General features: G+C 35.9%; 3 long non-coding RNA genes across 5 annotated transcripts; 2 read left to right on the top strand and 1 right to left on the bottom strand.

Annotated features, from left to right (window-relative positions):
- Positions 1–59,324: 59,324 nt before the first annotated feature.
- On the top strand, positions 59,325–61,401 carry LOC129749337 (uncharacterized). Of its 2 annotated transcripts, none has more exons than XR_008738023.1 (3): positions 59,325–59,802; positions 59,864–61,180; positions 61,256–61,401. It is a non-coding gene; the product is annotated as an uncharacterized LOC129749337 (long non-coding RNA). The 2 variants fall into 2 exon arrangements; XR_008738022.1 differs by having other exon boundaries at positions 59,325–60,179; positions 60,242–61,180.
- Positions 61,402–61,435: 34 nt separating this feature from the next.
- Positions 61,436–62,813, top strand: LOC129749336 (uncharacterized). The gene is made up of 3 exons (XR_008738021.1): positions 61,436–61,726; positions 61,793–61,943; positions 62,526–62,813. It is a non-coding gene; the product is annotated as an uncharacterized LOC129749336 (long non-coding RNA).
- A 7,011-nt stretch (positions 62,814–69,824) lies between these two features.
- Positions 69,825–71,792, bottom strand: LOC129749335 (uncharacterized). 2 transcript variants are annotated; one of them, XR_008738020.1, is made up of 5 exons: positions 71,100–71,792; positions 70,956–71,041; positions 70,227–70,353; positions 70,075–70,157; positions 69,825–70,013 (listed from the first exon to the last, which is right to left on the bottom strand). It is a non-coding gene; the product is annotated as an uncharacterized LOC129749335 (long non-coding RNA). The 2 variants fall into 2 exon arrangements; XR_008738019.1 differs by lacking the exon at positions 69,825–70,013 and having other exon boundaries at positions 70,033–70,157.
- Between the last annotated feature and the right edge of the window lie 297 nt (positions 71,793–72,089).

Here is a 72,089-nt window from a genome sequence, read left to right as displayed (position 1 = left end):
ATGAAAATCGGCAAAGACCCAAGCGACGAAAAGAGACCAGCGATTGGAAACTTGTAACATGGAACTGCGGATTTCTAAATTTCATGGGCAATACCCTCGTGCTCCTAAATGAATTGAAGAGTTGCAGGAGGTATGCTGGAAGGGCTCCATGGTACGAACGTTCCAAGATGGTCATACCATCTATCAGATGTGGCAACCCACACGAGCTTATAACAGCCTTTATAGTGATGGGGAAGTTGAAGAAGCGCGTGATCGGGTGGTGGCCGATCGACCTACGAATGTGCAGGTTGTTCAACATCAGCATCATCAACATGCACAGCCCTCACCTAGGGAGTACCGGTGACGACAAAGACGAATTCTACGCGCAGCTGGAACGTGAATACGACCGCTGCCCAAAACATGATATAAAGATCGTCATCGAGGATTTTAACGCCTAGGTCGGCCAGGAGGAGGAATTCAGCAGCAGTCCACGCGCAATCGCTCGAAGCAACGGACAGTTAGGATATCATCAAGACAGCCATCAAAAGCGTTGCGGAGCGTCATAGGGCATGTGGAACGAATTCGACGAAACGACTGGTTCGACGAGAAGTGTTGGAGGGTGATGTACAAAGACAACGCCACGCGGGCGGCAGTAGTGCAAAGAAGCACTCGTCCAAACGTGAAAAATCACCGACAGCGAAAGAGGCAGCAAATTCGCAAAGTTCTATCAGAAACTCAACGCATCCCGCAATGACTTCGTGCCGCAAGCCGAAATGTGTCAGGATAAGGATGAAGGCATCCCGACGGACAATCTTAAGATGATCAGAAGGTTGATGCAAGGTTGATCGGCGTAGCCAACGATGAAGTGAAGCCACTCCCAACAACTAGTGAAGTTAAGGAAGCCATTCATCAATTGACTGGATAGCAACAATTCGCCTGAGAAGGATGGCATCGTATCTGAACTCATCGAAATGGGCCCGGACAAGTTGGCTGATTGGCTAAATCGGTTGATGATGAGAACTACCTAGCGATCACTGTCCTAAATGCCACCTACAAAGTGATGTCCTGAATTCTACTCCACCGCCTAACGCACATTCTGATACCTGAAACAAATTCGTAGCAAGTCATCCGGCCGGCTTCATGGAGCGACGGTCTACAGCGGTACAGATCTTCACATTACGGCAAATCTTCCATATCTGCCGTGAACACCAAGTCCCTACGCACGATCTATTTATCGACTTCAAAGTTGTATTCGGCACAATCGACCGTTACGAGCTATGAAAAACCCGACTGATGAATCAGGCGGCGATGGATGGAACGCAGGGCCGTGTACGGATTTCGAGTGAATTGTCGAGTTCATACAAAGCACGCAGGGGGCTTCGACTAGGCGATGGTCTATCCTGCATGATGTTCAATGTGGAGCTAGAAGGTTTTATTCGACGATTGGTGGGCGGAATGCGGGGCACGATTTTCAACGGGTCCAGTCAATTCACCTGCTTTACCGATGACTTAGATATTGCTTGAGGAGGACCTGCGTAAACTCGGAGTATTTGAGCGATGGGTGGTAAGAATCATCTTTGGCGGCGTGCAGGAGAACGGAGTGTGGAGGCGAAGGATGAACCACGAGCTCGTGCAACTCTACGGTGAACCCAGTATCCAGAAGGTGGTGAAGACTGGCCGAATACGCTGGGCAGGACATGCTGCGAGAATGCCGGTCGACTGTTCTGCAAAACAGGTGTTCGCTACGAATCCGGTAGGAACAAGACGAGCAGGGCGCAACGAGCAAGGTGGTTAGACCAAGTGGATTGTGATCTGACAAATGAGAGATGTTCGAAAAAATGGAGAACGGTTACCAAGGGCCCAGTGGATTTTAGGAATTATGTTGATCAAGTTATGTCGTGAAACGGAATACTACGCTAATAATATAAATAAAATAACATATTCGCGATTATTTTTTTTCAAAAATGTTGAATTGTGTATATATTTTCTCATTTAATGTAGGCTTAAGTGCATGCTTTGTTTACTTGAATGACAGATAATAAAAGGGTTGGCCTAATCCTGAGTTACATATGTTACTGCTTACCTGCAAAGTGAAAGATTTGTTTAACCAATTATTATTTCTCGTTTCAAATACGCTGTAGCTAAACACAAACATTGAATGTTAAAACGGGAACATGAATGCCCAAAAAAAATGGATATGTTTGAAATAATGTTTTGAAGACACTTTTCTCGACCCATTTCTTATATGTTGTTTTTTAATTCCTCATGACCTCTCAGCAAAAGCTTATTCCAGGCAAAGAGTGAAGTTTTTTTTTAAACCCGTCTCTAGCAGTAGCAGCGAAACTAATTCAGTTGCACTGGAACATTATTATCAGCACTGTTTTCGCTCAGTGTTACACCATTCGGTCTTAAATCAATGAATTTGGAAGTGTAGTCACGTACAGAATGTGTTATCAGCCCGTTCGTAAATTCATTTATCAAGCGACGTGCGAAAGACCATCCAGAGCTCTTTCTCTCTCTCTCTAGCTTTTTTTTCTCGGCCCTTCACACAAACACACTCCCACGCTTTTCACGGCACATATTCTCGATTCTAGAGGGTTATTTTTTTTCGTCATCGCTATCTGCCGCTCGGGTCCTTCGCTATTTCCTGGAAGGAGCTTTCTTTCTCGCCGTTCCTGTCGATGATTAATGAGGACATTCCGAGAGCGTTTTTCTTTTTTCCCTCCAAGGCCAATAAAGGTTAGGACGTTTTGTTGAAATGCCTCAATTTGAAGCGCCATTGAATTGATATTTTGTAATCAACGAAATTGTGAAGAGCTTCACAAAGATACTTTTAATATGTTTTTCAAGATGCCATGCTAAAAAGTTACTGAACCCAGCTAACATGAAATCGTAATAGAAATGATAATCCAAATCGACTATCAAGACATTTTCAATAACCATCGTAAGCAAATTAGTATTGAGTGATTTCTATCATTTATTAAAGACAAGCTTTGCCCAAAAATAGTTGAGTCGGATAGCAGTTCAGTCAATTCGTAAATATGTCTCCAAAAAGTTGGGAATATGCTAATTCGAAATTTACGATTTGAGTGAACTGATTTACGATAAATGAGCGGTCCATCGATTGAAACTGTATCCGATCTCTCCCTTTCTTCCTGTGACCGGTTCGTGAAGAGAAAATCTCACCTATAGAGCGATAGCGTGAATCATATCTACTGTTAAGTTGGCATCGTGGTGAAAACCGTACTGCGAACTCGGAGGCTTGAGTTCAAATCTCGGTCGGAGAATTTTTTTTCTTTTTACTCAAATTACTTAAAATCGTTTATTTTGCATTTTGTGGGGCTTGTCATTGTAGATATATCGCATCCACTTGTGTAGCTATATGCTATTTTGGTAAGTTTTATACAATCTTTTCATCTGGTATAATTGTTTGAATAATTTTGAAAGAATGAATGAAGAAGGTATTACCTAAATGAAAATAAAATGAACTCGAATGTAAGGTAGACCTTTAATGAAAGTTTGTGTTTCACATTCAAAGCTTTAGTTTAACAAATTTTTGTCAGTGAAGGACTTTTAATTCCAAACAGTAACACAAAATTGGATATATTTAAGTCAAAATAAACGTGCATATTTTTGTAGATTTTTCAAGGTAGGTTTTCAATTTAAAATTTTCTATTAAAATAATTTATTTCAACATTTCAAGACTCTATTATAATCAATAAATTTCAAGGTAGAACAATATATCCGAATATTGGTACGATTTGCTATCGGCAATCTGACAGTGCAGCGAGATTCTTTGCATGAAAAAGAGCATTCGGTCTACGACATTTTATTTTTTCTCTCTCTACTTCAAGTGCTTTGGGGTCTTTGACGAAATTGAAGCCATTAAATTGTTTAATATTGTTTTGTTTTTGATTTTTATCTGGAAATGCATAAATAGACAATAGTTAACAAAAACCAAAAAAGTTGGTTACATTCTCCAAACAAAAACTGCGAAAATTCACAAGTTTATTTTGACTTAAAAATTTATTATAAATCTGAGAAGGAAGTAAGACTGAGAGTAATTAAGCACTCGGTATTGTTTTTTTTTAATCTTGAAAATTGATTTGTAACCAAGTAGAGTCATAGTTTTGTTTTCGATATAAAAATGCACTCTAAAATAGACCGGTTCAATTTATTGCTAGATAACTGCAATAAGAAAGTAAATGCCTTAATAAAACCTTTTATAAATTATATATAAATGCAATAAGAGCTACTTTTGACTGGACACTTCCTTTATATTAAACGGTTTTCACTTATTGACTTTTTTGGTTAGGGAAACAACTTATTTTTGTTTACGTCACGTTTTGGGTTACTTTTCTTCACCCATTATCAGATGTCCGACAGAGTAACCCGAAACGTTGCGTTAATTTAAAAATCACTCACCGAAAAAATTCAATAAGTAAAAACTGTATAAAAAGTACCGGTGATAAACTTTTATTCATTCCTTTATTTTTGCACTACTGAGGCAGTCGAAATAACTATCAGTTTAACAATAAGTTATTGCACTTCCTGAACGGTTAACGTCGGAGGACGAATCGGCTATATTCAGTAAATTAAGAAATTTCTTGACGATCAGGCTTACCCACCAGAACTGATTCTAGACATCTTAAAGAGGGTTACTTTCAAGCATTACTTTTGCACCCTATTGTCCAAAATTTAGCACTTCTAGCTTGAAGAAAATATCAATTAACTTTAGCTAGTACATCTGTTCTCTATGTTAATAGTTCTTCGAAATTTGTTATTTTTTGCCAAAAAAGTTTATTTAAGAAAATTTCATTATATTATTTTAAATAATTTTTAATTTTTGACGATTTAATACATTTCAGTTCAGAATGGAAAGTTTGTAATTTTTACGAATAATCATTATTAGTGAAATTTTGTAAAATTGAATTGTGTATTTTGTTTCTAATCTTAAAAAATAAAAATTGTTCTAGACCACCCTTTGGAAAGGCGCAAATCTTCAGAGATGTCATTTTTTCCTTTTAGAAGGTCCAAAAAAAATCAAGAACGAATCAAATTATACTAATGACACATTCCACCGTGACATGAAATCGCTTTTCCGGACTTTTCTGCTCTGTTATCATTCTAGAAGTCAACCAATTTACTTGAAAATGAAAAAAAAATAATCAAACGATCGCAAATTGAATTTCCTTCAAAATGAATATAATTTGGTCGTTGTAATATTTAAGTTGTTTTTGTTGTGTTTGATTACTTTTGTGACGTGAATTCACGCTAGAATTAACCATTTTGGACTTTAGTACATACAACTTTGATTTCCTGTTCTCTCTGTGGAAATAGAATATCGGTGTCTTCGAATGAGTTGTTAAGAAAACAATTACCCACTATTTGATGTGCATAGCTTTTCGATTGAACAACAACGAACGAAGTTATGCTTATTTGAAGTTGTGACAGGGTAGTTGACTGAATTCACGTCACGAATATAAAGTTATACCTGTGGTTATACTGAACCCTTCTTTGGAGCCTTAAAATGTTATGTAGAGTAAGGTGGAGTAAAAGTACGAGTCGGGTAAAAGTACGTTTTGGGATTACTCTACACTTTCAAAAACGACATTCTGTTGTTCCGACTTTTACAATCATAAATTTTCTATATCTGCACCTAAATTTTTCCTTATTTTGATTGGCACTTGATTAGCAACATATTGAGGGATCATTTGTTAAAATTACTAATGTCTTCATTTAAAGATTTTTTTTTATTTTTTTTTTCAATATTTTTGTATTTTTATTTGAAAATAATGAACTTATTAAAAAAAATCACCTAAATTATGCTCGATTTGTAAAAATCTGACTATCTGGAGGGTAAAACAGCTTTCAGAGCATATTTTTTATATAAAATTTCACAAAAATTCAAATTTTGTAACGTGAATTCACTCATTCGCGCTGTTGTAACTCAGCTAGATTCCAACCGATTTCTTTAAATTTTAGAGTTTTAGAATCGTCTTATCATTTTCAAAGAAAATATAATTTTTTTGTTTAAAAAAATGTCATAGTTTTCTCGTAAAATTAAAAAGTTCCCTTTTTTTGTGACGTGAATTCATTCATTTGCGACTGTTTTTGTTCGCTTGTCAAACCAACTACATTGGATATAAACAAATTCGTTTTTTCTACAAAATGAAGCCTTGTTTTTTAGCTTCAAAACATTCTAAAAAAATCCATAAAAAATTCATCCATATGTTTTAATGAGTGATTTTGTAAAAGTTGTCAAAATAACCACTTTTTTCAACAAAAAAATTGATTTTCAAAATCATCTAAAGCATGTGTAAAAAAACTTTTTACTCTTTTTTCTGTTGGTTTTGTGTGATTTGAATTATCAAAATAATTGACAATGTTGAGATTTTTTGATACGCGGACGGATAAAAATCACTTTTGAGCGGTACAAGCGCGTGGAATGTGTCTAATGACATTTTTAAGCTTCTAACATGGTACTTTTGGTAGTCCTTATGGTATATCCTTATGCTGGATAAGCTTCTCTGAAATCTCCATATCTTACTTTGTCTGTACTGTCTGTACTCGTTACATCTTAGGTCTCTTTACAAAAAAACATACAAAAGTTTGTTTCGAAAAGTTATTTTTCCACTAAAGTATGCTGAAACAAATGGTGGCCAAATCCTACACAATCCGGAGCCTCATTGAGCAGCCCCTCAGAGTTGACTGAATGAATCAAATTTGGCAGTGTGTCTTTTGATAGAGCAAGAAATGTGGGGGAGAATAAAGATAGTTGATCTCATTTATTTTTTATTTGAAAAAAAAAATTAGCAAATCGTCATCTATTGCATTTTCTGACAGTGTGTAGTTTCAAATTTATATGCACCAAAAGAACGATAGATGAACCCATAGATGAACTGAAAGCATTTTCGTGGGATGAAATTTGGTTATTTTTTTTTAAGTTAATGCAGACATGATCCTTAACTCAGGATGACCTAAGTATTGGCAAAAATCCAGAAAAAAAATTTAAGGATAAAGATCCATTACCTATTTTTGGCTATATTAGTTCTCATTTCTCAGTTTTTAAGTGTCAGACAAAAAGATTCATCAAAATTTGTCTACCACTCTATAGGTATTGCATACTTAAAGGCGCAATTTTATGGTATTGATTAAAAGCACATTTTTGAGGCCTCCTATCAGTCAATTAACGAATAAATGTAAGTTGTTGGATAAATAATGATAAAATCGTGGTCAACAATGATCCATGCTCATTCAGAAACAATATACCTTTTTGGACTCAAGGGAACACTTTTGGACTTTTTGGAAAACTTTTTCTCAATAAAATTTAATGTTGACTTTGAAAATATAGCATTATGAAATTCAAACTATATTTGAAAGATAGACACATAGGAATTAATTTTTTATGTTGGTCTAAAAGTATATTCTAAAAAAAAACTTCAAGTCACATTTTGTAAAAAAAATTTTTTTAAATTTTTCAGATAACAGCTTTGTTGATTTGGTCTGTTTGATACATTTTTACGATGTCCTTACTAAAAAGATAAAGGCCGACAAATTAAAATATTTCCCTTTTTAAATGCATAATCGATGAAAGTGAGTCGAAAGACCAAGTAAAAAATCGGAAGGCAGATCATCACACACAAGCAGTCTTCAGCGGTGAAATCTTTATTTTAAAGCTTCGAACAAGTAAAAAGTTGAACGATAAATCTCACTGGATTCTTATCAAATTTATAATTTTGTTAGTCCTTTGTTGAACAAAGTAATTTCGTTCTGGAATATTGATGAATATTTTGGTCTATTTTTTTTAAATCCTGGGAGAGTGATTGTAGATTTTTCATCGACATGACTCTGTATCAATGTCACTGACATAAATTCTGAGTTTCAGGCAAAAATAGAATTGGTAATTCTTTGATCTGCCCCATGAAGTCTTTGACGGTTACCTGTAATGCCATTTTTTTAATATCAACGAAAAGTCATGCCGAGCAGCGATAAATTGAAATCCACATTACCAATGCCATAAGTTTTCCCATAGATTAGTTTTTAAATTCCTTTCGGATTGATTTGTATATTAAATCATCGCATTTGGTTGCATTTTGCCCCAGACGGCTATCTGGAATATAAAAATATTTATTTAAAAAATTTAGGAGATTGTCCGAAAAATGTTAATACATCAACAGTGTTGAAATAGGATAATGAAACCAATATAAAGTTTGTAGGTGATATCATTAAGCCAATCCGTCATACTAGTTAAAGGTTTTTAAGACAGCGAAAAATGTAAAAATTTGTACATCTATTGCTCGATTTTTTAAATTTTTTATGAGAATCAAAAACTTTAAAAAACTCTTTCACGATGTTAACAACTATGTCATCATCAATTTGTTATCATTCAGTGATAACTTTATAACTGTATATTGAAATAAAAATTGAATGAGTGTTGTGGTATACAAATGTTGCATCTAACCCTGCTTTTGCATGATGCCCCGTTTGACGGTATTTAAAGGGTGATACGGTCAAAATTTTGTCAATATCAACTTGACGTATTTCTTTCAATTTTGCATTCAGAAAACCTGAACACCCCTCGTTTTGAAGGTGTGTGTGTGTAGAATGTTGCTCCTATTTTGGTTTTGGAATTCACTCTTCAGTTGTCAAAATGCCGTCCCAGGAAGAAAAGCAGCGGCAAAATCGCTAAAAGGTGCCAAATCAACCGTTACAAATGTAATTAAAGTGTTTGGGGCACGTTTGTCGACAGCCAGGAAGTCTGGATAGGGGGGAAATCGAAAACCGGAAGCCGTAGAGACGAGAAAGAAAGTTGCCGGTAGTTTCAAGCGAAACCCTAACCTTTCTCTCTGAGATGCCGCAAATAAGCTGGGTGTATCGTCTACAATCGTGCATCGAGTCAAAAAACGAGCCGGACTATCGACTTACAAGAAGGTAGTGACTCCAAATCGCGATGATAAACAAAATACGACGGCCAAAGCGCGATCCCGGAGACTGTACACGACGATGCTGACGAAGTTTGACTGCGTGGTAATGGACGACGAAACCTACGTCAAAGCCGACTACAAGCAGCTTCCGAGACAGGAGTATTATTCGGTAAAAGGAACGCGAAAGGTAGCAGATATTTTCAAGCACATGAAACTGTCAAAGTTCGTGAAAAAATATCTGGTTTGGCAAGCCATCTGTACCTGTGGCTTGAAAAGCAGCATTTTCATATCTTCCGGGAATGTAAACCAAGAAATTTACGTGAAAGAGTGTTTGAATAAACGTCTGCTGCCTTTCCTGAAGAAACACGGTTGTTCCGTACTGTTTTGGCCGGATTTGGCATCTTGTCATTACGGTAAAAAGGCCATGGAGTGGTACGCCGCCAACAACGTGCAGGTGGTTCCCAAGGACAAGAACCCTCCCAACACGCCAGAGCCCCGCCCAATCGAGAAATACTGGGATATTGTCAAGCGGAACCTAAAGAAGACCAAAAAAACTGCTAAGGACGAGCAGCAGTTCAAGGCAAACTGGCTTTCCGTGGCGAAGAAGGTGGACAATGTGGCTGTACAAAATCTGATGGCAGGGGTTAAGCGTAAGGCGGAAAAGCGGAAGCCTAACTGAATATTTTTCCTGAATTTCATACTAATTAAACTTGAAAAAGAAATTTAATTTGATTTTTTAAATAAACGATTTCAGCGATTTACACGCGTTTTCTTGACCAAATTTTGACCGTATCACCCTTTAGACCTTCTTTTTGAACTTTTAAAGAATTTTCAACTTTCTGTACAGCATGGGTGGAAAAACTATGGCCCGCGGGCCACATTTGTAATTGTAATGTAATGTAATTTTACAAAAAAGTAACCGTCGCTGAATGAAGGATCAATTATAATCACAATCATAGTTTTAAAATGTTTAACATTGTACAATATGGACACATTATCTGGACCTTCCATCACATATTTGACAATGTTTTCCGATTGTATTTTTTCTTATTTCATACAGTTGATTCTTCGAGTGGTTTTAAGAGTTATTTGGGCATTGAAAGCTTTCGAGTCGTCTCTTGGTTTAATTTTGAGGAGATTGGAGAGCCTCACGAAGACAGATCATATCAAACTGACGATTTCAAATGGTTAAAAGTTTCACCGAATCAAATTTACACCATAATCAACCTCGTAATTTGAATTTTGTTTTGAAAACGTCGATTTTTTATGAAAATTTTACAACTTTTGCCAATAATTTATTCAAAAATTTGAAACTTTGGCAGCTTAATATTTCAAATTAACTTTTTTCTTAACTTCAACAGGAAAATAAATGATGAAAATTTAAACCAAATTTAAAAAGCTTAGTATTGGAACGTGCTCTGTATTTACACATGTACATCAATAACGAAAAACTAAATGGAATTAACAGTTGGGTCACATTTTTTTGGATTTGAACAGGACTAGTTTGAGTATATCAAAGCATGATTTTTTACAAAATGTTGAATTTGATAACAAAAGACGCAATAATTATAAAAAAAAAAAACAAATTGATTTTATTCAATTTATGGAAGGCCCTCCCTAAACGCTTACCAATTGAAAATTTAAAACAAATTGAAATGGAAGGCGATTTTTATTAAATCAGAATTCCATGAATTGACTGAATGTCTATTGTTAATTTGACATTTCAGAGAAAAATAATGGAGGTTTAAAAACCTTTGAAAAGATAAAAACAGTTTGATAAATAATTTATGAAACAAAATTCAGTATAGATTGAGCTTTAGTTAGGAAATTCAAGTTACAAAAATTACTTACAAAGTTGAATCTGAAATAGCTATATGCAAAAAAAAATTATAGCGTATGCAGAAATCTTTGTCTCTCTATTTATTTATATTTTTTTTTAGAATATTAGAGAAAAAAAATAGTAGTTTGGCCCGCGAGCAGATTTCATTTCTAAAATTTGGCCCGCCTGTTGGAAATGTTGGCCACCCATGCTGTACATACATTCCCGGAGAGATTTCCCTCTAGAAACAAAAAAAATTCACTATGTTTTGTTCTCAAAATGGGACTCGGTTTTTTGCTACCCATAAACTGAGTTTTGAGCTATATTTATAGACCGTGCAGCTACACAAAAAATTTTGTCGCACCCCATTTTTTTGTAAATTCTTTATTTGAAACGGCTAATACCTTTAGGCTCTAAGGAACCAAACTCGTTTAGTTTTTTTACAATAGTTTGCTTACTTCTAGTTCACATTTTTGAGAGAAAAGAGAATTGATAGGGAAATATGATGCACCCTTTTTCTCGTTCGTAAAGTTTGGACACATGACCTTGGAATTGTTACATACCACAAAAGGGAATTACAGTCCCCCCACAATCATGGGTCACACACAAATATTAGTCACCGGCCATTTAAACTGCTGATATCTACTGAACTAACTGAAAATTTTTCATAGTGCTATTTTTAGTTTATCGATAATATCATAAAAGTGCATTAAAAATATTATGTGTGCGCTTGATGCCAGTAAAATTGCTGTTAGAATAGTTTTTATCATAAGCTAATAATTATCTGTTGAACCATAGCAAAAAATTTCAATGTTATAAGGTCGCAATTCGACCAGACCGAACTGAACGCCAATTTGGAAAAAAATGAGTTATCTATTGCAACGGATTTTCAAAAGTGCGAAATTTGTATTGCTCGGTTCACTCTGGCTCAACGAAAAAAAAAATTTTTCAAGCATCAGCCATACTCGTTGGGTGCTGCTTGTAAACCGCCTATAAGTAGGCTCCTACGTTTAGAACAAATTGCCCAGTCAAATGATAGTGCATGACAATTTTTAAACATTTTTGTTCGACCAGAGTGAACTGGGTGCAAACATAATGCTATTAAAGTTCAGTTTTCTGCTTGATGTGTAATCAGAAATCGACCAGTATAACCTCGATGGCTTTATAAGAGTCTAAATGTGATGGAAAAATGATTAAATAAGATATCTGATGAAATGGTATCAATTGGTAGGGCTGTGAACTTCGAACTCGATTTTCTCGAAATCAAGTTTATGGCGTTCAGTTCGGTCTGGTCGAATCGCGACCAATTAAGGTTGACATCTTAAACCGTTAAGCCCCTTATGCGGGTATTTGAAGAATTCCAACAAAATATATAGGTATCATATAATCAAAAAGGACGAGTCAACGTTTTCCAAATGAAACTGAGCAAAGAAAACGCGAAATTTCAGAATTATTTGCAAAATAATATTGACCCATAATTGTTACAACATCTACCAAATTTCACACAATCATGGGTCACTTTTTTGTTAGCAAAGCAAAACATTTCTTGGTTGCTATAGCTCGACCCAAATGCCCCTTGAATTTATACAATCAAAGAATGCCCCTGAATGTTTGCCAGAAACGCGATAATTTCCATGTTGATATTCGGGTGTTGCCATGGACTTCTATGTGACTAATAATTGTGAGCAATTTGACTAATAATTGTTACAGGCTACAATTTTGACCCATAATTGTGGTTTTGCAAAACGCTGATTGTTTCGGTAATTACTGTTATTTTTTAACAACACTGACAATAAAAGCTCATTTAAACTTGAAGAGGAAGCATTTAATGACTGAAATTCATGCAAAGCTTGATATTTGGTCAAATAACACCCAAATAAACAAGCATTTTGTGGTGAATCGATACGTTAAGTGACTAATGATTGTGGGGGGACTGTCAGGGTTCAACAAAACGCACTCTTTTAGACGCGCGCGGCACACGCAAACCATTCCTCTCGAGCGAAACACTTCTTCGTTTGCGTTCTGGCCGTTGACGCGCTCTCGCTCGAAACAAAAACACGCGCGCTCAATCTTTTCCCCTCGTTCTCGTCGACGAGATGCACTATCCGAAATCTGCGCGAGCGGCCGAGTCCAACAGGCACGGCTAGCTCGCGCGCGTCCTAATCGAGCGGCGGGTGAGGCCTCTCTTTTGGCTCAAAGAACAGGACGCAGCGGCTCACAATGCAGCGCGCGGCGGCTCTCCGATTGGTCCGAGGCGGCCCTCTTTTAGTCACCGGGCGGCGCGCACGGGTTCGATTGAGGGCATTGTGTTTCGTTCATGTTTCTGTTTGCAGTGCCGATTGAGAAATCTGTGCGTATGATTTTATCAACAGGATAGTTGACACATATGTAAGCGCGCAATGGGATTTGGCGGAGGGTTATAAGAATTAATGTAAGAGGTTAACGTTAGGCCGATGACATAGTGAATACGATGCGATGCGATGCGGTGAATGCGATTCAATGCGGTGAACCACATTTGATGAAAATGTATGTGAATCGCTTAAACCTGACATACTCAACGCGGCGAAGCAGATGTCAATTTGTTCCGCCGCTCGAGTTCGCGTAGGCTGCGTCCTTAAATTTTCCGCCGATTCGCATCGCATCGCACTCACTATGTCATCGGCCTTACCCATTATTAACAGTTACCAGCACTAGTAACTATGAAAATTTTACCATGCAATAGTAAAATTTCGCGAAAAACGCCAAATCAAAGAGCTTTACACTAGGAATGTTAAAATGAATGTTAAAAATATTCAAGCCACTAGTAATAGTTACCAGCACTAGTAACTATTAAAATTTTACCATGCAATAGTAGAATTTCGCAAAAAACGCCAACTCAAAGAGCTTTACACAAGGAATGTTAAAATGAATGTTAAAAATATTCTAGCCACTAGTAATAGTTACCAGCACTAGTAACTATTAAAATTTTACCATGCAATAGTAAAATTTCTTAAAAAAAACGCCAAATCAAAGAGCTTTACACAAGGAATGTTAAAATGATTGTAAAAATTATTCTAGCCACTAGTAATAGTTACCAGCACTAGTAACTATGAAAAATTTTCCATGCAATAGTAAAATTTCGCAAAAAATGCCTAATGAAAGAGCTTTACACAAGGATTGTTAAAGTGAATGTTAAAAATATTCTAGCCACTAGTAATAGTTACCAGCACTAGTAACTATGAAAATTTTACCATGCAATAGTAAAATTTCGCGAAAAATGCCAAATCAAAGAGCTTTACACAAGGAATGTTAAAATGAATGTTAAAAATATTCTAGCCACTAGTAATAGTTACCAGCACTAGTAACTATGAAAATTTTACCATGCAATAGTAAAATTTCGCGAAAAACGCCAAATCAAAGAGCTTTACACAAGGAATGTTAAAATGAATGTTAACAATATTCCAGCCACTAGTAATAGTTAACAGCACTAGTCACTATGAAAAATTTACCATGCAATAGTAAAATTTCGCAAAAAACGCCAAATCAAAGAGCTTTACACAAGGAATGTTAAAATGAATGTTAAAAATATTCTAGCCACTATGAAATATTTACCATGAACCAATTAATTTTCTAAAATCTCCACAACTCGGTGAATCTGACGTTTCAAGTTCCCAATTGGGGATGTGATGTTGATAGTATTAATTAGGATTTTAATATCATTCATAATTTATTCTTAGATTTTCGTATGAGTTACAAATTCATAGGTGTAGCTATACTGGAGTCCACGATAATTTAACCGAACTGGGAAGACGCATACAAATTCTACCACTGAAGCACCAGGCCAACATCGCGTCGTGTGACGGTGTCAAATATTGCTGGCCAGAATATCTGAAAATCGAATGGAAAATCACCACAAAGCACTATGTAATATTCTAACAGGAACTCACCTGAATGATATCGCAGCCGATGCTTAGTAGTTATTCGAAAACAGTTGGCTGCCACCCATCGTTTCGAGATGAAATTGAAAATATGAAGTTTCGATGAACATTGCTAAACAATAAGTAATTCCAAACCAAAACAAACTGTGCGAGATCCAAAAAGAATAGAGAGAGTGTTCTTCAGGGGCGCAGTTGATAAGGGGGGGTAAAGGAGGTCATCGCCCACGATAGATGTTGCATTTTTTAGTGATGAGTATCGCATTTTTAATGTAGGGCCCTCAAATGAGCTTTTAGAAATATTTAAATAATAAATTAGCTAACATTTTGTTAAAATCCAATGGTTTCAAGGGGGCAGGAATGCTGTTAAATGATACTTGATTTCGTGATTATAGGAAGCCCCCTTCAGTGAGACGTGCTAACGGTCCAAAATTATCTATTTCTCACGTCTCACTCTTACACCGTAAGTTTGTTTTGAAAGAACCAAGAAGCCAAACAGGTTGAAGTTAACCGAGGACAAATCAAGTCGGGATTTTTTAAAACGAGCAGAAACATTTTAACCAAAATATTTTGCACGAAAGTTTAAAGATAGCATCGCAAGTACCAGGTTGTGACCAAGAAACCCCTCCTCATCTTAATTATACTAATCCGTCGAACAGTTTTGGTGAAGGTAAATATTTCTAGGATAAACTTACTCAACGATGTGTAGGGGAGAGTGGGGATACTTGATCCCCTTTTCTTATTTTCACCATATCTTTTTGGAAAAATTTAGCAACTCGCCGTCTTTGACATTTTCTGACAGCTTGTAACTTCAAGTTTCTATGCTCCAAAATTTGAAATGATACTTGAACCCGTTGATGAACTAGACGCATTTTCGTGGGAGTAAAAAAATTACGATTTTTCTGAAGTTAGGGGAGACTTGATCCCTTATTGAAGGAGACTTGATCTTTTATTCAGGAAGCCCTAATCCTTGTATAAAAATCAAACAAAACCCCAAGGTAGAATGTTAGTTGACTATTTTGGTCATGTTTGTTCTCATTTCACAACTTATAGCAGACATAAGAAGAGAATTCTATAACTTTGTCTCAACGCTAAAAACATTGCATACTTAAAGGCGCTATTTTTTACAATTAAGAGAAAATTAATTATTTTTGCTCTTTTCTTCAGACAATTGTTTGATAAATATTAGTTTTTGGATAAATATTAGGTAGTAATTTCGTAATCAACATTCATAACGATCAATTCAGAAAAAAAATATGCCGTTTGGAAGGGGGATCAATTGTACCCAACTCTAGGGGATCAACTGTACCCATAATCAACATTTTAGAAAACTTTTTCTGAAAAAAGTTAAGAGTTTTCCATTGCTTTGAAAATATTGAATTATGAAGTTCATTTTACGCTCGAACTATTGATACATTGGAACAAATATTTTTTTCATAATTTTCCCATGTAAGGAACATTTTAAAGTGATGAAAAAAGATCTTCAAGTTACATTTTGCGAAATTTTTCAAACAAAGTTCAATTACTCATACATTTATTTTGTTAAAATTTTTTAAACTTCAAGCATTGTTATTTTGCTTATTTTGGCACATTTTTCTAGAACATTTGATCTTTGTTAGACATTCCAGTTTCGAGATATAGCTAAGGAATCAAGTATCCCCAGGGATCAAGTATCCTCATTCTCCCCTAAGTATATAAGATGTTTCAAAGAAGAAAAAAACAGTAACTCTAATTTTTCAGAAATGAAAATATATTCCTTGTGTAGCTTTACACGAGGAATATATTTTCATTTCTGAAAAAATTAGAGTGACTGTTTTTTTCTTCTTTGAAACATCCCAAGTAACCAAAAGTTCCATAGAACGGTCTCTTAGAAGCTTACTCAGCCCTGTTTTAGGGCTGTATAGCATTCTACTCAGCTTAAAATTTAAGTTCTTATCGATACTTCAAAGTTCCATAATCGAAGCTGAGTAGAAGGCTATTCAGCCATCGCATGAGACTTTAAAAAAAAGGATTTTTTTCAAAAAGAATGGTAGGTATTTACTTTACCACTCTTTCATTGAAATTCTATTCATTTAATTTTTATTATACTTTTCTCGTTACTCTTAATTAGAGATGTACCGAATAGTGGTATTCGGCGAACGACCGAATACCGAATATTGACCTTTTCAATATTCGGCCGAATATTCGGTCGAATATGCTGTTGAGTTTTCAATAGAAAAACTTCTTTTTCTTCTGCTATTTCTAATAGATATCTTCTATTTCTGCCCTTCTTAATGTCCCTCATGTTTTAAAGTCGATTATTTCCAACCAGATGTATCAGATCTTTTTTAAGTAGAGGTTTCTTTAATTTTCAAAATGTCACCATTGGCTAAAAAGACATCAGATGACTTGTAGCTTATATGACGTTAATCATAAAAGAGATTGGATTCCAGTGAAATCCGGGACAAAACATGTCAAAAAAGGTGTTAAGCTATTTAAAATAGCTTTTTTCAAAATAGTTGACAAAAAGAACGATGATCTCTCACCTCAAGCATACAATACTTTCTTCGACACTTGTCTACACTTCCGGGTCTGAAAAGAGTTTTTTTTTTTAAAACTTATTAAAAATAGAAAAAGTTAAAAGGTCTCTAATTAATATTATTACTATTGAAAAAATTGGAAAAATCTGAAGAGAAACTAGCCATTATTTTCAAACATACCAGAGGAAAACGAAAAAAATTACTTGAAGTTAAAAGTTTTCATCGAATTAAAGCAGCAGTATTCAAATCGAATCTAACGAATAAATTCGCTCTAAAAATTGTTTTGTATCAGAAAATTATAAAATTCTCAAAAAGGCATTTGATCCGGGTAAAATCCGGAATATTTAAAAAAATATGTGGCTATTCCGGTCAGATTTAACTTTTCTCGAATTCTTTATTTGGTTTATGGCAAGCCTGGATATATAAAGAAAATTTGGAATAAACGATTATCAAAGTATAAAGCTATCTACAGTGAAAAATACAAGAATACATCTTATATGTTTTACTGAAACCATAAGTTTTGATGATTTTGAAGGTTTTTCAACATATCTTTTAGATATTTTATAAATTATCCAACATCAGTGAAAATATATCAGGTCTGTTTTTGTATGAATTTGAAAAAAAAAAATATTCGGCCTATTCGGCCTATTCGGCCGAATACCTAGCTCAACTATTCGGTGAGCCGAATATTCGGCTTAACGGTTTTTTGGCAGTATTCGGCGCCGAATATTCGGCCGACCGAATATTCGGTACATCTCTACTCTTAATGAATTTTATACTTACTTGAACAATTTTCATGAAGATTTGAACCTGGACCTTTTTGGTGAAAACTCAACACGCTACCTCTGTACCATAGCCAATGCTTTGATTGATGTTATCTAAAACTTCTATTTAAAGTTAACTCAGGTTTATCACCTTTTCCGAGTAGGCTTAGGATTTAAAATGTAAACATTTGCATCCATCAAATTATGCATCCTTTATTCTCAAAGCGGACTCGCATGGTTCATGATAAAACGTAAGTTTTTAAATGTTTGATTTAGCTTTTTGTGAAATGTATGCCTTACTTTTTTCTTTCAAGTTCTAGTTTGAAAAAGAAGAACCCCATACGGTTGGATTACAAGTTTCTATTTTCAACAATCCGATAATGAAGTGCTGCGAGATCTCTTTCAAGTTGAAAAATTTCTGCAACAGCAAATGGAAAGCCAAATTGAGCTCGTAAACGAGTATGATTTTTTAAAATGAGTTTTATTTGTTCTGTGCCACTAACGATAATTTTTAATTTTAGATTCTTGTTGGGTGAAATAAAAAAAACAGTTCTTCAAAATGGGCCTGAAAAAAATTCAGAAGGCGCACAGTTTTCAGTTTTTCTCATTTGAGTGCTTCTCGTGCAAGAATAAGCTTCTCCCGGTACAAACCAGTGGAGACCTTGCTTTAGGCTGCTCCGCTTCTTCTGTTACAGCTTCCCGCCATGAAGAAAATAAAGGAAAATTTAGAAACATAGCAATGTAAATGAGAAAATATGATTCGGTGTGAATATATACTATCATTGAAAACAAAATTTGAATAATAATTTGATTTTTTTGTTTGTTTGGCTTAAAAACTAAACTATGGATTATAAATGTTCCAAAAGTATAGAATTTGTGGAAAGCTGGTGCAGAAACTTATTTTGGATTTAGTAAAGTATTCGCTTAGTATCATTTACTTATGAACCTGGACTTTTCCATTTCAATGTTCTTTTCCTAACATCATTTTTGTTCCAATCGCCGACGGAGACAGTAAAACAAACCATTCTTTTATTTTTTGTAAATAATTTATACGTTTGCATTGAAGTTCTTAAGAAGTTCCTCATGGAACCAAAACGTTCGTAACAAGTTCTGCATGGAACCGAAAAGTTCGTAAGAAGTTCTTCATGGAACCAAAAAATTCGTAAGAAGTGCGTAACGAAGCACGATAGTCCAAATTGAATCCTGGATTTTTAAAGGTACTTGGAACGCACAAAAATGATCTATGCTACTTTTTTAGACTTTTTATGTTCGTTCAGAAGTCCGATTCAAGCTCTTATATTCAATTCTCTCGAAGACCTTTTACTCAGCCAAATGTGAACTTTTAATGCACAGGATTAAGTATTTATGAGACTTTTGGTTACTTGGGATCTTATACTAACACATCGTTGAGTAAGTTTATCCTTTGATTTGGCATTTTTCGCGAAATTTTACTATTGCATGGTAAAATTTTCATAGTTACTAGTGCTAGTTACTATTACTAGTGGTTAGAATATTTTTAACATTCATTTTAACATTCCTTGTGTAAAGCCTTTGATTTGGCATTTTTCGCGAAATTTTACTATTGCATGGTAAAATTTTCATAGTTACTAGTGCTAGTTACTATTACTAGTGGCTAGAATATTTTTAACATTCATTTTAACATTCCTTGTGTAAAGCCTTTGATTTGGCATTTTTCGCGAAATTTTACTATTGCATGGTAAAATTTTCATAGTTACTAGTGCTAGTTACTATTACTAGTGGCTAGAATATTTTTAACATTCATTTTAACATTCCTTGTGTAAAGCTCTTTGATTTGGCATTTTTCGCGAAATTTTACTATTGCATGGTAAATTTTTCCTAGTTACTAGTGCTAGTTACTATTACTAGTGGCTAGAATATTTTTAACATTCATTTTAACATTCCTTGTGTAAAGCTCTTTGATTTGGCATTTTTCGCGAAATTTTACTATTGCATGGTAAATTTATAATAGTTACTAGTGCTAGTTACTATTACTAGTATGTATTTTAAAACTTCTAACATTGATTATTATAACCCTCCTCCCAAGGCTATTGCGTGCTTCTATCTGTTTTACCATATCTATTGATTTAATTATTCGCACAGATTATGCCGTCGGCCCTCAATAACGAAAACACGGCGAACACTCCGTGTGCTAAAGAGAGCCGCGCGCGCCGTCCGGTGAGCCGCCGTGTCCTCTCGGTAGATGCTCGGTGTTCCTACACGCACGCGGCAGAAAAACGCAAACGCAGTTTCCGAACCGCTCGCGCTCTCGAATAGGCGCGCGCGAATTCGCTCTGCTCAAAAATTTTCAATCTGCGTTTTGGTCGCAAATTTCTCGAGAGAATTTCGAGCAATCAAATGTGCCCGTGAACCGAGAACGAAAGAGCTGCGTTTTATTTGCTCTTTCTCATTCTACGCACTCCTGCGTGTTGAACCCTGGGGACTGTACGTCATCGTGAATCGACCGATGACTTTCAATGATTTTTTTCCACTTTTATTTATTGCCGAGAAAAATTTCAATTTCTGACAAATATACAGCAAAGCCTTTTGCCTTTAAAAAAATTGTTTGCTAAGAAGTTCAAATCAATTTAAAAAAAAATAATTATTCTAAAATGACTGCCTAAGTTTCTGTAATATACCATATCCATTTCAACTACAGTCCCCCCACAATCATGGGTCACACACAATCATTAGTCACCGATCATTAGAACTGCTGATATCTACTAAACCAAAAGAAATTATATCAAATTATTATTTTTAGTTAATCGACAATATTATCAAAATGCATTAAAAATATTTTTTGTGCGTTTGATAACAGTAAAATTACTGTTTGAATACTTTTTATCAAAAGTGAACTATAAGCTGTGGAACTATCGCATAAAATTCCAATGTTATAAGGTTGACATCTTCAACCGTTAAGCCCCTTATCCGGGTATTTCAAAGATTCCAACCAAATGAATTGGTCCCATATACGCACAAAAGAAGAGTTTACATTTTCCAAATAAAACTGAGCGAATGAAATGCGAAAATTTAATAATATTTAGCAACATAAAAGTGACCCATAATTGTTACAGAATCCACTAAGTTCCACACAATCATGGGTCACTTTTTCGCGAGCAAAACAAAACATTTCTTGGTTGCTAGCTCAACCCAATTGCCCCTTGAACGTATACTAGCGAAGAATGCCCCTGAATGTTTGCCAGAAATTTGTTGATTTTCATGTTGATATTCGGGTGTTGCCATGGACTTCTATGTGACTGTGACTAATAATTGTGGGCAATATGACTAATAATTGTTACAAGCTTCAATTTTGACCCATAATTGTGGTTTTGATAAACGTCGATTGTTTCGGTAAATTATTTTATTTTTCAACAAAATTGGAAGCAAAATCATGTTTGAAATCAAAGAGGGAATATTTAATGACTGAAATTCATGCAAAGCTTGATGTTTGGTCCACTAACACCCGAATGAACGAACATTTTGTGGTGAAATGATACGTTAAGTGACTAATGATTGTGGGGTGACTGTAATTTCTATTGTTCACTAGGGTGTTCACTAGGGTGCATAATATCCGGAAATTTGGGGGCTCACCTTCCAAATGGTAGATTAGGATGTGGAGAACAAACTTGTGTATGGGGCCGACTAAAAAAAACTTGTTTAGAGGTTTCGCAAACGTGATTTTTGAAAAAAAAAAAAAAAAAGGCCGCTTTCAAAAGATTTGATTTTAAATAAATTCTGGGACCAAAAATCTGCACAAAATGAAAACATTTTATATTTTTTAAATTTTGTATGGGTTAAATTCTACACGTTAAAAATAAAAAATTAACGGAGTTCATATCAAAATTCAAAATAAACAAGCAAGTTTCTAGAAAATAAATTATTCTTGGGTAAAATTTTTTGTATTCTTAAGCTTAAGTACACAAAAATCTGCATCTTTTGATGGCATTTGTATCAAAAACATTTCACGCTAGGTACACATTTTGGTCAGTTTAATACAAAATCCTTGGACCAATATTTTTTTCTTCTTGGAAATAGCTTGCTTATTTTAAATTTTGATTCGAATTCGGTTCATTTTCCATTTTCATCGTGTAGAATTTTATCCAAACAAAACTCAAAAAATATAAAATAAAAAAAAATTGTGAACATTTTTGTACCCAAAATTTATTTGAAATAAAATCTTTTGAAAGTGGACTTTTTTTCAAAGATCGCGTTTGCGGAACCTCTATACATGATTCTTTTTAGTCGGCCTCATCCACAAGTTTGTTATCTACCATTACCTCCAGATTTCCGGACATTATGTAATTTTGGGACACCCTACTGTCTACCTTGAATTTAAAAAAAACGGTGTTAAATATTCTTTCAAAATTTTAAAACTAATAATAAACAAATTTGTTTTATCTTTCTTTTTAAGTATTTTTTTAGTCAAATTAATTATTTATAAAGTCATGACGTATAATGTTACTTCACGAAGCTATGCAAACTATTAAGAATTCTCACGTGAGCTTTCATTACGTCGTATGAAACAAAATGTAAACAAACTCTAAAATTCGAAAAAAAAAATTAAAAAACTGACGTAAACTAATCGCAACTTTTTCCCCTTTAAAATATTTGGAGCCTGGATATTCTACATGTGAAATACAAATTTTAAAGTTGTTTTGATAACTTTTGCAGCAGATTTCTGCAAATTCTTAGATTTTTCATACGACGTAAAGAATAGTATTCTATGTGTGGCTCGCCGAAAATATTTAAAATTCATTTTTGGTTCAAAAGTTTACCCACCCCAGCTGCAAACTAGTGTATTCTATTCAGAACTTTCCAGAAACAAGTAAATTCCCAAAGCTTCAGCTAAAATATTCTACCTACAAAGTCCTACAATGTCAAGAAAACATGTTTCATTAAACGTAGCATACTGGAAGCGTAAAATGAGTTGATACTCTTTTTCAAATCATGTCATTGGGTAATGGTTCCTGATGTTGCTCGTAACGGTTGGAAGCGCTTCAGCAAGTTCAAAATCAAAATCAGCCCTTACACGTCTACACATTTCCCTATCAGCAGCTGCTGCAGTCAAGGTAGGATCTACTCTTTCACGAACGCTTGGATGAGTTTTCACCGGAAAATATGTATCTACAAAATGAAAACAGAATGTTCACATCCCGGACCCTAACAAGCACCAGTTTTTTTTTATTTCCTGGCAATCCTCAATCTATAATCAAAGGCCTCCCTACCTCACTCAACATTCACTCAACTTCCCATATCGCCCCTCATCAGACCACGCGTTTACGTGAGCAATCCATCCAACAAATAGGTTTACATGTAACGATTTTTCCGCATCCGAGAATCCTCTCAGCGTAGGATCATTATGCCCCATCCCCGTGCCGATTTCAACCCATTCCCGGAAACAAGCCCACCAATTTCATCAGCACTATTGTCGTCCTCGTCATGTATGAGATGTTGTAGTGTAGTGGGATATCATTTTCACATTTAATCTCTGATCTTTTATTTTCGACTATCCGCATGGTTGGCCATTTAGATTTTTCCATTCATTTTTTTTGCCTCCCCACTTTTCCAGTTGTGGGCAAACCAAACCAAACAAGAACATAGAAAAAAAAGTGAGTTGGCTTCTAGCAGCAAACCGACAAACGATGGCAGGCAACATCCCTCTGCCATGCTGCTGCTCCACAATCGGGGAGCTTCCAGCTAAGGCTGCGGATGTTCCCCGTAGTGGGATGAAGCGCATAGTTAAAAGTGTGAGAAAAAATCGCTGTGGCCAAGTTGTCCAGGAACAAGTGAGGAGTCTCGATTCGCAATTTCGACTCCACTAACAAGCAAAAACCAACCAAAGTTGCTGTTTTTTCCCTTGCTTTCGTGAGCGATTTCGCTGGTAAATCAGGACAGAGTGGCTTTGCTGGGCCGAGTTCCCGGGAATAAATAGTCATCTGCTAATTAAATTAGTTTTTGATTAATCAACAGGAATGTAAGCTGGATGATGAATGGGTTTACTTGAAAAGATATCCATCAGACATTCATCATTAGTTATTTATTGCGATAAAATTATTTTTACAAACGAATACTTTGTAAGACATTTTTCATAATCTCATTAATATACGTTATTTATGATAATATTCCATTTTTCTTGGTAAAAAATCCCGTGACACCATTCGGCGCCACGTTGTAACACAGCCAATAGAAACCCCCTCTCGGTCACCGGGCATGGCCATGGATCGGGGTGGACGACAAGATTGGATGGTTCGTCCATCCATGAAAAGCTCGTTCCCCAAATGAAATGCATGTCATTGTTCTTTGGTCCGGTCGGCTTCACAAAATGAACAAACAAAGGAAGAACGGGTTTCCCCAGATTTTTTTCGGGTTTTCGGACGGGAGGAATTTTTCGGACCAAACTTGAGCCGCTTTCTATAGTGTGTGGGTGGCAGTAAAAGCTCTCTGTTGGTCTTTAACCGTTTCTCAGTTTCATCATTTGATGCAAACGGGTACACATATGTATGTATGTAACAAACATGCCTACATACATGTATGTATGCATTTGGAAGGATGTTGTCAGATGTTGCTTGCGGTGGCCTATCGTTAGCACATACGAACTTATTGGTATAATTCAGGACTAGGGTGGTCTAACCAGTTTTACCGGAACCAGTAAAATTAATCATTTTTCCAATACCGAATTACCGGTTTTTAATGATAGAATGGTATTTTCTGAAAAATTCTTTTTCAATTTGAAACCAAATTAACAGGGACATTTTCAACCACTGAAACATGAAAAACAAGCTTCTTTTGTACAGAAAAATCATCATCATCATAATTCATTTGAATATCACTGACACTTGATTTGATAGGAAAATTTGTTTATAAGTCAATAATGATTAGAGAAAAAATGGAATAAAAACTCAAATCCATGAATAAAAGCTTAAAACATAAATTTCAAAGTTTGAATTCGAAACACATATTTTTAAATGTGTATCATTTCAATAATACTGGAGCAAACCAACGAATTCCAGGACTCTCTTCTGCTGGTGTTCGTTGATTTCGAAAAAGCATTCTCTCTTTCTTTTGACCTATCGATCCAGAATATTCGAAAAAGCATTCGACCGACTGAACCCCGAAAACATTTGGGCTGCTCTTAGACGACGAGGAGTCGAAGAGACACTAGTCCATCTCATCAAAGCACAGTACGCTGCCAAAGATGGTTCTTAATATCTATGTCTCGTGTCCTTAGAGCTCAACCGGCCTAATAAGGTTACACTTTGTGCGAGGGCTAAGTCTTCTCGACCGCAGTTGCTAGTGGAGTGTCATTGTCATCAGTGAGCCGAGATAGACAAAGTCTTCGACTATCTCCAGCTCATAGCCGTCGACCATGACCTTGTTATTACTGGACAAGTGGGCTCGGTCGGTCTCAGATCTGTAGGCCAGCATATACTTCGTCTTGGACGTATTAATCATTAACTCAATCCTTCTAGCTTCGTGTTTCAGTTTGCGGTAGATTTCCTCCACCGCCACAGATGATAATATCGTCGGCAAAGCAGATAACTTCACTGGATCTGTTAAAAATCGTGCATTTCGCCCACCGCTTGTCGAATAACACCTTTTAGCGCCCCGATGAACATCATGCAGGATAGACCATAACTTGTCGAAGCCCCCTGCACGATTCGAATGAACTCGACAATTCACCCGAATTCCGCACACAGTCTGCGCGAAGGAATACGATCCTATCGGGCCAGCCAAACCGGACATTGAGCGGAATTTAGTAGTCAAAGGACGTGCCTGGAAGTTATACAACAAGATTCCAACGAAGTTCGACGGATGCATCCTTATGGATGACGAAACGTACATCAAGATGGATTTTGGGCAGCTTCCTGGCCAAAAATTTTATAAAGCCACTGCAGTGGTGCACTGCACTGGTCGAGGTGATATCCCCGGCAAGTTCGAATTCGTTATACTGATAAGTTTGCAAGAAAGTGTTTGATGTGGCAAGGTATTTGCAGCTGCGGACGAAAAACCCCGGTTTTTTAGAAAAACAAGACAATGGACTCCGAAATGTACAAGCAGGGGTGCCTGAATAACGTTTTTTTTTCGTACATTAGATCTCACAAAGGGTCAGTAAAGTTTTCGTCAGATTTGGCAAGCTGCCAGTACAGTAAAGAGGTAATACAGCAGTGGCATCGGGCCAACGGGTGGATTTTGTCGAAAAGAACCTCAACCCTCCCAACTGCCCTCAATTCCACCCTATCGAAAAATTTTGAGCAATTGTCAAGCAGAAGATGAAGAAGAATGGCAGGACGATTCGGGATGCAACAGAGATGAAGAGATTGTGGAACAAAATGGCCGCTGAGGTCAGCGAATAGGGTGTCCAAACTTTGATGAGTGGTACTCGACGAAAAGTTCTAAATTTCATCAAAACAAAATCGGAATAATTTTTTTTATTATTTTTCCTTTTAAGTGCAATAAAAACCCTACATTCTAAGTACAAAACATTTTCATTTCGTTTACATAGCTCCGACATAAACCCTTTTTAATGCGTCCAGATTTGTCGTGATCCATGCTTTACGCCGGCAATGTACCTTCCCCCACCGTCTTGATCCCCTGCATGTTCGCTGTTCAGGGTACCTTCGTACCTGCCGTTAGAACTTTCGTGTTTCTTAGGAACGATGCAGCTGCTCCAGCTCCTCCGGCGGCGTTTTTTTTTTCCTGGAAAATTCGAGCTCGCTGCCTGTTTCTTTGCACTAGTTCAGCCCGAACGGCGTTCTCTTCGTCCATCGCCCTCCTACACTCCTAGTCGAACCAGTCGTTCCGCCGTGTTCGTTCCATGTGCCCGATGACGCTCTCCGCAACGCTGTTGATGGCTATATTGATGGTATTCCAACAATTGCGCGTAGTTTGCCGCGATCTTTGTAACCAAGGGAAAGTTTCTAGCCAAGATTGTCAAGATTCGTCGCGTAAATGTAAATGTCAAGGAAGTGCTAGTGATTAAGTGTAGAGTGGAGCGGACCTGCTTTTGAACCCGAAAAAGCCTCGAACGCAGCCAATCAACATATGCGCACAACGATATTGGCACACAGCACCAGATGGCAGCACCGGTCACGCATGAGGAGTCAGGGTTGAAAACGCCAGCAGAACATGGAGGCTGAGTTGCTGAGGGGAAACCGGAGAATGGGATAGAGGGGCAAGAAGGGTTAACGACTGGGTACGGAACGCCATCGACCTTAAACAAAATGGTCATTATTAAGTTGTATCTCTGAGCGCGTACTACGGCAAGCCAAATTTGCCGAGTACGATTCGTTCCGCATCGGAAAATAGTGCCAAACTCGTGAAAGAAGCCCGACGCAAACTACGAACAACTACGGGACAGAGAACAACAAGCTCGTTTGTTTGTGGAAGGGATCTACCAGGACCCCATAATTTACCCTTGAGTTCCGGTATCGGTTCCCGAGGCAGCTTACCTGAACGCCGCGCCCATCCAGAACGTGGACGGCCCGCTGACTCTTGCTTGAGGGCGTCGTGACTAGAGTGTCCTTCCCGGGATTTCCCGGGCGGGAATTCCCGGGAATTTTAAAAATTCGGGAATTCCCGATTCCCGGGAATCGTAGTTTCATTCCCGGGAATTCCCGACATGTAGGAAATTATTCCTCTGGAAAAGTCTGAAAGCTTCCGTAATCATTCTTATTGTTTTTTTGAAAATGTAGTCATACATAATTCATTGAGAATATGCCGATTCATATGGCAGTAGACATTTTGCAGCCATTTGGTTCAATTTTTTTATTCAAATAGATTAGCTTAAAAAGATTATATGAATTTCCACGCCCTATTCATTGAACGGAAACCCAGAACAGTTCGAAAAATATATGAAAAATGGCGCAGCAGGTAGAAAGATTGTGTTTTCTCGTATGTAACATTCATGCACTATTCCCTTTGGCTTTGAAAGCCAGATGAACTTCATAACCTCAAAATGAAGAATACATCGTTTATTTTTCATATGAAGAGAAAATATGTAAAGTGCTCAGAAAAACGAAAAATGGTTGGAATAATCAAACAAATAAAAACCTATTTTTTTATCAACCCCTTGTTGCATGGATGAATTCTTCATTTGACTTATTCAGATTATTTTATAGTTTTTAATTTATCATTGTTGAAAACGGTTTGATCAATTTGATTAAAAATTAGTTAAAACCAGTGATTGAAATCCTCACCAATTTTCTCATCAGAGGCATTCAAAATACACACTTTGAGGCCTCGCATAGCTATACAGGAGACGATACATATACATTCATTCAAACCTCCCCCCATGAGGAGGATCTGCTCTGAGAGACACTATCCGTTTGCTGCCCCGAACGAACTCTCTCAACGTTCGGTTGCTACATGATGCATGAAGAAGACGAGGCACACATACTCATTTACGTTGTTGAATTTGAATAACTCCAGCCTCTTCAACCTCGCCGCAAAGGTTGAGGCAACAACAAAAACAACCGAACTTATTGCGTTGCAGGCCCGCAACGTATAGTGCAAAGAGGGGGGAGGAAAAAGAAACGAAAAAACTAGCTGCCTGCGAGCGGTTGCTGTGCAATAATAGCAATAGCAGAAAAACGTCGGGTATTCGATCCAGGCACAAACGAGGAGACTCGGGTTTGCTCTGCCTTTTGAATTCGGTTCCCTCAAGAATGTAACAGGAGATGAGTGAGAGCCATTCGTTTGGTTTTTTGGATTCGCTGCCTCGAATGTATACTGCTTCTTGAAGGCGGGCCATGTGAGAGCGTATGCATCATCGGTTTTGTCGTTTTCGCTGCCTCAAAGCAACCTTTGCTTCCGAGTAAAGCAGTGAGCGAGAGAAGGTTGATCAATTCATGCTCAGCAAAATTCAATCACTGGTTAAAACATTGTGAAGTGTACATTTTGAACTAATCAAGGGTTCGTATGCATGACAGGTTCGATAAGCCATGTATGTTTGAATCGAATTGCATATATTTTACATGATTTTGAATATTTCCCGGGATCCCGGGAATTCCCGGGAAATAGGCCACCAGATTTCCCGATTCCCGGGAATGAGAAAATGGTCGGGAAATGGACACTCTAGTCGTGACTTACCACCACGAAGTTATCGACGTGCCGCATACCACCCATCAGCGCCGTGTGACTCCGCTGTAACTCACCAAGTCCCGGAATTGCGATAGCAGGCCGCGAACTACTCTTGGCTAACCGAACCCACCCTAGCAACTCGGTAGTTTCGCCGTGCAAATAAGAGGTCGTGATTTCCGGTTCCGAACGAGGAGGAGGTGTACGCAAGAAGAGGGGTCCGAGAGCAGACGCTTGAGGTAGGAAAGATTGTGCAATTGTATACTGTATTGCGGATCCGTCGACAAGTGCCTTTTGTACCTTTGAGGTAGGGGAATAAAGTGGGCGAGCAAAGCTCGAAAGTTAATTATTAAGCGTTTCCTTGTAGTTCTTTGATTTCGAAAAGCCGACCCTGAGGCAAGAATTGGGGGAGTCTTAACAGTGCTGGGTAGTGACTCAACCATAGGTTACATCTTCAGGATGTCTATCAAAACATGGTCGATCTGTGATTGCGTTTTGGTCTAGGTGTACTTGTTGTGGGACCCGCATCGGAGTCCCCGAAAGAGCCTGCTGAGGTTCCTGATTCCTGACTCGAAGACGCTTCTGGTCGGCCGCGTGGTTTCTTGAGAAGTGGAGGTTCGTCGAGACGAACGAAAGCCGAACGACTTTGAGCGCGTTTTCTAGTGGGGAGAGTGAGGATGGGATACGACGAGAATACGAAAGTATGTGTGCGTAACTGCTGATTTGGCTGGCGGAGGGCTGTCAGTAAACACTGATAAATAATGTAACGTTATTTTCAAACGTATATCCCACACTTGTGTGGTTGACTGTGCTGGAAAAAAGTACTAAGTACGGCCATTCTTTTGAAGGCGGTGAAATTTATGATTCTTCGGTCGTTTACGTGAGCGTTAAAATCCCCAATTCCTATTGATATCATGTTTTGAGCAGCGGTCGTATTCACGCTCCAGCTGCGCATGGAGTTCGTCTTTGTCGTCATCGGTACTTCCACGGCCACTCCCCGATCACGCACTTCTCCATCTTCCCCATCACTATAAAAGTTGTCGAATATAAGCTCGTGTGTGTTGCCGCTGCTTTGGTAGATGGTATGATCATCTAAGAACGTTCGTACCATGGAGCCCTTCAAGCATACCTCCAGCAGCGCTACAATGTCGAATTTGCGGCTTTTCAATTCGTTGGAGAGCACGTGAGTACTGCCCATGAAATTTAGAGATCGGCAGTTCCATGTTCCAAGTTTCCAATCGCTGGTTCCTTTTCGTCGCGAGAATCTTTGCCGATTCCCATCCGAAATTTGTCGTTCATTGTTCGTTGCATGTATTTTTGTAGTCACGGGCTTGCAAGGCTTTAGCTGAGGAGGATTAGCTGAAGAATCCCACTACCCCACTATGTAGCTGTTTTGACCTAGTACAAGATCTCTTGGCAAATTTAGGCCAGATCGGATCACGGGAAGGTGTCACTCAATGAACCTGAAGTTTATACGGGATTTTGAGGCATTCTGTTTGGAAGAAACATGGAAAACCAGTTTTTAATCAATAACTTCGGTTCCCAAAGGCCGATTTCTTTTGAAGACAGTTTTTTTTAAGCCTAAACTATGAAAAATATTTTATTCCTAGACTGCATTTCGGTAAGAGTTAAGATAAACATGCTATTAGGCTTCAAAAATGGGCTAACATTTTAAAGGGTGGTATTCATCACTGTTAATGATCGGATAGTTGCACATATTGAAGCCTCATTAACAGAGATGAATACAGCCTTAAAAAAAGCCTTCCCGTGATCCGATCTGACCAAATTTGGCATAAGATCTTGTACTACGCTTAACATTAATTTCAGCTTGCAGCGTATGACTTTTTTGAAAGTCGGGTCATTTGGGGCACTCTATTGTATATTGTGCTTGTTGAAGGCGTAATGAAATCGCAAATGGTATACCTATCTTTGTAAAAATCTTTCATCTTTTTTGATGATTTTTGAATGTTTTCATACTTTTCGTTGTGAACCGATTGATCAACCTTAGATACGGGTATCACGCGGATGGTAAAGTATCATTTTCAAAAACAAACAAATATTTAACTTTTGTCTACAATTGTTGCATTAGTTAGCGTTTTTATAGGCAATCTTGTATGTAATAATGTGATCGAATTTGAGTTTACTCACATTTAGTAAGCAAAATTCCAAGTTTTTTAGATATGAAAACGAGATTTGCAGAAAGACGTGTCGGAAAATCAGCGCCGGAATTTTAGATTTATCCATAGAAAGTTTTATACTTATTTGAAGGCCTTTGAAGGTTGCCTCCTTAGACGTATTTTTTTTTTCCTTGTAGGGGAGAGCCCACTGCGACCAGTAGTTGATCTATTGTGGTAATTACCCCGCGTTACTGTATGCTATCAGGCTCACCTGCACTATGGGTTGAAGTGACAGTTGATTGCTGACTAAGCATTTTATCCCAATCGGGTATGATATCAAAGATGTATGATATAACCTTCTTAGGGCTGATATGCAACCATATGTCTTGTGCGCTTATTAACTTTGCCCCAAGAACACGCTCTCTCCTCTTAAGGAGGGCGCAGCAGTTGCATAAGAGATGCTCTGCAGTTTCTTTTTCGAACCCGCAGAACCGACAGTCGTCGTTTTGAATAATGTTTATCCTTTTGAGATGCTGTTTTGTTGGACAGTGTCCTGTCAATAGACCAGTGTAAGTACTTAACTCGTGCTTACTTAAGTTCAACATGTTTTTGGAGAGTCGTGCGCTTGGTTCAATGAATCTTTTCGCCTGAGTTGCTCCCTCTGCTGTTCTCCAGTTGGAGACAATAGTGGTGCTTTCCCAGTTCTTGAGTTCCATATTCAAGGCACTCCTCGATACTCCGCAGAAAGGTTCAGGTCCAATTAACAGGCCCTGAGATCCTTCCCTAGCTAGCTGGTCTGCTTCATCGTTCCCTAGGATACCGCAGTGGCCTGGAACCCAGAATAAAAATACTCTGTTCCGTATGGCCAGGTTTCTTAGTGCAACAATACACTCCCATACTAGCTTGGAGTAACATGTGAAGGTACTTAGTGCTCGAAGAGCGGCCTGACTATCAGAGAATATATAGATACTTGTGTACCTGTATCCTCTTTTCAAACAGGCTAAAGTGCACTCTAAAATTGCTTGAACTTCTGCTTGGAATACTGTTGGCCAGTTTCCCATAGGAATTGAGATCCTGAGTCTAGGTCCGAACACCCCTGCCCCAGTTCTATTATCCATTTTAGACCCATCAGTAAAGAATTTTATTGATCCGGAAAGAACCGCAGGTCCACCTGACTCCCACACGTCCCTATTATTGATAGTTACATTGTATGGTATGTCTAGGTTGAAAACGGGTTCCATCCTGTCATCGTTCTTCACAATAAGTGAGTTTATTTTAAATATCTTTAGGATTTTAAGGTGTCCTGTAAGATCCCCCTCATAGAGAGTTTTGTTTTTGGAGAGTCTCAAGGCACTACGTTCTGCCTCTAACTCAATAAATTGATGTAGTGGCAGTATATTTAGTAGTGCATTCAGAGCCTCGTTTGATGTGCTTCGCATAGCGCCAGTTATAGCTAGGGTTGCTATTCTTTGAAGCTTCGCTAGTTTCTTCCGGGCCGTAGCTTGCACAGTTTTGGTCCACCACACTAAAGAAGCATACGAGATTTTGGGTCTTATTATAGCTGTAAATATCCAATGGATAATTTTCGGCCTTAGTCCCCATTTTTTCCCTACTCCTTTGAGGCAAACCCATAGAGCTATTGTAGCCTTGGCTATTACATGCTCTATCTGCGGATTCCATGATAGCTTTGAATCTAGTATGATGCCTAAATATTTCACCTGTGATTCGAAGTTTAGCACTTCCCCGTCTAATGTTAGTGGTTTTAGTGCAGTTTTTCGTCTCGTAGTGAATGCTATCACAGTAGTTTTGGAAGGGTTTATGTTCAGTCCCTCTTCCCTGCACCAGAATAGTGCGTAGTTAAGTGCAGATTGCATTCTGTTTGACAACACATTCTCATATTTTCCCCGAACTATTATTACTACGTCGTCTGCAAAGCCAATAACTTCGAAACCCATAGATACAAGTTTGTTTAGGAGGTCGTCCACGATCAATGACCACAACAACGGTGATAGAACCCCACCTTGGGGACTGTCGTAACCGGTCAACTTCCATCCTCGAAATATCCATCCTTTTTTTTTTAATCTAGCCGCGTCACATTCTTTCCTAGTTCAACTCACTACAAATCACAGCACTACGACAGAAAATCTACCGTCACTCTATAGCTCTCTTTGTAAACTGAATCCCACCTTCGATTCTTCGAAGAGCTCTTATTCTCGCATGAACAGTTTACCCTCTCTTCTTGTTGAGTTACGCAACGGAAAGATCGGAAAGCCGCGTGTTTTCTCCATTTGATCCAACAACAAAGGTCCTTCGAGAGTCTCTCTCTCACACACTTTCTTTTGACGTATTCATTTCTGAACGGAATCTCAAGACACGGTGATACATAATTATTCAGAACATGATTATATTCGGTTTCGTAGTAACGTTACCAATATCAATTAGTTCTCATTGCCTTAATGCTAACCTAACCTTTAACCCATAATAGTGTATAAATATCAACAATATTTTTTCTATGTTATTATCAATATTCTCTACATTCGCCTTCACCTCTACTCTCATTTACTGACCTACGAAAGAGATTAATGATATAACTGATTTTTTTTTTAATATTTTAGTTTGAATTTTTTTTTTTTTTTTAAACCATGTTTGTTTTTTAAGAAAAGGCTGTTCATGTCTTGTTTCCAATTTCGCTTGTAAAGCTCGATCAGTAAAATTTTATATTTGTTCCTATGTCGTTTGTATTAACCCTTTTTGTCCATTAGTTTCCACTGCCAAACAATTTAATATCTTTATTATGATTGATTCTTTAAAGTGATTCGTGTTAAAAAAAAAGTAGCTAAGTTTATGCATTTGTATTTGTATAATTACCTTTTTTATTTATTGATTTGATTATTGATCTTAATTTCTTACGTTTCAACGAAAGTTTTACTTTTATTTATTTTTGTTTTTAAAACTTGACGTGGAATTTTTTTAATGATTTTTCCTTTTGTTTCAAATTATTTAATCCTTAACCTTAATTAAAAATTTTTTAACTCTTCATTCTTGATAACGGTTTCTTGCCTATTGAATCATGATTCTTGTTTTTTTTAATTCTCTCCAAATGCTGACTTTGGAAATAAATCGTTTTCTCTTTTATTTTGAATATTGACTTTTTTTTTGAATTCTGAATCTTGACTATTAAGTTTTCTTTATTCTTTTACTTTACTTCCGATTTTTGATCATTGTCTGTTGAATCATAATTTTTGATATTGTCACTTTTAATTAAATTTTTATTTTATACTCTATTACAATTACTTGATTCTAGATTCTTGAGCCTTAATCTTTCAAATGTTTAATTAATCAATGAACCATGATTACTGACTCATGTTTCTTCTTTCTCTTGAATCATCGAGTTCACTTTACACTTCTTGCTATTGTTTTTTTTGGCTCTCGACTTATGATTTTAGTTTTAGTTTTCTTAGACTTCACTTAAACTTTTAATACTTAAACCATGGTAATTGATTCTACTCCTAAGCCATTCACTGTTTCCTGATTCTTAGTTATAGAAATTTAACAATTTTGTTAAATTGACACATTAACCTCACTTCTTGTTACTAATTATAAGGAATTTTACAATATTTGAATTTGCAATTTAAAAACTCTGTTGTGATATTTCTCAACTCAAATTGTTTTAACTTCTGTAAAATTATTTTTAAAACATTTACGATTAAACTGTGTTATCCTAAATTTTGCATTCTTTTGGTTTTTGCTCAGTCAGTCAGTGAAAAAAAAACAATTTATACAATCTGTAAATATCGTCTTCTTCATGTCTCATCTCATCAGCTTCCCATCTACATAACAATTCATGCTTCAAAATTTCATAAATACTCATTTTGTCATTTATTTATTCATTCATTTTTTGTTATATACAGTCGTTTTACTTTTCTATTCATGTTTTTTTTTTATTTCATCTTTTAATCTTCCCTCTTCATTTTTATCTTAACAATTTCATTCACTGACTATTTAAACTAAATTTGAAAATAATAAGAATGAACATCTTTTTTTTTGTGTGCAAAAAGTGCTGTTTATGTCGTGGCTCAAATTCCGCTAACGTCGCTTGATGATTATTATTTTCATTCAGATTTCATATTGATATCAGCAAACGTTTCGCTTGCTCAAAATATAAAATGAGTTTTAAAATCCAACCAACAGTTACTTCCGTATTACATTTTACTGTAGATCAACAACACCTCAATTTTAACTTATTAGTCATAAGTTATGACACTCTTTATCTTGGACACTAGACTTAATTTTTTTTTCATTCCTGACACTTGAAACTCGTGCTATCAAATTTTACCATTCTTGATTTTGAATTTCCGATCGTTGGTTTTTAGCTCTTAACACTTGATTTCGGCGTTTTACTTACCATTTTATTCATGGATCTTCTTTTATTTCATTTTGGCTATTCACTCTTACTTTTGATTACCTGTTCTCTATATAATTTTTATTCTTGAATATAAAACCCAAATTTTCTTAGACTTTACTTTTTTCTCTTGGCTTTCTAAGATTGTCCTTTCTCATATTTCTAGATTATTGCCTCCTTAACTTTAATTAATGGCTCTGATTTTTAGCCAAACTATTATTTTTTTTTAAGCACCTCTTGATACTTGACTTTTCATTCTCGAACTTCATTCTTGACTCTTGAGTTCGGTTCTTGAATCTCGAATATCGGTTTATGTTCCTTACCTCATTTTTTAATTCTAACTTTTATCATTCGATTGACAACTTTTTTTTCTAGACTTTTGGGCCTCAACTTTTAACCTTCGGCTTTTGACAATCAGTCTGGTGATTCGTGACATTTACCTTAGACACCTAACATCTATTCCAAAATCTTTTATCGACCTTTCTTATTTTTCATTCTTGCATCGTAAATTTTCATTTATTCGCAGTTGAGAAGCTTGATTCTATATTCTTGAAACTCCATTTGTTTTATTCATTATTATTTCATTCTGACTGCCTACTATTATTTATAGGTTCTTAACTCTTGAACCTTCCCTTGACAATTGACTATCTACAGTTGATTCTTGAACCATTGAATCATTTCTTTTACACTTGATACTTTGTACCTGTGATTTATTGTATAGTTGACATTTTTAACTCTCGAACCTTTCTTCCAAGTTTCCAAGTCATGATAACTATCTCTACTCCTAAGCTATTTACTGTTGCATCTTGACTTAAGATTATTATTTTTTAACACTTGATACTTTTAATGATATAAATTTGAATTTTATTTTTTTTTTACAATGTGCTGTAAACCTTCTTGAGTCTAGAGAATTTCTCGGCTAAACGGGCCGAGCCGTTATGTAATATTTTACAAATCCACTTTAGAAATGGTTTTATACATCACAGAAAAACATAGGAAAAATACTTAGACCATTCAAATGACAATCAAACGACTGTTTGGGGAGTCTTTTAATAGCATATAGTTATCACTTCTCTCAACCCTTTACTTGTTGAGAAGTGTTTCATCGTTAACCGTTTTTTTTTAAATCATTTTCATTTACTGCACAATTTATCATAGTCGCAATAGATATCAATGAAAACTCCCAATCTTATCTTTCTCATAATTTTTTTTTATCCTTCATGCCTCGATTCATTTTATAATGTCGTCATTTTATAATCTCTCCATGTTCTAACATTTTTATTATTTTTTATTCATATATCTAGGATTTTCCCGCTGTTCCTTTTTCTATTTTATTCTTTTTTTTCATTTTATATTTTTTTCTTTTTTTTCTGTTATTCATCTTCTTTCTCTTTTCACCTTCTTTTCATCGAATTTTAATCTTAACTTTTGCATTTTTTTTTTTTTTACTTTTTATACTTTGGACTCCTGATTATTGAGTTCTTACTAGAGACTATTGATTTGTCTCTTGAATATTCAGTTTGAGTATTTCACTTTGACCCTATTCGCTTATTTTAGTGTTTAACTATTTTCGACACCTAACTTAGCTCTTTACTTGTGGTTCAATTTTTTTTAAACTCTTTTTTAAACGTTGTCATTTGGATTTATAATTTTGACTCTAGATTTTTCTATTTACGATTGACTCTTGCTAATAAAATTTAAGCTAGAAGAAATAACTCTTTACTCTAGAGTTATGCTTCCTGGTTCTTGACTATAGGCTCGCCACAAGTTACATGATTGGCTTTGATCTTGAGCTTTACCATCCGGACACTGTTTTACCTCAAATGTTTCTACTTATTATTTTTTATCTCAAAAACGATAAGATCAGAGCAACGAAAATCATAACATCTCCATTACTCATCATATTACCTTCTCATTGTTTCATTTCTTTAACTATGATAGTTTGATTTCATCTATGGTTTTCTCTTTTAAATTTAACTTTTTTTGTTTTTTTAACAAAAAAAAAAATTTAATTTTTATTCGTATTCCTAAGTTCTTTCTTCTTCTTTTGATTACACAATATATGACTGTCGTTCACCTTCATAGTTATATTCAACAATTTTTGGGACTTCAAAATACTCCAACGAACTTCTGTTTTTGAATTTAAACTTCCCAGTTTTTTTTTATTAATTTTCCCCCATTCAGGAATGCTTAAAGTTCCTTTAATTCACTCAACCTGTTGGGACTGTTATTCACCCAAAAACAGGACATTATTTTACTTCCTTTTGAATTACTTTACCTATTAGGGACTGTAGTTCACCCAAAACAGGACTTTATTCTACTACATTCTGATTCGCTCAACCTGTTGGGACTGTTATTCACCCAAAACAGGACTTTATTTACTTCCTTTTGAATTACTTTACCTGTTAGGGACTGTTATTCACCCAAAACAGGACTTTATTCTACTACATTCTGATTCACTCAACCTGTTGGGACTGTTATTCACCCAAAACAGGACTTTATTTACTTCCTTTTGAATTACTTTACCTGTTAGGGACTGTTATTCACCCAAAACAGGACTTTATTCTTTTACATTCTGATTCGCTTAACCTGTTGGGACTGTTATTCACCCAAAAACAGGACTTTATTAACTTCCTTTTGAATTACTTTACCTGTTAGGGACTGTTATTCACCCAAACAGGACTTTACGTAACTTCCTTTGATTCACTCAACCTGTTGGGACTGTTATTAACCCAAAAACAGGACTTTATTTTACTTCCTTTTGAATTACTTTACCTGTTAGGGACTATTATTCACCCCAAAACAGTACTATTTTATTTATTTCAAAACACTTCAACCTTTTTACCACATTGTTTCTTAATTACCAACAAAAAAACATCGTTCAAATGTGCATTTATTCTCCTTGGACCATTTTATCAAATTACGTTGAAAGGTACTTAGATATATTTTTTTTACACAAATTTATATATTTTTTATTTGTATATAAACTTGTTTAAAATCTTTCATCCATCCAAATGCCTTTTAATTGATCTAGATTAAATTAATTTCATTGAACTCGACGATCCTTTTTTTGACTCCTTAATATTCATCTTGAAAGCGCTTTTGTTATTTATTTATTTATTTATTTTTTTTTTTTTTTTTACATCAACGCTTTGCGAATTTTTCTCCACCCCAAAGAAACTACTTCCTTTTGAGGCATAGTATTTATTCCGATTTAGAGACTGTCAGACACCAATTTTACATCAAAAACAGTTTTTGGGACTTACGTTAACCCCAACGAGATACCGTTTACTTGTTATTTTATTAACCTTTATCGGAAAAAGGGAACTAAACCAGTTTTTTTTTAATTCAATTAGTATTTCGAACACTTGTTAAAAAATCCATATTCACCTTAACTGTAAGTTTGATTGCGTTACCACAACAAAAATGAAGAAGAAAAATCGACTGCCACTTCCTCAGCAGACTGATTAATGTTTTTTTTTTAACGACAATACTTCCCCCAGCATTTCAAAATCCTTTCGAATATATGGTTGCTCCATTTTTGTTCCGCAGTAAAATTGATTGATGTGATGCAATGCTCGATCCAAAAATAAGATAAACTCTGAAATATTCACTTTGCAGCAACACAATCGAAAAAAAACACAGGCACACGTTCAATGTAAATTTATTTTGACTATCGAGGCCACCATCTTGAAAAGTACATACCATCTTTTGGTCCAACCAAATTTCACCAATCCATAATAAAAATTTCTTAAGACACATACCGTTTTAAATCAGGGAGCATTGGTTACCCTTACCGAACACGCCATTGTCGTAACCGGTCAACTTCCATCCTCGAAATATCCATCCTTTTTTTTTTAATCTAGCCGCGTCACATTCTTTCCTAGTTCAACTCACTACAAATCACAGCACTACGACAGAAAATCTACCGTCACTCTATAGCTCTCTTTGTAAACTGAATCCCACCTTCGATTCTTCGAAGAGCTCTTATTCTCGCATGAACAGTTTACCCTCTCTTCTTGTTGAGTTACGCAACGGAAAGATCGGAAAGCCGCGTGTTTTCTCCATTTGATCCAACAACAAAGGTCCTTCGAGAGTCTCTCTCTCACACACTTTCTTTTGACGTATTCATTTCTGAACGGAATCTCAAGACACGGTGATACATAATTATTCAGAACATGATTATATTCGGTTTCGTAGTAACGTTACCAATATCAATTAGTTCTCATTGCCTTAATGCTAACCTAACCTTTAACCCATAATAGTGTATAAATATCAACAATATTTTTTCTATGTTATTATCAATATTCTCTACAGGGACATCCCTTTGTTGGAGTGGCTTTGATTGTAAGTCCTCCCAAGCTTGCATAGATGGTTCTATTTATAAGCATGGTACTAGTCCAGTTAACAATTGCCGAGTGGCATCCTCGTCTTTTCATAGCTGTTTCGATTGAACTGTGAGATGCGTTGTCGAATGCCCCTTCAATGTCTAGAAAAGAAGCGAGTGCTATTTCTTTTGCCTCTAGGGTCTTTTCTAGTTTTTGTGTTAAAGTATGTAAGGCCGTAACCGTTGACATACCTTTTTTGTAAGCGAACTGGAAATTATTCAGCTTACTTGAGCTAAGATACTGCGATTTAATGTGCTCGTCAAGTATCTTCTCCATTATTTTCAAGATAATGGATGTCAGACTTATAGGTCTGAATGCCTTTGGTTGAGTTTTATCTTTTTTCCCTGGTTTCGGGATGAAGATAACTCGTACCTTTTTCCACTGAGTGGGAATATGACAGAGGGTCATACTGGCGACAAACATCTCTACCAAGGCAGGTGTTACCATTTGTTTTGCTTGCTGTATTTGGATTGGTATAATTCCATCTTCACCAGCAGCTTTAAATGGCTCGAATGTACTTATCGCCCAGTCAACCATTGACGGTTTAAAGATTGCGCGCGATTTGCGGAGAGCTTCCTCGCGTCTGACATTTCGTCTGGGTCTTCCAGCCGGAGTGTCTACACTCTCTATCCCTTCAATGGATCCTGGGAAATGCGTACTTAGTAGTAATTGAAGTGTTTCTTCTGGGTCTGTAGTGAACTCCCCATTGTTTTTCTTCAATTGACCCAGTCCATTTGAGTGTTCTTTAGATAGAACTTTCTGGAGCCTGGCAGCTTCTGGCGTAGATTGAACGGATTCACACATGTGCCTCCACCTACTTCTCTTAGCTTTACGAATATTTTTATTGTACTCCGTTAGGGACTTACGATAGTCATCCCAGTTTGAGTCAGCTTTTGTTTTGTTGAAAAGTCTCCTTGTTTTTTCCTTAACTTTTCTAGTTGTCTGTTCCACCAAGGAACTCTTCTGTTTGAAACACGTTCCATCAGTGGACAGCTTGCTTCGAAAGCGTATATGATCTTATTGGTAAAACTGTTTGAAGCTTCCTCTAATTGCTTTGTTGTTCGTATTTTCACATCCAACAAAGGTTTAAAAACTTCAAGTGTGTGTTTGTAGAGATCCCAGTTGGTGTTCCTAGGGTCTCTATAAACGTCCCTGATTATTTCTCCTCCCACTATGTCGAATGTAATATGTCTGTGATCAGACAGTGATTCTTCATCCGACACCTCCCAGTTATTTATTTTCCCTAGAAGCAGTGGTGTGCATAGAGTTAAATCGAGGACTTCTTGTCTGTTCGCCGTTGTGAACGTAGGTTTGTTCCCCTCATTACATATTTCAATATGATTTTGTGAAAGAAACTCTAATAAAGACTCACCTCTATTGTTGATGTCTGTACTTCCCCACAGCGTGTGATGAGCGTTAGCATCGCAGCAGACGAGAAACTGCTGGTTTTGTGCCCGGCATTTTCTCATGAATTCTACTACCATCGGTGGGGGTATATCGGTGCTATCTCCCGGGAAATACGCTGAGGCTACACTTACCGTGTGCTTACCTTTCGGTGTCGGTATTTCCATTCGTATAGCCGTGATGTCTCCGTCGATAAATTCTGTAAAGGGAGTAAATTTAATTCTTTTATTTACTAGTAAAGCAGCCCTTGGGTGAGCGCTTCTTTCGTCGTAAAGAATCTTACCATTCGGCGTGTAAAGCCCTTGTACCTTACCCTTGTTAACCCAAGGTTCCTGGATAAAGGCAAGGTCCAGGTCCTTAGACGTATCCGAATGGGCTTAAATTTTACCAGTATTGTTGAGAATTGAGGAGAGGGCAAGAAAGTTGGAAAATAAGGGCCAACCTGTTGTCCAACTATTAGTTCAACTCTGATGAATTTGGAATGATTTTTCAATAAATATCGAAAATGTAAATAGGTATATACCGTAAACTGGGGGAACTTTGATCACCGGGGTAACCTTTATCAACATGATTTTTTTTTTCAGATAATCATCATTAACTAAGTCTGAAGTTAAAATATCTGAAAACTCTTAAGCCTATAAATTGAGTTTCAAAAAGGCTAAATTTAGTTTGTAGTTGGAGAATTTTTTATATGATTTAAAATGTAGTTTTAAAGTTTTAAAATATCTGTTTTTTCGAAGACTCACTAACAACCACCTCTCCTGATGAAATGATAGCATCTAGAAGCAAATGGATTGTTTTATTTAAAATTTTAACTTTTTTTCCTTTGTATAGGTATAGTTTTATAGTTATTTTTATGATCATTATACGGTATAACACAAACAACAGATTTTTGCTATCATATAGCTTTCGAGTCAAACTTGGCACACGGAAACCTATCAAATAGAATTTGCTGTCAGCGTTTAATATAAGAATCAGTTAAGATGTGCTAAGTCAATATACTTTCTTCTCCCCGCGGACCTTGATATGTTGCTCAGAATATTACGGAAACTCTTCCTGGTTCCTTGTCCTGCAAACCTTATATCAGCACCAAAGATATGGTCACACTTTACGAGCTCGTTTTTTTTTTCGTAACTGCAGCATCCCCTTGCTTGCCTTGCCGATAAATTGCCATTGTTTTCGTCCGGTTATGCTTCTCTGATTTTACGACTTCACCACCGCAGCACCGTCAGCAATCTTGGCGGAGTGCTAATAAAACGTTGCGCGTCTCTTCGCTCGTCATATCATCGGTATTCGGGTTTGCGTTGTCATTTTGAGATAAAAAAAATACAACAGCATACACTATAGGGTGAATGGAGGCAAGGATCTTTTAAGGAGACTGGACAAAAATGTACGAAACTTGGTTTTTCGGTGTACACAAATGTGCAATATACGGTTGGAAAGATCTTGATGAGACGAGAAAGAGTTACCACAGGGTTAAGTGAATCAACCGTGGGAGAAGGACGCTATGGGTTAAAGAAATTTTATTTTCTTGAAGAAAAAAAAATTAAAAAAAAGGTTTAGCGTTACAAAAAAATTAAAATATAAAAAAATTAAAATTCGTCAATACAATGAATTTAATTTTGAAATTTAATTGAACTTTATTTTTGATCTTTTCCAACCTTCGGCTGAATGAAAAGCATTATAAAAATACAAAAATTACTATCCGATTTTTCCTCGATAAAATCACACAAAATGCATGTAGGAAAGAATCTGATTATTGCTACGACTCTGATAAAATTTAACAAAGGCACCTAAAATAAAAGCATCTAAATAATTGCTGCAACAGATTTACTATGTTTACCCAACATTTTCTTTTTAGTTTCTGCTTGCGTGAAAAATATACAGTGGTAATACATTTGCAACCGATTGTAAAAAATTATAAACTATCGCCCAATGGGAAAATAGGTCCCAAATTCCCATCATATTTGGCGAGAGTCATCTCAATGAGGTGTTATCCGACCTTTATTACCCACCTACCTACCTAAGGGTCCGGCGCCGGTTGATCAACGCATAGAGCTGAGATAGTGATCTCCACTGCTGGCGATCCGGAGCCAGCGTCTTCACTTGCTGCCAGCCAAGGTTCTCGTCAACTGGGCCTGCCTCTTCTTCGATGCCCATCTGGATTCCAGTCAAGCGCCTCTCTGCAAATCTCGTTTTCATCTCTTCGCAGCGTGTGCCCAATCCACCTCCACTTACGCTCCCGAATATTGATTTCTAGCGCCCCTTGTTGACACTGGCGATGAAGTTCCACGTTTGAGATCCAGTTGCCAGGCAGCGATTTACAAAAAGGCGATTCACATAAACTTGCAGATTTCACGTTGTCACCGCATATATGCACGTAGTTTAGCACCCGTACAACAATGCGGATATGACGTTTGGGTTGAAGATTCAGATTTTCTTTCGTAGGGAGATGTGGATATTTTGGAGATTCGCAAATGCAAATCGGGCTTTTCTGATCCGGGTTTCGATGTCTTTCTTGGTACCACCATCAGGCGTAATCTGGCTACCAAGATACTGGAAGCACTCCACTGTCTCAACCTGTTGTCCAGCTACCACGAAATCGGAACGATTTTCTGTGTTGATTTCCATCGACTTGGTCTTTCCGACATTGGTTTTGAGACCTGCTGCCTTGGAGCTTTCGGCGAGGTCGTCGAGTTTGCTCTGCATGTCTTGTTGTCTTTGGGCGAGCAAAACAATATCGTCTGCCAGGTCAAGGTCGTTCAGTTGCTCCATTGTTGAAAGATTCCACGGTAATCCTCGGTTTGGTCTAGAGTCAATCGATCCAGTCAAGATCTCATCCACTACGATGATAAAAAGTAGCGCGGATAAAATACATCCTTGGCTCACTCCAGCAGTTACTGGGATTGGTTCGGACAAGACACTGTCGTGCAAGACCTTGCACGAAAATGCCTCGTACTGTGCTTCGATGAGATGGACTAGTTTCTCTGAGACTCCTCGTCGTCTTAGAGCCGCCCAGATGTTTTCATGGTTCAGTCGGTCGAATGCTTCTTCGAAATCAACGAACACCAGTGAAAGAGAGTCCTGGAATTCGTTGATTTGTTCCAGTATGATTTGTAGCTGTAGCTTCTGGATCCTGTTCAGGATCACTTTGCAGAGTACTTCGAGAATTGTACAGATCAAAGTTATGCCAAGTCAGTTAGCGCACTCGGTCAGGTCTCCTTTATTCGGCACCTTTACAAGGATTCCCTGCATCCAGTAGGCCGGGAATGTAGCACTATCCCAAATGTCAGCGAAAAGACAGTGCAACATTTGTGCTGACAACGCAGGGTCGGCTTTGAGCATCTCAGCAGGAGTGCAATCGATCCCAGGCACTTAGTTGGACTTAATGTCTTTGATTGCCGCTTCTATTTCAGCCAGCGAGGGCGCTTCCGAATGACGCCATTAATGCGATTTACTGTTGGCGCTTCGAGCTGCGGGTTCTGTTGGCCATCGCTATTTGTGACTCGGAAGAGTTGTTCGAAGTGCTCAGTCCATCGTTTGAGCTGAGCTGTTCGAGCGGTCAATAACTGACCTACTCGGTCTTTAGCGGCATTCTTGCATTAGTCCTTGCACCACTAAGGCGGCGAGAAATGTCATAAAGTAATCTTCATTGGCGGCGACTCTTTCGCCCTCTTAGGCTAGGGAGTTTGTCCAGGCTCTCTTAACTCGTCAACAAGCTCATTTAACTGCCCTTTCCAGTTTCGCATATCGCAAGCGGGTGGCTGCTTTGGCTGACCCGGTACCTGTCTGCTCAATTCCGACTTTCGCTATTCTCCGATCATCGACCATCCTCCAAGTTTCATCCGACATCCATTTACTTCTTCTTCCACAAACTAAACCGAGAGTACCATGGCTAGTCGTGTTAAAGGCATTCTTGATTCCACACCACTGTTCTTCGTCTGTCGACAATTTTGAGGCTCGGGACTCAATCTGTTCAATATATGCCCTTTTCACCTCTGGATTCTCCAACCTTCGAACGTTCGTATCGACACCCGACTTTCTCTTCTCGCCTTTGGACACGCGCTACTCTTAGTCGTATCTCACCAAGGACGAGGGGATGGTCAGATGCAATGTCTGCGCTTCGTTTGTTGCGGACATCAAATAGGCTCCTTCATTTTCGGCTGATTCAGATGTGGTCAATTTGATTTTCTGTTCGGCCATTTCGGGATACCCAAGTGACCTTATGTGCTGGTCGATATGGGGGAAGCTGAAAAAGTGTGTTAGAAACAATTCTTCAACTTAATCCATTGGCAGCGCTAAGACTTTTTCAAATGCTGAAACATGGTTTCAGTTTGTCTTTATTCAGCCAGTATGCTGAAACAGCAATTAGGCATAAGCTTAGCTTTTGTTTAGCAAATCGCCGTTCTTAAGCAGTCAAAATGTTTGTTGGGAAGGCCTCGACTAGCTCAGGACTCCAGCCAATCTCGGGGTCGACTCGTCGTAGTAAGGGAATCACTTACTCACTTGTTCGACCTTAATTCCTCCCACCAAGTTATCAACCCGTATTTTAACCCTTTTGGAGTACGCAATAAAAGTGACACAAATTTGAAAAAGCAAACGAAAGTTGTATAACTGACATGTAGTTGAATAACGTTAACATATTAAGAACTCAGGATTGGAGTAAAGGCTGAATTTTGGGTGTAGGAATGACAAAAAATATCTTAAAATCGATGTAAAACGCAAAAAATAACAAATCTGATAAAAATTTTAAAAAAATATCCTTAACACATCAAATAAGTTTTAAATGTAGCTAAAACATGATAAAAATAATAACAAAAAATAAACGAAAGGTGATGAAAAATGGCATTGAAAATAAAATCAATTGTTTATTTTAAGAAATAATGGACAAACACGAAATTATTGCGACACCGACAATGATTAGAATCAAAACAAAAGTTTAGGGTAGTTTTATGGATATATTTACTTCAAAAATCAAAATCGATGAAGCCTTTAATTTAAAATTGAACGCATTTCGTCTTTACAGTGTCATCCGGTACGAGTTTCTCAGTTTTTCTTTTTAATTTTCTAAACATGTCCTTCTCGTCTTAGGGTGTCTTCTTGCTCTTCCGAAGTTCCTGCTTCATTATTGCCCAGTAGTGCTCCACCGGGCGCAGTTCCGGACAGTTTGGTGGGTTCATGTCCTATGGAATAAAATGGACAAAATTGGCCTCATACCACTCCAGGAGACTTTTGGAATAGTGGCATGATGCCAAATCTGGCCAAAATAGCGGAACTACGTCGTGCTGCTGCAAGAACGGCAAAAGGCGCTTAACGAGGCACTCAGATTTGTAGATCTAGCCATTTACTGTGCCCTTTGTCATGAAAGAGCAGATGGCCTTCAAAACGAGATATTTGGAGGCGAACTCCGTCATTTTCTTTTTTTAAGATTTGTCGTCCACATCCAACTTGCTCTTGCCGGTGAAAAACTCCAACCCCGGAATTAGCATAAAATCGGCCCAGCAAACATTTAAGAAGGTATATCGCAGGAACAACAGAATTATTCAAACAATTATACCAGACGAAAAGATTGTATTAAACTTACCAAAATAGTATATAGCTACAAAAGTGGAGGCGATATATCTACAATGACAAGATTCCAACGATTAGATTTCCCCACAAAATGCAAAATAATCGATTTTATGTAACTTGAGTAAAACGATGGAAAACTTTCCCCTCCGTCTTTTTGTTCTCTGTTCCAGGTTTTCTTCCAGCTCCTTTGCCGTAGTCCAACGTCAACTGCTCCTGGAACCGCTTCAACACTCTGGAGACGGTTGAATGGTGAATGTTCAACATTTTGCCCATCTGCCGATGCGACAGGTCAGGAAATTCCAGGGATTTGGAAAGAATTTGTTCTCTCGACTCGCGTTGGTTCACCTCCATTTTCGTTGAATCGAAACACACGACTTCGAGTTCGACAGCATGTAAACTATACAGGGGCGGTCCTAGAGTTGGCTCTTGGGGGGGGGGGGTGATTTTCCAAATTTTCGAAAATCAAACAATATCGTAAATATCTGGCGAAAAAACGTTTATTTTGAGAAACAAAATGGAGGAGGAGGAGGAGGAGGGGGGAGGGTTTACAGTTGCAAATAAGACTTGTATTTTGTAGTTTTGTTATTGAAAAAATTTGTGAAAACTTTTAACAAATTTTCTCAATACACTTATTTATATATACTTTTATAAAACAATTTGCGAATCTTAGATGGTCACTGTGAAAAAGTGTTGATAAAAAGATTATTTTCGTAATTTTTACAATTTGTAGTTTTAAAAATTAAAACTTTAAGAATTCTTTAAAGAATTTTCCGATATGAATATCATTTCACAAATGAAAATTAAACACACATTTTCGTAGAAGGAAATATAAAAAAAGCTTCAAGTTATCCATAATATTTTTTCTGGGCATCTTCATATCAGCGTAAGACCCTCACCAAAATTTTACAACAATTCCAAAACAATTATTTAAGAAAAGTGTTCTTTAATAATTGCTGTTAATTAAAAACTGAATATACAATTATTTTTCCGAAGTATTTTCCTGAATCGTTGTTCGAAAGTATCGAATTATTATTAATTTTTGTTCCAATTCTTCAATTTTAAATTTAAATTCAATTCTAAATAAGATCATCAAAATCATATTCTTAGGTATGAAGTTTTTGACACTTCATTTTTATTTGTTTTTTCTTAAATTTCGAGCTCTCATACTAGATTTTTTATTTTATTGTATCTGAATCCAAAGAAATAGTAACTAATTTGCAACGAATAATTTTAAAAAGTGAAAAGTAGTTTTTTTTCCTGCTCTCAATATTTCCAAACTTTTTGTATAATGTTTGAATAAAATAAAAGAATATTGAATATAGAAATAATTTCTGAAACTTAATACTATTTCAATATTTCAGTGGAAAGTCATAATCAATTGCAATTGAAATAACCAAACTTTCAGATTCAGAGTAAATTTTTTAACCTTAATTATTAAGCTGGATTTCTACTCAAAATTTGAAATATTATTGTGTAGATGAGCTGAAAACAGTACATATCGGAGATATAATTGGTGTGAATCCTGAAATTCAGCCATGTTGGTCAAAAATTAGAAAAATGTCTTCCGAATGTTTAACTTGAGCGATTGCCTTGTTTCCGAGAAAATAGTCGGGGATGACGAAATACTTTTATCTCACCTGGAAACCTCACCTAATCAAAGCAGGTGAAAAACACTATTTTTTGAGCTTTTTACAGAATTTGAAGCATAACTAATATCAAGTTTCAACCAATAATCTAAGTTTCAAATTTTTAATGTAATTTTTTATTACCATAAAATCCCCATAATTGAAATTTATTTTTATAATTTTAATAATAATTTGGTCTCAGAACAACTTTATCGTAACCATTTCTTACTTAATTAATTTAATTTTGAAAATTTTAAATTAATGAATGGATTTTTTTATAAAAACTATTGATCATTATTAAAATTGTTTGATTGTGATAACGGCTCAAAATGTATGACGCCCTTCGAGCCAAAGGAGTATAAGTGCATAGAAGCTAATAAAAGACAAAAATATCATAGTAAACGAGCCTTCAAAATAAAAATAAATGATTAATTTAAAAAAAAAAACTTATTTTGAGAAAACATATTTTTAATTTTATGTGTTTGGCCATTTTCCATATATTTATCTAAAATTTGTATTTTTTCAATCGTAAAAGAATTTAAATAAAAATTCTAAAAATCTGAAAAATTACCAAATTATCGTTTTATATCAATAAATCAAAATCGATAATTTTTACTACGTCGTGGCAAATACAATTAAAGCAGTTTTTTTTTAAAAACGTTCTAAAATAAAATTTTATTTAAAATCAGAAATTAAAATGTATTTTTTTAATATAAAATGTCAAGACAGTTTCGGTACCTTTAATTCAGAAAAAAATATGGGCTTTGGAGATGCATTCTGTAAAAATCGGAACTTGCAATGAAAAATAAACCAAGAAATGGAAATGTAGTTTTAGATGTAGGCAACAAAAATCGAATCAGTTTAGGTGGACATCTGGGAGAGGGGGGCAGGGGTTGCCAAATATCCACACTTGTGCACGGAGAGGGAGAAGGGGGTAAAATATCATTTTTTTTTGTCCACGTGGTATCTGAACGGTCCCAAAGGTAATTTAACACTTAAAGGTTTTTTTTTTATTTCTTAAAAGGATCGAGATATGTTGATCCATCAAACATGGAGAAAAAACACTCTGCAATAACTTGTAAGATATCAAAGTTATGGTCGAAACAAGTTTGCAGGTGTTTATTGAACATACCGTCTTTTTTGTGAACATTATCAGAAAAGGATCAAACTATAGGTAAAGTTTAAACGAAGTTAGTCTGAAAAAACATTTTCACTAAATATCCAAAAAACTTCAAAAAATACATCAGTATTTAAGATAACTTAACAGATTAGCGAACGTAGTTTTAAGCATGCATGTTTCGCATGATCCCAAACTTTTTGCCGATACTGAGGGGTTAGCTCAAACTTTTGATCGTTAACATAAATAGCTATTTTATCATTTTTATCTATTAAATGCACTATGCAAATTTTAGCACAAAATTTAAAGAAATGTGTTTTGATGTTTATGAAAAAAGATTCAAATGCAACTAAAATTTTTAAATTCGTTCCACCCAACCCTGAACTGATCAGGTTTAAATATAAAGTGCGATTTTTCGGAAATTGTCCAACTTTAAACCAAGTTTAAGTCATATTAAGTTAACATATATATTTTGTCAATAACATACGAAGAAGGTTTTGCTCATCGACTTTAGAATGAGATCAAAAGAAATGCAATATGTAATAAGATGACTGATATATGGCCAAACAAATTAGCTCTTGTTTGAGGGGGTGATCCCAAACTTATGGCCGGCAGCGTATATGGTCAGCAAATTCGAATTCAACGCTGTAAGTACCTCAACGAAAGTTATTTGGTGAAATTTGGTCCAGCGAATTGCAAGTTACAGCTGTTTTAGTTCGGTGAACTCATTTTTTTTTTTCAATTTTAAGCTATTAAGTGATTAATAAATTCTGTTATTGAACAAACCCCCCACGGAGTGGAAAAATTTGAAAATTCGAAAGTACACCTACTAGGAAAAGTTCATAGTTTTTATATAAAATCCTGCGTTTGCGAGTATTTTGTAACGGTTTTTTGCCGCTTGGGGGGGGTGATCACCCCGATCACCCCCCCCCCCCAGAGGACCGCGCCTGAAACTATAAGGTTGGTTTCTACCCAATGGTAAAAAAGTTTAGCCCTGTTGAATGTGTCTCAATAATTTCGTGTTCGCCCTTTAAGTCCGAAAATATTGATAAAGAATAACGTTCGATTTTGGCACGGTTCAATTTAAACAACCGAAATTTTCGAGAACATTGTCATAAGAGGCCTGTACTTCTAAAATATGCTTGCCAGACTGCCCGGTATTAATCTACAGTATAATTTTTTCCGGCGAACAATAACTCCACACTTTTCAAATTCACTATAAGTGTTGTCAGTCCGTTCCCGGGCTTCTGATACGCTTAAAGCATGTGCAATTTGGGCCAAACTATCCCAACTGTAGCTACTGAGTGGCCCATATATTCTACCACCTTCAATAAAATCTATTGAGCGCAAACTGACGAGTGATACTGAAAGCAATAACAATCCAAAATATTCCGGTTCCACGGTAAACTATTCCGCTGGTGATTTACACTAGCCAAACTAAATAGCTAGGTACAGCAGGAATGATTTTTTGAAGAAAAAACTGTCAGTCTTTATGGTTGACTTGATTAGTGGCACTTGAATTTCAAGGTTTTTGAATTTAACACAAAAAATGTTGTTATTAAAAAAGCGTTTATGAGTATGTACCGCAAAATGGGGCGAACCAGGAAAACATTGGAAAAGCCGTTCTAATTCACATTAAAAAATATAGAAAACAACATATTTCAAATATATGTATATCTTAGAATCAAAAATTCAATGAGAATCTTAATCGAAAAATTATCCCAATTACCGCATTTAAGAAAGGAATGTTTAAATAACAAAATTCATTCCATCGTAAAAACATGCGCAAGGAGTCACAAATAAGTATGAATCAAATTTAATTTACCTTTTGTCATATAGATAAAGTTCCGATATAAGTAAAAATTTAATAAAGTTGAATTTTGAACATTACAGTAGAATAAATATTGTCAAAAATTCCAAAAAGCATTTTCATCGCTACTCCACGCGATTAACTTTGCAAGACAAACTGTATCGAAGAAGCTTCGAAAAACCCAAATATCATCCGGCCATGTCTTTTCCCCCAAGATTCCATTTCGAATTCTATTTAGAATAAGAAGCTTTGCATGTGTCGCCTTCATAAAAAAAAAGCGAAAGAAAAGACATCTACCCCATTCAACCAGCTCTGCAGTCAGTCAGTCAATGGAAGAGTCCCCAACGCTGGGGAGGATGCAAAGCTTCCGGTTGGGACGAAGACGAATAAACCCGGATGGGGTCGGGATGGTTCAATTCAAATCAAATCAAATATATTTATGTTCACCCAATCGTATGATGAAAATTGAATTGAAATCGATGAAAGGCTCGGTTCAGTTTTCTTGAATAATGTTGTACATAGACACACGGTCTGAGATTAGTCTAAGATAGGTCTACATAGACTTGTTCTTTCAGGTTATTTAATAGTGATTCTTTTCTAAACTTAGTCTTTTTGTTTTGACAATTTACCGCATTTACTTGAAGAATATGTCAATTAAATTGGAGAAATCATTATTCTAATTTAACGATTCAGAAATCCAGCGTTGATAATTGACTTTCCCCTAAATTCTCGATAATTATGATTGTCAAGGATAATCTACGATTATGGAACTACGCTTTATCAACGTCGGTTATGTCCATTGATCCCAGCGAGTAATAAATTTCTTTCGCAAAGACATAAATTTTGTCACTTTATCGTACCCTCCTGTGCACGAAGACAACTTCCAGATATGATGATGGACTTTCGCTAAGATTTTCTCCGATATGCCCGACGTCCCACGATTGGAGCATTATTTCATTTTGCGTATAATAAGCACTTTGAGAGCGGTTCGAAATTTTCATCGTTTTTATTTTTACTAGATAAAGAAAAAATCCAATCTTAGGGCTTGAAAAAAGTGACACTCAGTTAAAATTCCTTCCAATCAATGATTTACGATTAATGTTCTACTTAGGCACCAGTCACACTGACCACCTCCATTCGCACAATCTTTCCGCTATCGGTTAACGTTTTCTTTCTGTTCAACCTCCCCCCATTTTACTCCTTAATGTTCTTCACCGGTAGATATCGATAAAAAAACCCAACTGACTACCCCGATGAGAACTCGCTCAATATTCGAGGATAAAAAGCATAAAATTGTCGTAAATCTTGGATCACATCTTGCCGGTGAACGGATGACACTTCCTTCTACCACGACTGTGCCGGAATCGAAATCGTTTTCATTTTCATCGTTCAGTCCAGGTGGACTGCTGCCGGATTCTTTCCAACACGATTGAAAGCGTTTTTACTTCCGGATTTAGTCAATTGAAGGTCATAATTCTAGCAAAATTGCCCATCAAAACCAGTCACATTTAATCAATCGAGGTGGAAAACGCACGGTGTAATTTATATTGATTTATTTGATCGACACTCGAGGTTAGCGTTCATTGCTTATTCAGCGACTGAGCAGTTTTCAGGATCGTTTAACAAACCACGAGCTCTCAAGGCACATGAAGTTTTTTTAAGTTATAAGAGGTAAAGTTTAATGAACTTTGGCAATTTGGGATCCGAGGGTTTTTCGAGTTAAAGAAGGTTTGTATAATAGTTTCAAGAATCTCACTTTTTATGGAAGGGGAGCTCCCATACAAACTCAACTAGAAATGGGACATAACTCGAACAACTTGAAGACGATCTTCATGAAAACTGATTCACGAGCACGAAGAAGCTAAAGATGTGTAGATGCACTAAACATTTTCTAACGAATTATTAAGTAACAAGTAAAACGAAGTTTACCGGGTCAGCTAGTAGGTGCTATTTATTCCCGTTTTACCGACATAGTAATTTAGCCGGATATTACATAGAAAGCTCGCCAGATTACTCGATTCCACCCGGACTTACCCGGATTTTTTAAAACAAAATTTTGAGAATGTCCGTCCAGGCCCGATAGCCCGGATTCTGTTAAAAAAATATTCGGATTTTGCCCTTATTTATTCACCTTATTTGTAAAATGAAAGCAATTCAGTAAATATTATTTTTGATTTTTGCGTTCAGAAAGATTTATCGTTTTTGAACGAATTCTATCAAAATAAACATAAACAATTTATTGGAATCCTAAAATATTTACCACGGAGAGAAAAGTATAGTATTTCCAACAATAATCTACTAATATTCAATCATATATCTGATTGCTTCTCGGCCAACTATAATTATCAAAATTTCATCAATACATATAATAGACAATCTGATTGATTTCGTACATTCAACTATGTATATAATACACTCAACTATGATTAATTTTGTGCATTCAACTATAAATATAATAGATTCAACTATAATGCACGATTGATATCATGCATTCAACAATTATTATAGTTGAATCAACTTTATAATTATACGATAAATTTAATTATAAATATGATAGATTCAGCTACAATAATATTATTGATTTAATTATAAATATGATAGATTCAACTATAATGATATGATTGATTTAATTATTAATATGATAGATTCAATTTTATTTCTATGTTTGATTCACTGAGGCCAACTATAAATATTGTAAATTAAAATTCCGTTTATATTGTAAGTTATCATATCTGAGGCGTTTTTTTTTCGGAATAATTTTATGGCTATGTTTTATTTTCTTTTAATTTAATATTTCAGTATTTTGCATCTAGTTCATTTTAGCTGCCATGGTGCAAGAAAACCTGACCGGAAATTGCGATATCCACGTCCTGGTTCCTCCGCTATTGTTCTTTTTGCATCTTGATGCAAGATTGCCCAGGAAATTGTGCGTCTTGACTAAGCGGTCCCGGAAGACGTCCGTGCTTCTGCATCCGACGAAGATTGACCTTGTATGAGGAAAATTACTTAATATCATGACATGAATCTATCATAATGCTAGCTTCTTGTGGGATCCTGCCAGGATCACGTGAAAGAACGTTGAGACCCACGTCGATTTCCCGGGCAGCCAGAGTAGATGAACCTTTCCCAATTCCAGGAACTGTCGGCCTACTACACGACCGCTGCCAGAAACTGGTAGAGGAAAATGTTTCCCCACCGCCGAAGAGGGCTTGCGTTTTGCCACCGATGCCGAAAACTGCCGGCTGAGCCCTAAAAAAAGCGATACGATCGCTTCAGGGAACACGTACTGGTTCCACACTAACGTTTTTTTGGTTTTTGCTGATGAATATACAACTACATGAATTATACCACTTCAGTTGAATCTATTATATTTATAGTTGAAGCCTAAAATCAATCATACAATTGTAGTTGAATCTATCATATTGACAATTAAATGAGTTATACCACTACAGTTGAATCTATCATATTTACAGTTGAATCAATTATACCACTACAGCGCACACTGTTAAATCCAACTTAAAATGATCATTTGAACAAGCGTGCTTCTTTTTATAGGAAATTTGTACTCGCGATCCTTTACCGATATCCTTTCATCGATGAAGTTCATTTTTTCAATTCTCTCATTTTTTTTTTTTTTGTGTCCGTCAGTCAGAGATGCATATCAGTTCGTTCTGCTTAGGGACCATCCAATTAATACGTAACACGTTTGGAGGGAAGGTGTTTGTTACATTACATTTTGTGGATTTTGGATAGATAATCTGGTACAAATGTGTTACGTAGGAGGAGGGTGCTCGATAGCGATAAAAAATGCGTCACGTAAAATTTTAACGGCCCGTTTGTGGTTTTACACCACCAGGATTTTCAGATGTGTTGCTTTTGACCTTAGTTCAAGTGAAAAACTAAAAAATAATCACTTTTCACCATCAATCTCAACAAAAAAGCATGATTTTTAACAACAGCATGAGTGGTGCTATTCTTATTTCGCACCCTTTTTGTCATATTTTTGGAGCTCACCGAAAACCTGTTGAGTGAAAAATGTACTCTTATTTCGCTCGTTGTATAACCAGATGAAATAGTTAGAAAAACTGTGATCTTTTTTCTCCGTGACGATTTAAAATTTGCTGATGTGTTTAGATGAAAAATATTGTTGTTAGTCTTTTTCTTTTTGATATCCATTTAATAGTTGAAGGTTTTGCTGAAATTTCTCCGGATGCTAAGTTTGAAATGTCAGAATGCCAGGTTGAAAAAGGTAATTTACAACATATTTTTTTATTTTTTCTGTATTTTGAAAGTTGAAAATATTAGTGTCACTGTAAAAGAAATGGTGCAAATTTATTTTGCGCAAACTTCAGAAAAATATTCAACCCTTCCAACGGGACAACTTTTGCATTTGCAACTGACAGTTTTGTAAATAAACGTTGCTACGCAGTTCTGAAAATCAATAGAAGAAGGCTAGGAGGTTGGTTGTTCTATTGGTAGTTTGGACCTACAAGCGAGTGAGTATAATTTCAGGCGGAATCTCTATACTTCGCTCAGGAAACTTTACAGACTCCATACAAAGTTTCTACCAAAACAATTTTCCAATGTTTTTTTGAGCACTTTTGATAATATTTTATTAGGTAAACGATAAAATAAAACATAAATATAACTTTTGCAGCATTTAATACGTATGGCATCTAAAATGAATTAAGTAAACTTAAGGATCAAAATAACAATTCAGCAAAAAAAAACGGTTTGCAGTTTTGGCACCATCTGCAAAACAACTGAATCTACATATTATCATTAATAATACCATTTTGGAATCGTTTCAATATCTAGTTTATTGAACAAGCTTGAAAACTTCTGGTGGGATCGTAAAATTTAAGAAAAGTACACACTTAATCCTATTAATGTTTTCTCCTGTCGTCGGCACGATTCTTAAATTACAGGACGATTTCAGGAAAACAACTGTCAAATGCATTTGTAGTAGGCGTGGTCCTATTGCTCGCTCTTGGGTGGGTGGGGGTTGTTTGTGATTATACAAATTTTCAAAAATTTCTGAAATAAAATAAAGAAAAAGTAAAAAAAGTATCTTTATTTTAAAACTTTATTCAATCCGAAACAGATGACATAAAATTTAAATCATTTGTTTAGAAATGTATGAAACTTGCAACAAAGAGGGTATGAATAAAATGGAATATGATTTTATATTCCTTGTAGAGCACAATATTTACAATTTTTCCGATGTTCTAGGAAAATTTTTAAAAAAATAAATGAAGAATCAATTTCTGATTGCATAAAGCAACAAAAATCACAATGATGCAAACAAATTTAGAGCTGGTTTTTACCGATTTGGAAGTGTTGAAAGTTTGTACATTTTTTCTAAAACTGTTAAATGTTACACAATCATTGAAAATAACGGTATTTTTTAAATGATCAACTTTCTCGATGACTGCGAGTAATATTTACTTTTGAGAAAAATTAACATAATTAAATTTTTAATTAGGTTTTCTAAAAATTGTCAAATATGATTTTTTTCTCACTCAAGCATTTTATCCCTGAAATAAGAAAATTTAGGCAAAATCTTGATCCTTCATGAAACAAATGATAATGAATAGATTGAATCACTCAGCTACAATTCAGTAAAAATTGCTAAGTTTAAAAATCAAACGAGCCATAGCTTTGGTGATCTGACGGAATAATCTAATTCATGACGCCAAAATCTTTCGAGAGAGTTATTAAAACATCTGCACCAAAATAGCCGTTCTCTTGAGCAGGTTGTTGATAGTTTTCTTAAATCTGTTGAATTAAATTATCGTTGTGTGAATGATTTGGAAACAATATTGACGATAATAATTGGTGAATATGTTGTTGTTTAATATGTTAATATTATGTTTTTATATTATGTTTAATGTTAATACAATATTTGAATTTAAACGAACACCAACAAACAAAACTTTTATATTTTTCAATTTCGAGTTTAGTAATTTTTTTTTTAATTTTCGATAATGAATTCGAAATCTGAGCTATGATACCGAAATCAGATTTTTGTTTCTTTTTTTTTTAAATCCATACACTCGTTTTTATCCTGAAACCCAAGTTAAGTTACAATGTTTTGATTTTGAAATTGGATTCATGATTTTGATTGGTTTTTGAAAATATTTAAAACAACAAGAAACCTAATAGGCAACTTCCAATAAAAATTGGCAACATTTGGGTATTTGGTATTTGGGTACGAGGAATATTTCTATGAATATTTGGTACCCCTCCCTCCTCTCAGTGTGGTGATAAAACGGGGGGAGGGGGGCTACCTTACAATTTTTCATATAACTCGAAAACTAATCAAGATATTGGAACCAAATTTGGCACGGGAAGATATTTGGATACGAAAAACATTTCAATGATTATTCGAGATCCCTCCCTAAAGGGGAGAGGGGCCTCTTTTATAATTTGCTTCACAACTCAAAAACTAATTAAGCAAATGGAACCAATTTTGGCGTGGGCGGATATTTGGGAACGTGACATGTTCTAATGATTGTTTGAGACCCCTTCCTTCTTCCAGCGGGGAGAAAGGAAAGAGGGAGAGAAGTTTCATGCAATTTTTACAGCATAACTCAAAAACTACAACAGCAAATGGAACCAAAATTGGCATCAAACGATATTTGGGTACGAAAAATGCTTCTATGAATATTTGGTATCCCTCACTTCTTCAAAGAGGTGGATGGAAAGGAGGACGAAAGATCTTCCTTACAATTTTCAGTATAATTGGAGAGATGATCGAGCAAATTGAACCATATTTGGCTTATGAGGGTATTTGTATACGACAAATGTTTCTATCATAAATTGAAGACCCACCTTTCATCAGCGGAAAGATATAAATAGGGACAGGGGAGCTTCCATATATATTTTTTTCCATAACTCGAGAATTTATCTAGCAAATGAAACCAAATTTGGCATCAAAAAGTATTTGAGTACGAAAAATACTTTTTCTATGTGAAACAAACCCTTTCTTGCAGTAGGATGATAGAATTGGGAATATAGGAAGGGAAGAGGAGGCTTACATATAACTTTTTCTTTACAAAATCCGAGAAATGGACAAAACTTAACATGGAAAACCATTTTGGTATGATTCTATGATTATCTGACACACCATCCTCCTTTCAGTGAGTAGGTACATTGGAGGAGGGAGGTGAGCCCAATACAATTGTGTTAGCATCAGTTCTCAATTTATGCTAATGAAGCCAACAAATGGAAAAAAAATATGGCATGGAAAGGTACTTGGTTACGAGATATGTTTCTACGATTGTTATAGATCCTTACGCTTTACAGTGTAGAGAGGGAAAGAAAGGAGGTGGCTCCATATAAATTTTGTTGTAAAGCTTAAAAACTTATCAACCAATGGAACTATATTTGATATAAGAGGTTTTTCGGGAACGAACAAAATAGGTATGATTATTAAAAATCACGACCTCCATTCAGCAGGGTGTGAAGGTAAGGACAGGGGAGGGGCTCTCTTGTCAGTGTTTCAGCATAAATCCAGAACATATAAAAAACAACCATATTTTATAAGTTACACAGAAAAAAATAATGACTATTACGTGTCATTGAAAACGATGACCTGTAAAATAAAGCGGCCTGTAATTAAAAAAACATGGAGTTTTAAATGAAAATCTTTGAATATTACAGTAAATGTCCTGTTACAAAAAAGAGCATGACATTTGCCGCAATTTTACTGTCCGAAAATAATTACGTGCCAGATAAACTACGCGTCGTCCAATAATTTTCAATTCCAAAAAATAGAATTAAAGTGCGACTGGCATCCCAGTTAGGTGTAAAAACAAAAACGTCAAAACGCGCGTCAAGTGCGCGGATACACGCTCATTTTTATTTAACCATTTTCGAATGAAAAGTAACCATTTCTTAGTTTTTTCTGCAGAACTGCCAATATGGTTATTTTTCCTAAATATTTCATGTTTCAATTTTAACCATATTCCAACTTTTCGGTTATTAACCAAAAAAAGAATGAAAATTTAACCTCAATCGAAAAAAAACATTGTATAATGGCAAAGTTGTACGCGTTGTTCGGAAGTTTTTTATCCGATATCGGATGGATTTCACCGGAAGGGTTAAAAGTATTTCAATTTTAGGATCAAATAACATAGCACACCCGCTGCTGGAAGGTAATTCATTGCTAATATTATCCTTGAGTTCGACAGGTAACAAAATTTATTTGTAGGAAACTTATGGCCAATCTTCAATACCATTCTTCCTCTCATAGTCAGCTATCAGGTACTATGGCCATCCTGTTTAGAATCATAAAAATGCCCTACATCCTACAGCGGGCTACCGCTGGCAGGCCAGAGAAGCCATGAGGTTTGTATTCTTCTCAATATGTGGATCGTCAGCAGTTCCGGTATTGCTTATGCCATTTCAGGATGACAAATCATGATAACTTCCGGACGAGCAGCTGGATACCGAAATGCGAAAATTCGACGTGATAGATTTGTTTGCCGTCACCCTTCTAAAATTCAACTTAATGTCTACCACTCCGGATACTTTCAAGGTTTCGATGCCTTGCGGAAAAAGATGAAATCTCATTCCGACAATTCCATCGAATCGGAAGTAAAATATCTCCTGGGGCTTTAACCACCTTTAACTGCATGCTTTAAAGACCGCAACAAAATCATGTGTCCCTGCCAAGAAGACTCCGAGGGCAATCAAACAAGTACTCCCGTTTAGAACAAAAATTGGTAAAATATTTTCTGACATATATATTTACGATTTTCTTTTAAAATATTTTATTTAATTTTAGGACGTCGAAATTCTAGTGTTAGCACAATTGTCATCAAAAGCATAACAGACCACCACTTCCAGCGCAGTTGTTAGCGTTTCCTGTTTGGCTTCGCTGCCGATCAGCGATACAGTCCTCATCTTTTTTTGGTACCCCATACGCTACTTCCAGGAGCCGAATCATCAACTCTACAAGCTACTTCCTCCTGCGCCACGTTCACCGATGATGGCTTCACCTCCTGTACCAGCTACCGGTGCCAACATTACCAACAATCATCCGGCCCCAATTAATTTGAAAGCACCTAAAAAGAACGTCCTTCAGTCAGCCAATCCGTTTGAAGGCTTCCACTTGTCTAGGCCCAACAGCAAGCTTCAGGGAATAGTTTGTAGTCAGCATGTTCTACAACAGCTGGCACGAAAACAATGTACCGTCCCAGAAGGACTTTGATTTCTGTCGCCAAAAAAAATATTTAGAACAAAAATATACTAAATATTATCACTACTCTTTCTTCGGTTTCTGTGATTTTGCGATTGAACGAAAAATGACGATATTTATCGAAAATTTTATGACAAATCCTCATGAATCTAAAAATCTAACTCATTTGAATTTCGGTTGAAAAATAACCATTTTTCAACTTCTCCTCCAGAATCCCATTCGGTTGAAAAATAACCATATTCGAACTTCTCCCTAAGAAGTCATTTTATGACTTCTCATGAAGAACTCATAAAATGACATTTCCCGGGAAAAGGTCAAAAATGGTTATTTTTGAATCGTAAATGGTTTAATAGTTTCTAGCGTGTAGTTTGTTTACGTTTGAACTACGCAGTGGTGGTTGAAAATGCAGCGGAGGCAACCCGGATTAGCACAAATCTGCGAGCAGCGGGCTTACCGGAAGCAGGAAGTTGTGAAGATGATGGTCGCATTGTGGCGTGTCGAATTTCCATTAACTTAGAAAATGCGGTAAGTTTGCGAAAGTGGTTTTTTTCTGAAACGTGAATGACGTTTTTTTCTTTATTCTATTCTCAACATTAACAGTTAAAAAGTGCCAGGAATTGCTTCCATCCGAGATACAGTTAATCATCGAATTCTGATTGAATAAGTCTTGAGTCTGTATCTGGAAACCGGCGCAGCACCGGAAGCCAAATCCAAAAATTTTGACAGCAGTTGAATGCGTCTCGAGTACAGTGTACAGTACAGTTTCTTTACTTGGCATCATTTTATAAAATTTATTTTCGTGTTTTTTTGTTATTAAATCCGTTGCAGGTGGTGCTCTACGATGGAAACAGATGACCAATCTGGATAAAATTGGAGAATTGTCGCAATCGGTAGTTGTTGCTCAGCTAAGAGCTGGAATTTATAAAAACCCCGTTACAACAAATCGGATTTGAAAACCCTTGCTGATGAGGTTTATCAATAATAAAACAATTACGAGTGCGTAATGTTTTTTTTCAAAGCCTGGATGTGATCGTTTGAAATCAGATTGTATTAACTACAAAACATGGACAGGTAATAATCAAGCTGCATTCCACTGAAAAGTGTAAATAATTAAAACCTTTTTCCTGAAACATATAGGATCAGTTTTGACTCGCTAATATGGCCACATGATGATACGTTTTTGATCGAATTTAAGGAAGATTTGGGTAACATGTGTGGGAACAGCTCTACTGGTCGATGACTTGGATCTTCTGATTTATCCACTGGATTTGGCTCTGGATGGTCGAAGGTAAATGCGATTTTATGTATTTTCAAAAGAAAAAGATTTAGCCTTACCTAATTAAAAAAAATTTTGCTTTTAATCCTTTACTGATTCGAGGACGTAAATATTGCACATTTAAATGAAATTTTTAGAAACACTGGTGAACTAGCAACAAAATACAGACTTCTAACAATCTGTTATTTCACTTTTATTTGTAGGAAGTAAATTCGGAAGTCGTAAGTCTGACTGCAAAGTGAAATTAGGTGCTGGGTTGAAAATATTTTGGTCAGAAACTACATGAAAAAAAAAATTTGGTTCAATCGAAAGCACAAGAACCAAAGAGACGACTAGAAAAGCTTTGTTTATCTAGTTTTATTTAGACTTCAACTTTTACTTGGAGTAGCTATTGAGCTTATTTATAATTTGTATTTTTGATGTTAGTTGGTAAATTAAGTTGATCCATAATACTTTGATTGATTATGATATCCTCATAAAACCTTTATTCAAATTACTGTTGCAAGCTTATTTAAACTAGCCATCATACTAATTCCAACCTGAAAGCAATGTAGATGGTTTGTATTCCTAATATTTAGAATTCTATTTTCACAGGTTGTGAGGCCGGTCAGACATCGTCGGACGTCGTAAACAGTTTCCAGATGCGATCTATTCGCTGGAAAATATTTGATATCGCCATTACAGCAGAAGCATCATCATTGGTTATCCAATCTTAAAAGGAACAGAAACACTTGTAAGGAACGTTAAAAATCAAGGTGTGATATTATGACAACTATATGTTAAGTAGAAACAACTATAAAGTGGAATTATTATTATATTGTTTTTAAAATGTTCACATATTGTATAAATAAATTAAGAATAAAGTTTTTCTTCTCGATTTTATCTGATTTGGTTTATTTTGTAATCTTAATTAAAACTATTTTCGAAAAACCATGAACAAATCGAACTTAAAAAAATAAATGAATCAAAATTTTACAGTACTGTAATTTAAAAGCAGCCTGTAAAATAATATGCACTCGTAGAAATAAATGCTGCGTGATTTTTTTTCGTCCTGTAAAATTACGATAAATGTCCTGCTCCTTTTTGTTACAGGATATTTGCCGTAATTTTACAGCAATTATTTTTTTCTGTGTGGAGGGTCTCAAATTAATCGTACGCAAACAATCTATAGTTAGAACCAACTCCAGGTGACCACTTAGTATTTCTGCAGTTCTACACTGTTTTAAGAGTATTTTTTCAAACTTTACTTTTAATCATAACTAATTTCGTAATTTAGTTTATTGAGAACGTATAAAAAGGAAAGTTGAAATTTTCAGAACAAAAATATAGGAATACTGTGCCAGAATCAGCCTCTGCCACTACTCTACGCAAAAACCGACTACGGAATAAAATCAACAGCAATGAACGGCAACCGCAAAAAAGGATGACACGTTTAATTTTTTTCGCGGTTAAATTTTCAAGTCCAACGCGTCTAGCGTGGTTCAGGAAAACACTGTCTTGAATTGATGACGTTTGTTGGAGTTTCTTTGGATTCGTAGGAATTTCATTCGAAGTCACAGGGTAAATAAAATGTCTCGAGATTCGGATGGGTTATCAATAGAATTTCGAGAAAATAAAGCCAATCCCCTGTGGTTATTATCTCGAGAGGAATAGTTGCAAACTTAGTGTGTAGAAACAAATATTGCATGAATAAATTGAAGTTGCACAGTAAACTAAAATTACCGAGTTCGGTAATTATTTTACCGAAATCCTAACATGTGGAGTTCGTTAAACTGTTCGGTAATTTTTTCATGGCCGAGGAGTGACAGCTGTCAAATATTACGGACCTTTTTCGGTAAAAAATAACCAAAACTCGGCAGATCATCTGTCAAAATATTGACAGTTGTTAACATGACAGCTCGTTATATTACCGAAAACCGGTACTGTTGAACCGAAATGTCTTTAATTATTACCGAAAGGTCGGTCATTTTTAACCATAATACTATAAAGCTCGGTTATATGAACCGAGCAACCGGTACAGTTCACCGAAACACCTGTAATTATTACCGAAATACCTAAAACTCTAACCGAAATCCCTAAAATTTTTACCGAAATCCCTAAAATTTTTACCGAAATCCCTAAAATTTTTACCGAAATACCGTAATTATAATCGAAATATGGATCATTTTTACCGAAAAAACTGTAAAATATCGGTAATATTTACCGAAAAATCTGTAGAGTTTACCGAAATATCTGTAATTACCACCGAATTACCGGTAAATTTTACCAGACAACTTCAAAAAGTTCGGTAATATTTACCAAAAATCCGGTGATTTTTACCGATATGTCTGTAATTACTACCGAAAATTCGGTAATATTTACCGAAAAATCGGTATTTTTTACCGAAAAATGGGTATTTTTTATTTTTACCGAAATAACGAACTTTGATGTGAGATAACACGAGTCGATTCGAGAAAGTGCTCCATGCTAAAATAACGTCGTTTTGACTGAGCCTCTAATGCTCATCAGAATGGATATGTTTCGCTTGTAGTGTCGTCTGAAAATACCAGTAATATTAACCGAAAACTGCCAAATTTAGGAGTTTTAACCGAACACCGTAAAATATTCGATAATTTGAGTTTATGATGCACAAATTATCACAGAGAACAGACATCGGGCCCCGAACAAAAATTTGTTGAAATCGTGTGTGAGAATACCCACCTAAGTTTCAAACCAAATTCGTAAGTGGACTAACATCCATAAGATGTCGCTACCAGTACACATATTTTTCCATTTTTTCGACACGCTTAGAAATTAATACTCATAGCTTATCTCAAATGAGGCCATTGCAATGTATGAGAGTAACACAACTTTTTGTGTGATAAATTTTTAGAACATCTTGATTTAAAAAAAAAATGCAAATCATATTTCAATCATACTTTAATCGCTGTCATATGTCCCAGCATATGCCCCATATTGTTCAATCAATATTGGCGCTGAATTGAAAGTTGAATTCCAAGTTTTAAAGTATGTCTGTCATTAAATAGTTTTCTATAACAGAGAATGTGAACATAAATGTTATAATTGTCAATTATGGGTCGGTATTGATGGTATCTTGTAACTCATGTTTATAAATAACTTAAATCATTTCTACTGATTACTAACCCTGAGTTACAAGTCCTCATATATCGATCTCAGGTAACATCAACCAGAATATCGAGTCATAGTTTACAATTATAACATTTATGTTCACATTTTCTGTTCTAGAAAACTGTTAACTGATAGTAAAATCCCAACACATACTTTAACACTTGGAATTCAACTTTCAATTCAGCGCCAAAATTGTTTGAACAATATGGGGCATCTGACAGCGTTCAATTGTGATTGAAATATGATTTGCATTTTTTTTTTAAATCATGATGTTTTAAAATTTATTACACCGAAATTTGTGTTACTGTCATACATTGCACTGGCCTTCTTTGAGATAAGCGATGAGTATTAATTTCTAAGCGTGTCGAAAAATGAAAACAAAAATAGGTGTACCGGTAGCGACATCTTATGTATGTTAGTCCACTTACGCATTTGGTTTGAAACTTAGGTGGGTATTCAAACACACGTGTTGAGCTCCAGCTCGAACTCTGTTCTCTGTGAAATTATTACGCGAGATGACTCGAGTCTCGAATCATTTCGCGTTATACGCCATGCACCAAAACTGAAATTACCGAATATTTTACGATGTTCGGTAAACATTTACGAACGTTTCACAGTTTTCAGTAAATATTATTGACATTTTCAGACGACACTACAAGCGAAACATATCCATTCTGATGAGCATAAGAGGCTCAGTTAAAACGACGTTTTTTTTGCATGGAGCACTTTCTGGAATCGACTCGTTTTATCTCACATCGAAGTTCGTGCTGTGCGAAATAAACCACATCGGTAATTCAGGATTTCGACCTTCCCATCGGGATCCATGCCTTATTGAAATCAATGAATTAAAATTGACTGTAGCTAAAAAATATAAAATAGGAATTAAATTAATATATTATTAATTTTTTGGTGTAAATTTATGTCAAATTGGATGCACAAAATTGAAGCATCATTTTTGACATAAAATTACACGGAAGAAAACAGAAACGCTTCAAGCCATAACTCCTCAAATATAAATATTAAAGCATATTCGACCTAATATTATATCATCTATGATGTAAATTTATGTCAAATTGGACGCACAAAAATAAAACATCTGTTTAGACATAAATTTAGATCGTTACAGATATAAAACTGCGTTGTTCGAAATTAATGTGATATGAGCTTTCGGAGGAATAAATTTTTAGAGAAAAAAAATATTCATGGACATAATTTTTGTGGATTTTTACAATTTTTAAGAATACTGATTGTCAAACGTTATCTCAGTTTCAAATCAGAAAGCTTTAGTGCAAACTTCAAAAACGTTCAGTATTATCACAAATTGCAATTTTAACTAAAATTTATGTCCATAATAATTTATTCTTCTAAAAAATTTTGTCTTCCGAGACGCTTTATGTTTGAAGTATTGTAAATAATTGTAAATAAATCATTAATTTGTTTTATCTATTTTATCTTACATAAAATCCAAAAATAGATAGTATTGTGTAATGACCTGGAAGAAAAGAATTTTTTTTTATAATTTTTATTAGAAACGGCTTATACACGCAGCGAAAAGTAGTACCATTGAGATAAAAAAAATACATCTTTGTAGTAAATAAAAGTCTCAACATGAATACAGAATAGTTTTATTCGAAAACGTAACATGATTAATGGTTTCATACTGATCATCATTATCATCAATTGCATAACTTCCACATGATTTGTTTGTGTTTATGTCCTTCCGATCAATTTCTCTAGAACTACCTCACTGGCTGATGCGCCACGCAGAACAAATGATATCTAACACTTTAGATTGTTTCAAACAGCGATTGATGCATCCTGAAGGTCGAATCAGAACTGGTCCTGTTTGTACAAGTTTTAAGCTGATTCTAATGCTGTAGTCCCCAGTTCAAAAACTATTCAGGATCGTCAGCGATTCTTATCAGAGTCCGAAATATAAACTAAATACACGCTAGGTGATCACTTGGGAAGACCAAACATTTATTTGGGCTACACGGCAATGGACAGCATTCTAGAAATAAATGAAAAATAATTTTAGATAATTTACGACTGCCACCATAATGAAGGCTGTTCTTATTGCCTCTCCAATAAAGCAGCAGAGAAAACATAAAAGAACACGATTTCACCCACCTGAGAAACTCAATTTCCGAGTTGGTAACCTAGATACTGATGTGTTAATGCTGACTCCTTCTTCTTGAGCAGCGATTTCCATGTTTAAATAGCAAATTCTTTCCAGCTCTAGAAGTTAATTTTTTGTTGCCGAAAGTTTTCATTGTGCAGCGCTCAGTTTTTCGGCGGAAGGGAGACTCGCGAATTTGAATTTTGTTGCACAATCCATAACGTCGCCTCTTCGTGAAATCCTTACAGGTGTCTGGAACGTAACCAAGGATAACAAAATCATTTTATCTATCATCAGGAAAACTACATTCATACGTTACACATAGTTGAATTTGTTCTTCCTGATGCGCTGCAACTGACCTTCATGTTTTTCGATTGGTGAAAAAATATTCTTTTCAACCTCGATGGATTTCCTGTTCCTGGATTCCTGGGTGATCGGGTACATTTTGGAACAAATTTTCATGCTCTTTATTGTAGTGAATTTCTTTTAAATTTAATAAAACAAACTCAAACACAACCGTTCGAGCCAAAAGTACTTAACAGAATGCCGTTCAATTTTCCATGTTCCCTACTCTATCGTGATTAAACGAAGAGACCATTTCTCTCTTTCTATCAAACGCTTATTTCGATTTACCTAATCATGTTTAATATCGTGAACTGAAATAGGTTTGTTCATGAATATAAATTAGTATTTATTTTTTGTCTTATTATTCTCTACATTGCCCTTCGTCTCTATACCCCTCTGTAAAAATATATTTTCAACAAATATTAATAGATACGGAATACGGAGATGTCTTCATACATTGATTCAAATTCTGCGTTTTCTCTTAACTGAGTTGCCGTTTTCACTACTATAATTTGCTTGATTCCACGAAATGTCGAGACTCTAAGAAAATCTTGTAACCGAACCCGTTACAACTAAAGTCTCATTCGAAACCAAATTGTCAATCAATTTGTTTAAGATGTAGTATACCGTTAAATCAGCAAAAGAACATGGTTAAATTCAGCAGCGCGGTTTCATCGTGCAGTCAACTAAATGAGATGAGAACGAACAATGTCGTATTTTCTACAGAACGTCTTGAACGCGTGAATGTAAGAGAGGTATGATGAGCGTCTTGGAATCATTTTACCCTTGAAGTAAGAATGGCTAGCCTTCAACAAATTAAACTCTGCAGACTTCTATTTTGAATTCATCCAAAACCCTTTTATTCAGTTTGTTTGGGTTAAATTTGGGGTAAATTTACGCACACATAATCCGAAATTTTGGTTGAATCTCTTTGCTAAACGAATTTAAAATTGTTGTTCGGATTTATCTGAATCTGTCGCACAAAAATCAGAAATTTAGGCAGCAAATAGATTAGGATCTTCCCGAACCAAGTTGCTAAAAAAAGCACGATTGTTGGCGTCGTCCAGATCCTGTGAATCATCAAGAACCGCCCGTAACATTAAGATTTGTTCGAAGCTAATTGGTTCGTCCGGAACCGAGTCGTGAATTATAACGGAAAATGCCTTGATCTTACTTGGTTCTCTGGATCTTCCAAAACCGAGTCTTTTGAATCGATGTTCGTCCGAAAGTCAACCACATCAGCACTAAATTTTCTCGGATTCTCAGATGTCTGCTTAATATGGATCCAAGAAGCACCATATATATTAAATAATTTCTATCACATCAATTTCTTTTGAGGTTTTGAAATCGTTTCTCGATGTTGTAAGTTTATCTAAATCATTACGGAATTTGACATTTTCCATAATTCCTGATTACCCTATTCTTAGCGTAACTTATTCTTGGCTCTACGTTAACCTATTCAAGGCCCTGGATTTATCTATTCTTGGTCCTGGATTATAAGAATTCAAAATTTAAAACAGTGTAACAGTACACAATAAATCATTAAAAAAACTCTATTTTCTTTTTTTTTTGTTCAGACCTTTCGGAGTGTAGCCCAAGTTATTCGGAACCGAGTTTTACTATTTGCATGATTTCAGATTATCCAAAATGTTATCTAGAACCAAGTCGCAATAGAAACTCTAGAACTTCTCGATTCGACTCTAGTTTTCCAGTCTATCCGGAATCAAGTCTTTCCAATATTCTCCAAGATTCTCAAACAAATTATGTTATTCTCGGTTTTTCTGGAAAATTTCGGAACCAATTTTTTTGCGTCACTAAGGTTCTCCGGATTATCCGGAACCAAGTCGCACAGTTATTGTAGTCACTTTTGTTACTTCGGTTCTCCGAATCATCCGGAACTAAGTCGCAACAGAAATTCAACAATTTTTCGATTTGTTGCGTCACTCTAGTTCTCTGGATTATCCGGAACCAAGTCACGCGGTTACCCAAGATTTATTAGCAAAACTGTTATTCTAGGTTCTCCGAAAAGTTTCGGAACCAGTTCTTGGCGTCACTCAGGTTCTCCGAATCATCCGGAACCAAATCCCTTTGGTTCTCCGAATAATCCGGAACCAAGTCGCACTACAAATTTACAGTTTGCATCATTTTACAAGGAAGTATTTATTATTTATCGTATAAAGGAATCACTCGTTGTATCCAATAATATCAAGCTGTAATATGTTTAAAATCAACACTTTTCTTAGACTTAAACTGAACTTTTTGTTTTATATTATTTCAAAATGGTGGAGGCTCGACTGCGCCATTTGTAGTGAATTTCTTTTAAATTTAATAAAACAAACTCAAACACAACCGTTCGAGCCAAAAGTACTTACCAGAATGCCGTTCAATTTTCCATGTTCCCTACTCTATCGTGATTAAACGAAGAGACCATTTCTCTCTTTCTATCAAACGCTTATTTCGATTTACCTAATCATGTTTAATATCGTGAACTGAAATAGGTTTGTTCATGAATATAAATTAGTATTTATTTTTTGTCTTATTATTCTCTACATTTATCAATGCCATTTTAACGATTTCCTCCTCCAAGTTGGCACTTCGGAACGAGTAAGGTTTGTAGGATTTTGAACGGTTTCCTGAAATTAATTTATATGATTACAAATTTAACAGAACCGATTTGGTTTCGGTCAAGATGAATGTCTCACCGATAGATGCTTAATATCTCTGGAATGTTGAATAAACGTAACACTATTTGCTGCAGTCCTTGCTTGTTGCCCTTTTTGGTCACCGGTACACCGGTGGTCCCGATGTTGTACAGGTTCATCGCAACTCCTACAAAACAAAAAACCGAAACAAAACAAGTTTTTTGACGTTTCCTTTTGGATACCCAACAGGGATGCCAGGTACCTTTAATTTTATTGTGCAAAATTTAATATCAAGTGACGACACGTTATTCAACGACTCGCATTTTTTTTTGACATGTAAAATCACGGTCAATTTCCTGCATCTTTTTGTTACAGGATATTGACTGTAAAATTTAATTAGTTTTGATTTACTTTCGGGTGAATCTATTTAAAATTACTTGCTTTTTAAATTACAGGTCGTATTATTTTAAGAGTAATTAGTTTCAATGACACGTAATAGTCATTATTTTATTCTGTGTAACTTTGCTAATTGGTTTTGGTTGAGAAATTTAATTCTAATGTATAAACCAGTATTTTCATCCTAACGTTTCATTTTGCTTTTTTATCATTCTAGTAATTTCAGATATACCGATCGGATCCCCAAATAAGAATCTTCGAAACCATATTTTTCATTCTGTGACTTTTACATGATTTCTAAATTGTGATCCTATCATGACTCAGTTATGAAAAAGACAACTATCAAACGATGTCATGTTGAACCAAAATTATTTTAAATGAATGAAATATTACCTCGTAACTAGTAAATCCTTGATAATAATTCGTATCTGTATTCCAGCAGTTCCGAGAACCAGATGTACACTTACAGAAAGTAATAACTAAAAACATAATTTAAAAAAATTAAAAACTTGAAATGAACGCCTTAATGTTAATTACCAAAATATGACATCGCAGTGACAATCTTGGTGCTATCCACTCTGTTCCATTGCAATTGTGACCGCCGCCTGGTGCGCTCCGCCGTGGAAGAAGAAGAACACAAGAAGTCAGGAAGGGGACGCTTCTCTCCGGATGTCTGTTGTTGAATTTGTTGGTGGTGCTGTTGCCGCTGGTGGTGGTGATTGGGGTACGGTTGTTGACAACTGGTGCAATCGAGGCTGAGGAACTGGACGAGTTTTCTTCCGCCAGCTACTACTACCTACTGTACATGCTGCAATTTGTCCTTGCCTCTGCTGAACAGAGGGTAGAAAATTGTAATTTAAGCCAAAAAAAGTTTATTTTGACTTAGGCCTTTATCGATTGCGTTGTAGTCATCCTCGATGCGCTTGTTTCTCATTGTTGTTATGGCCATTTACTGGTTCTACGGACGGGTCCACGCGTGCCTTGTTTGTTTTTTTGGAGTGACGTAATGAATGCATTGTGTGCGAAAATTTTGGAAACGAACAGATCTCACACGCGCATACGTTCTTCCTGCTTTACTTTCTCTACAGCGCAAGCGGGATGCCACTATGCATCGCGGTTATCAGAGAGAGAGAGACAGTTGCGCTCAAAGCTGCCAGAAACGGACGCCTGAAATTTGACGTTTGTGTTGACAGCGACACTGATTTACAGTTTTCGGTGTTTTATTACCGAAAATTTTCTGCGAAGCTATTTGTTTACATAAAATAAACGAACTTCGTAAAATCAAGAATCGATTCACCGAACTCGGTAAAAATGAAATGTCAAACTGATAAATTACCGAAAATTTTCGAATTACAGAACTGGTTCTGTAAAATAAATTACCGAACTCGGTAATTTTAGTTTACTGTGTGGTTTAAGCATAAAAAAATGATGAATACGCTCAATAACACCATCAATACTTTAAGTAAGCTTCCAATAGAGCAGTCCAATGCCTTCAAAGCCTGTAAGCATAACCCATGTGTGCAAACT

The sequence above is a fragment of the Uranotaenia lowii genome, chromosome 2, assembly GCF_029784155.1.
Source record: "Uranotaenia lowii strain MFRU-FL chromosome 2, ASM2978415v1, whole genome shotgun sequence".
In the NCBI taxonomy this organism is placed as follows: Eukaryota; Metazoa; Arthropoda; class Insecta; order Diptera; family Culicidae; genus Uranotaenia; species Uranotaenia lowii.
The sequence above is the reverse complement of the archived record's forward strand: the minus strand, read 5'-3'. Positions and strand labels throughout refer to the sequence as shown.